The sequence below is a fragment of the Protopterus annectens genome, chromosome 2.part0 (assembly GCF_019279795.1).
Source record: "Protopterus annectens isolate FY-2018-M chromosome 2.part0, PAN1.0, whole genome shotgun sequence".
NCBI lineage: Eukaryota > Metazoa > Chordata > Ceratodontiformes > Protopteridae > Protopterus > Protopterus annectens.
The window spans coordinates 1,666,018,666-1,666,090,754 of record NC_056728.1 but is presented as its reverse complement, the minus strand read 5'-3'; positions in this window follow the sequence as shown (position 1 = coordinate 1,666,090,754).

Here is a 72,089-nt window from a genome sequence, read left to right as displayed (position 1 = left end):
AGACCAAGCTAGTCAGGCTTATGGGGCGATAGTTTCCAGGATCCGTTGAGGCACCACCTTTGTGGAGAGGGACTACCGTTGCTGTACGCCACTCTTTGGGTACATATCCTGTAGTAAGGCTGAGACTGAACAGTAGTTTTATGTTTGGGTTTAGCTCTTCTTGGAGTTCATGTAGGACGCAGCCCGGGACACCATCTGGTCCCATTGATGCTGTGTTTTTTGCTTTGGAGAGGGCGGCTCTTATCTGAGCATCTGAGATGTCAGGGGGGCAGCACTCTGCTGGGATAGATATTTGTCCTTTTGCTGGGGGGGGGGGTTGTGCTGAACCTGTCAGCTAGGATGTTGGCAATGTCTGTGGGTTCGGTGTATTTTTTGTCATTTTGAACTAATTTTGCGCATATCTGGGAATTCCCACCCAGGTTCCTAACATACTAAAGAAAGCCTTGTGATTATCCTTAGTGTCCTGTGCAATTTTTCTCTCAAAGCTGGCCTTAGACGATTTTATGAGTGCCTGTAGTTTTTTGCTAATACTGATCAGAAATGCCTTCCCTTTTTGCGATTTTGCTCTGTCATGTAGTAGCTTCCTCCTTCTATTGTATAGTTTGTTTATGGCTGGGGTCCACCAGACAGGACGTCTGCCTTTGGAGGATTGGGTCTTGGTTTTATTTGGGATTGCATGATCCTTGCATTCCTGAAGGTGTTCATAGAATGCATTTATAAAGGATTCTGCGGTCTGGGCCGTATTTTCCATAGGCCCGGGGGCTTTGAAGGATTCCACCTCGGTTTTGAGGAGTGTGAAATTTGCTTTAGAGAAGTTTTTCACTGTGGTTTTCTGGGCAGGGGTGGGGTCGGGATGTGAATATCCAGTGAGATTAGTTTATGGTCTGATCTTACCAGTGAGGGATACACTTCTGGTCTGGAGCATAGAGTCCCCATGTTGGTGATGATCAGGTCCAGTATGTTTTCCCCTCTTGTGGGAGTGGTAACAAGTTATTCCATAGCATTTGAGTTTATAAATTCTAGGAACCTTTGGGCTAGGGTGTTGGAGCTAGAGTAATGCTCCCAGTCTATGTTTGGGTAATTGAAGTCGCCCAATATAATGGTGTTTGCAGAGACCTTCATATTTTCCAGTGTTCTCAGGAAGGCCAAGTGGAGTTCCTGGGTTTGGGAGGGTGGTCTGTAGCAGGCTATAAACTGGAAGGCAGTTTTAACCACTGTTAGTTGCACATAGATAGTCTCTGATGCTTTGTGCTGTGCCACCAACCTGGAGGTGTGGGTATCTTTGACCAATATTGATACTCCCCCCTCCTTTTGTGGTTCGGTCCAAGTTTTGGGGCCGAAAAGCATGGCATGAGGTATAACCTGGTAGTGCTGGGGTGCTCTCGGGAGCCCTGAACCAGGTTTCTGTTACTGCACAGATATCGATGTTCTCCATGCTAAGGAGAGTTTCGAGTGCATGCATCTTGAGGTTTAGACTTCTGGCGTTGAGTAGCACTACTCTTAGTTTCTTATCCCTTGTGATACCTATGGAGGTGGGTTTGTCTTTTGAGCCTTGCCTAAAAAAGGCACTATGGGGGTAGCAAGAGCCTTTGCCAATATCTGAAAGCCCAGGGGTGATAGGTGCAAGCCGTCCCTAGCGAAGCATCGTGGCTTGTCGAGCATGTCATCCCAGGCTGACAGGCATTGGATCCCCTTTGAATGACACCAATACTTAAGCCAATTGTTGAAATTGATCATCTTGTCTTCCTATCGTGGCATCATTCTTGGTGAGGGTAAGATGCTACTCAAGGTCAGGGTCATACCGGCCTGGGCTACATGCTCAGAGAGCTCCTCTATGTCTCTTTTCATGTAGTCCAGGGAGGTACGTCTCAGGTCATTCACACCAGCATGGACAATGACTGAGTCATATTTGTACTTGCCTTGGAGTGACCTGAGTGCTTGTGTTATGTGGCAAATCCTAGCGCCCGACAGGCAGCTCACCGTGACTTTCTCCTTGCTCAGCCTGGTGAGTGGGACGTCAGTGTGCCTGACGATAGAGTCACCTATTACAAGTGTATCAGGTGTGTTGTTTAGCCTTAAGGGCTGTGACTGTTCGGCACACTGGCTTTGTGAGCTATGTGTTGCATGTGTTTTGTTTTGGGGTAGCGGTTGCTTGGGTGTCTGCTTTGGAGGTCTCTGCTGCTTAGGCAGATTTTTATTTAGAGCCTCCAAGTATGTTTTTGTGTGTTTATGTGTTTGGTTTGCTGTCGTGGTAGGTCTATGTGAGACTGGAATTGTAGTGAGTGTGGTTTCCTTTTCCTCCTGACTGGTTACGCCAGTACTGAGTTGAGAGAGCTTAGCCTCCAGTTTGGCTATATGGTTGCATCTCTCACATGTGTTGGAATTTGTTGGGAGGAGGAGAGGGTGGTCTGTGTACATGAGGCAGTTGTAACATTGCCTCAAGATTCCCAGATTCACCAGCTGGACCGGAGAGGAGATTGACAACTGACCTTTGGACATGCTAGAATAGTATTGGGAATTCCTTTATAATTGAAAAAAGGGCCAGTGGGGAACAAGGTACTCAAGGGGAGTTTGTGAGGATGTAGTGCTTTTAATTTTTTAGTGCTGACTTATATAATTGCTTTAGTGAGCAAGTGCCAGGTAACTTAAATGCAATGTGCTACAGGTAACTTAAATGCAAAAACGACAAACAGTAACTTTCATTCAAGTGAAACAAGGAAATAAGTACAGTAAGCAATGCAGATATCACTAGGGATCCACAGAAGCACTGAAAAGCCGCGTTTTAGGTGGAATTAGCGTTTCAGGGAAATAACAAGCAAACAAACAACAAGCATACAAACAAAGCTAGATTCAGCAGGCCTGGATCTAGTCTATGCTACAGCAAACAAGGTGTACCAATTTCAGTAAGAAACAGTTCAAATATGCAGGCACTATAAGCCTTTAACCAGAAATTCCCAGTTCAGAAGGGCAGAGTCCAGCCTCTCCTCCCACAAGAGTGCAGACCACGAACCTTCTTAATGTAAAATAACTGGCCTGAAGCCCAAGTGCTTAAACCAGAACTAATACACTTTTAGAATAACAGACACTGAGCCCTCAGTCAGCAGTTCCCAACTTAGAAGGATGTAAGCTACCTGTCCTGCCACCACAGTGCAGGCCACAAACCTTCCTAATATAAAACAACTGGTCTGAAGCCCAAGTGCTTAATCCAAAAGACTTAGAATGATAGCTACACTTTAATCAAGTTACTACCAAGCAATAATAAATACAATTGAATACTTTAAAGAATGTCTGGATTAGTGCTCAAGTTATACAAACAAAGCTAGATTCAGCAGGCCTGGATCTAGTCTATGCTACAGCAAACAAGGTGTACCAATTTCAGTAAGAAGCAGTTCAAATATGCAGTTATTAGTTTATTATGAGATACTATTTTGTCAGCTGTGAACATTAAGCTTTGGACACAACATATGTCTACCTTGAAAGAAAAAAAAAATGAAATCCTTTTCTTACTCATGATTTTTGTTCAGGCTACTTTGGATTAAAAGGTTATAAAATGCTCTAAAATGCATCCTAGAGCATCTATGGCTTCTGGGAGTGCCAGGTTAATTGAGTTATTTACTAAGTGGTCATTACTACACTGTTTTGGTCAGAAAAGTTGTGTTGAAAGGATGCAAGGAAAGCTAAAGTTGAACTGCAACAGTGAATTTCTACACAATCATAATTTTTGTTTACGTCATCACTGGATGAAAAGGTTGTGTAAAAAAAACTTTCTATATGCGCTGAAATTAATTTTAAAGTCATGGCTTCTTAAAAAGCTGAAGACCAAGGCACAATGTGAGAAAAGGCAGAAAAAAGTGGGGTGCCCAAAATGGGGAAAACAGAAGGGAGCACTTGAAGGTGTGTGGAGGGGGGTAAGAAATAGTAGTCAGTGCCTAGGGTGCCATTTTGCCTGAGTCCAGCCCTGTACATAGAGGAGTTGTAATGTGTCATTGTTGCAACTAAATGTTAGTAACTGTGAATGTCCTTCTGTGAGATGAGCCAACATAGTGTGGTGCACAAGCCTATCGGAATGTAAGAGCATTGTAGCTACAGGTCATTATGTCTGTACTACTCCTAAAACTTTGCAGCATGAATAAAGAGGTTGCTTAGGAGGGGTGTCAATGACAGGGTGATACTTAGACTGGAATTGCCAAGGGGGCTCCCAACTTGATATTTGCTGGGGCTTCCCAAAATGCTAACACTGGCCCTGCTTATGGGAACAAGGGAGAGAGACAGAGTGAAAGATATATAATTTAATTTAACAAGAGGGTTGGATCCATGATTCTAGTGAAAGCAACTGAGCCAGATCCGAGGTTAGATATGAGACTCATCAGTTGAGGAACGAATGAAAATGACATCAAATCCTATAATTTTTTTCCTATATCATATGTATGTTAAACAGTGTTAGACATAGCTACCTGCCATGAGCAAACATTGCGTCACACATACCCATGGCGAACCCAGAAGCTCCAAATGATTACTGACCATTAAACATTGCATCTGTCCTGTTCCAGACCCCTTCCCTATAAGAGGGAGAACTATGGCTGGGTACTATCATTTGTTTCCATCTAGACCAGACCTCCACTAACTAGCCTCTGTCCTGCTCAAGTCACTAGTATTACAGGTAGAAATCCAGACACTGTGTGTGTGTGTGTGTGTGTGTGTGTGTGTGTGTGTGTGTGTGTGTGTGTCTGCGTGTGCGCATGCGTGTGTGTGTGCGTGCATGCGTGCGTGCGTGTGTGTGTTTTGGGGGGCAGTGGCATACATACAGATTTAAAAAAAGAGGGGGGGTGCCGCTGTTTTGAAGAAACACTTGTGAATTTGTATGAAGAAACTTCAGCACTCCAAGAAGCTTTGACTCTGAAAAGGGGGATGAACAGAGCACATGTTGCAAAAATGTGTAATAGGGTATGCACACTCTGGGGTGGAGGATGGTTGCAGGACACATGAAGTTGAAAGACTGATAAAGATTCTGGCAGCTCAAATTCAATGCAAAGAGTAGAACTATTAATATCTAATTACAAGACACCAGTTTAGCTTGTGCAAGCAGGAGTCCAAGTAGTGGCTGCAATTAAAGTTTTATTTTTTTATTTTGTTTTATTTTACATTTGTTAACCAGGAAAGTCCAACTGGATACAAGTCCATTTTCAGCGGAGTTCTGGGGAGAAAAGCTCCACATGTACATATATACAGAAGACTTTACAATTATAGATTTTTTATGCAAGAACATATAGATACATATTCCAGATTTGCCGGAATACATACAGAAAAACTTTACAATTATTAATTTTTATCCTAGAACACATACATTTTTAGTAGTACATAGCTGTGCAAGTAGCCATACTGTTTGGTAGTACAATCCATTAGAAATGAGACACGTAATCAATCAAAAATTTGCATAAAATTCTAAGATATTAGGTCTAAGCAAAAAGGAGATGTACTAGTGGTGGCTGTAACAGAAGGTAAAATCTTAAAAGCCAAATGATCAACACAAATAAGATTAAATGTAAAAGCCCAAAGAGCACAAAAGACAGTTTATTCAGCAATAATCAACTTCTACACTTTTAAGATGTGCTGTAAAAGTAGCAATGCAGTGGAGGAGGCAAACAACACTACTTCTCACATCCCAGCAACTTAAACAGTCTGGCTGCGAGGGTGCACAACAACCCTGGGGATGAGAGAATATTAGGGGTTGATACAATACTAAGTGTTTCCTTATCTCAAGGTTATGCAAACTTAAGAGTATTAAAGTAGATGGGACCCTATATTGCTAAGAAACCTTCCATTCTAAAGAAGTAAAAATAACTTTTGATCCTTCTGGAAAGTAAAACTATATGCACGTAATACGATACAGCTCACAGCTGTATACTTTTATGTGTATCCTCATGAGTATGAGGATCCTTAACTTTAGTAGATAATTATTATATTTAGAAAAGTAACTGACTTTTTACCTGGCTAATTGGGTTTATGTATTCTAGTATTTTTCTAAAGCTGTTATTATAGGAGTAAGTGTGGCCAAAACCTTTCTGTTTTTCAGTACCAGTTTTTTTTTTCTGTTCCCCTCTATGTAACCAGCTCTCCATCCTGCCTGTCCTGTATAAGGAAGTGGGAACTTGCCCCATCTGAAGACCAAGAATCCTATTTTACCGAAAACTAGGGGGCTAAGAATAGAGCTAAACCTCTCCCTGAGCTTCATGTCCTCAAGGAAACAAGAATGTATGTTTACCAGAACACTGTGTGTACTTAATAGACTTGACTAAACATATATCTGGAAGTAAACTGCAGAATAGCATACACTCCCTAGCCAGGACAGCCAGCAGCCAAAAGCCATCTCTTCTCCTACCTACCATACCCTTCCCTCTCATTACCTCCCTATATTTTTCTCCCATTTTTCCCACCTATTACTTCTTGCCCTGCTAGACCCTAGGAGTAGCCACAATTGCAATATATCCTATTGACCAGTAGGTGGCACCCTCTTCCCATGACTAATCTCCTTGAACACATATCTTACTATTTTAATATAACTCTCTGGCATTCCAGCTTTTCCTACACATCTCTCCTGCTGTCCCACTATATTCCTTCTACTTTACTCTGTGTATTTCTCTACCAACCCTCCCAACCATCTCTCCCAAACTTACCTTAGCAGTCAGCACTCTACTGATTGTTCTCCTAGGGTTTAATCTTTCACTGGCTCTACCCGCTCCATTCGCCCTGCGGGCTCACTCCACTCCCCTAACCTGCCCCCATATTCCACCCGCCCTCAGTACCTCTACATTTATCCTCCCTAGACCACACCCTCATCAACACACTCCCTCACAAAACCCACCTTCTTAAAGTGATATAACCCATTACCATTTGTGTTATACACAAACCACAACTGGAACATTCCCTCTTTACTAAGCTATAACTACTACCTCATTATGCTACCTTTATCAAGCTCACCATTCCCAAACATGCTTCTCTTAATACTACTCTTACCTTTCCTTCTATACCTTACTTACTTACATTCTATGAATACCTTAACTGCCTAGGATTTTATAAGTCCATAAGGCAAACCTCTATACCAACATTTGAAGTCCCTCTTAGCAATACATATACACCCAGCACAGCTACCTACCTACCAGCTAAGTATCATAGACTGACCCACATTAAATTCTATAGTCCAAGAACTAGGAAATTCCAGGATCTTACATGTAGGCTCTTAAAACTTTCTATAAGAGTACAATTTCACCCCTTAATAGATGGTGATATCCACCCAAACCCTGGACCAACCTCTACCACAACTTCATTGCCCCACACCCCAATTCCTGCTAATACAAAATTGCTAGACAGACCCTCTAACTCACTCTTGATAGCTCATCTCAACATACGAAGCATAAAGAATAAAGTTGCCCACCTACATGCACTCATGGATGTACATTCATTTGACATCCTATGTCTTACTGAAACATGGCTCAAGAACTCAACACAAGATAATGAGATTATTCCACCTGGCTACAATATCCTGAGGCTAGACCGTAAAGCTAAGAAGGGTGGAGGAGTAGCTATTCTATACAAAACTGGATTACAGGTGACCCCTATAGATTCTCAACCTCCACTTATAAATAAGGCTGAAATCCTTATTTCCAAATTACAACTTAATAAATATAAATCTATCTACATAATCTGTGTTTATCTTCCCCCAGGTAATAACTCCAGCACCCTAGAGGATATCCTCAGTTGGCTATCTAATACCTACCCACAGGAAACCATAGTGCTTGGTGACTTCAATATCAGTTGGAAGAGCTGTTCCTCAGAACAGCCACCTACTCATATTAACCTATATGGTTTTACCGAAACCATTACATCCCCTACTAGGACCAATAAACTTAATGGCAAGGAAAGCACCTTAGATTGGATTCTCATAAACAGTCACCACCAAACTTACAAAGTAGGAACCCTCCCCGAAGATGTAAGTGACCATTCACTGACCTTTATAATCAGATATAAAAGTGACATTCCAAACACAACAACCTACAGGACAATAAGGACCATAAAGAATTTTAACCCCAATAGCTTTCAAAAAGAACTCTTGGCATTTGATTGGTCACCCCTAAAAAACCTACCTCTAGATGAAGCAGCACAATACTTTAATTCAAAATTCTTAGATATTTTAGACTACCACACCCCAAGTACAATTAGAGCCAAGACTAAACCAGCCCCATGGCTCTCAAAAACTACCAAACAAAAAATCCTCCTTAGAAACAAATTATGGGCAAAATGGCGTTCAACTAAAAACCCTGTTGATTAATTAAAGTTTAGACAGCTTAGAAATGAAACAAAAAAGCCATATTGTTAGACAAAAACAATTTTTACTTTGAGCTCCAATAAACACACCAAAATATACCACAAAGATTCTGGTCAGGCATTAATAAACTCTTACACACTGGTCATTCAGTCACACCCATCCCTTTAGGCTCTGATCACAATAACCCTACTCAAATAGTCAATACCTTTAACAGTTTTTTTCCACAGAGACTATTCAATCTCTTGCTAATCACCTATCCCTGATACATCATCATCATCAACCACCTCCATCACCAATGCACCCCCTTCATTTCACTTTCAAACTGTTCCTACATCCCTTGTCTGTACACTCTTACATACACTTAAACCTACCACCCTCTTTGCAGACCTATTACCTGCAGAATACCTGCAAAAAACTGCAAAAGCCATAGCCTTCCCAGTTCCCATCCTGATTAACAGAACTATTACAGAAGGAACTATCCCATCAATCTGGAAAATCTCTCACATTATCCCCTTGCATAAGGGAGGCAACTCAAATGAATTATCAAATTATAGACCTATAGCCATATTATCACTACTGGCTAAGATCATGGAGAAATGCATTCATAAACGGCTGTTAAACCACCTAATAGAAAACAATTTACTAGCCAACTGCCAACATGGTTTTAGACTTTCATAGGACCACCTCTGCTCTTTTATCATTCACAGATTGTATTAATAAGAATCATAACAAAGACATGTTATCCTCAGCCCTCTTTATTGATCTTTCAAAAGCCTTTGACATGGTTAACCACCACTTATTCATTAATATACTCATAAATCTGTCTCTTAGACACACTGGCTATTCAATGGTTCCAATCATACTTAGACAACAGGCAGCAGGCTGTCCTATGGGAGAACAACCTATCCTTCCACCTCCCAATTGCCCTTTGGGTCTCTCAAGGCTCCATATTAGGCCCTCTCCTATTCTCTATTTTTATAAATGACCTATACTCTGTTATACCTCAAGCTACTTGTATCCAATATGCAGACATTTCCACGCTAATATGCTCTGCCACCTCACCATCTGTCTTACAATATAGTCAAAAAATGGCTTCTACATCGATGCCTCATTCTGAATCCCAAAAAAAACAAAACTGCTACTATTCACTCCCACACGTTGGGCCTCCCCACTTAATTTTACTGTCACATCAAGCAATGGCATTATTATATCTCCTGATTGTACTACTAAACTTCTTGGGGTTCATATTGACAACAACCTTACTTTTGATTCCCATATTAATAGTACTATAAAAACAATCAACAAAAAACTAGGTCCCTATATAGGATTAAATCCTTTTTGTCACCACTAGCCAGGACCACCATTGCCCGTACCCACTTAATCTCTACCCTCCTCTATGCCTCACCTATATTTACAAAACTATGTAAAAACAACATCAACAAGCTTGCAATATCCTATAATAATATTGCCAGATTTGCAACTGGATCTGCCTTCAGAGCCCACCATTGTGATCATTTTAAACAGCTAGGATGGCTAGAACTGCCAAATATAAATACTATTTAATCAATTAAAAGTTGCCCACAAGATCCTGTATCAACTTACTAACACACCAATACTTACTAACCTAATCACACCTATAACAACCTCAAGACCCTGTGCACAGTAAATAAACAACTTGTCCTAATAGGTAAAGCTAACAACTTGGCTGGTGACTCCTTGTTTGCCAACACAGTTGGAAAAATCTGGAACTCCCTCCCAAAAGACCTATCCACCACTACCTCTACAGCATTATTTAAAAGCAAACTGAAGCCATACCATAAATCACAGTGGTTATGCCCTTGTTCTAACCCAGACTAACTACCCCTAATTTCTCAAAGCATTTATTGCCATTACTGTACAAACTAGTTACTTTTCTGTTAACTACTAAAAGAGTGTATAACCTAGTTACTTTTTTTTTTTCGGTCAACTAAAATGAAAGTATTCTCTTACACTAAATTGTTAGCAAAATATTTGCATGGCTAACCATAGCTGAAATGAACCATGATTCTGTTTACACAAATGTAACAAAATGTAATGTAGAGGATGATTATCTGTACATATAACTGCATTTGTAAATGTCTCATATTATATATGATAGTGTGTTTTTTTGTTTGTTGGAGCTTTTCTCCCCAGGCCACCACTGAAAATGGACATATATCCAGTTGGACTAGCCCGGTCAACAAATGCAAAATAAATAAAACAAAATAAATAAAATAAATAAATGAGTATATTGTTGAATCATGTTGCCTGCACTGTCTCATAGGTTCATAGGTAGGTACTAGACTATCGGCCCAAGGGCCTACGTAAGCGTAGCCAACAAGGTTCCCTGGCTTACGCCACCCAAGAAAGTTATGTTCCTGTGCCACTGTCGAGCAGAGACACAGAAGTGATCCCCGGGGTATATTTCCTGTTTCCCATCCACTCATCAAGATTTATCTTGAAGAGTACTAATGAAGAACTTTGCTTGACATAGATGGGTAGCCTGTTCCAGAGGAAGTCTATGGGATAGGAATCTATCCCTCCAGCATGTCCTGTTTATTGTGGTGACAAGGTTAAGTCCCTAGAGCGTGTAGCTCGGAGGGATTGGGATTTCTTTAGGTGTAGCATGTCCAACAGCTCTGGGTTTGACACAGCTTTATATGTTAGGCAGAGATCACCTCGGAGTAGGCGATATGCTACGGAGTAAAGCTGGAGTTTTTTGAGATGGTCAGTGTAGGGAATTTGTTTGTTTGTTTGTCAGTAATGTTTTCTGTACAATACTGTGCTCTGCAAAATGTACTGCATGTCATTCTCTTTAATAAGATTACACACACTGTTTTGTAAAAGCATATATCATGTTTCTAGTCATATCTGAACAATAACACACTTTAAAGCTTGTTATACTTTTCATTTCCGTCTTTTTAATTTGGATCATTTTCCTTTTTTGTCATTTGTGTTCTGTAGTTTAAGTTCACCTAGTTGGGCTTTGATTATGCTTCTGAATCTGTAGTAATCTGAATCCGCCATGCTGAGCTGTAGGAGGAAGGTAACCGGCAGTAGCTGTACCTGGATATAAAATGTCACCATGTTGCATCTAAGTAGAAGGTGGGGTGAATGTACACAGTGCCTGTGCTGTTTCTGTGTGCCTAGGTGAGTAGAATGTTGACTATAGCTGTATCAAACCAAGGTATGTGTACTTAGCTGTTATCTGTTAACCAGGGCAGGAAACTGATCAAGATGAAACATTTTCACACTCAGTCCTACAGCACTCTCTGGTGAAGTGGCTCTTCAGTCACAGAGTGTGGAAATGAAGGTGGAGGTTATCATACCCTTGACTTCAAAAAGCAACTCATTAACAGCTCACAGCCCCACTCTTTTGCACTAACTGATAAACCAAACTTCAAGCAGAAGGCATTTTGAGTGTTGACTGTATACATAATAGCAAAGAGGGAAGGGACTTTTTTCTTTAGCAATGTGTGTCCTCTGAAAGCAAAAATAATCATGGAATTTGGGATTTATTTATTTGTCTTTGTTTACCAGGAAAGACTGATTGGGTAATACCCATTTTCAGAGGAGGCCTGTGGAGAAAAGCTCCATTTGCTTACATTGTTTAAGCCAAAATGAACAGCATAACTGTACTATCCTGAATAATAAAACTTATTCTCTAAGCCTGAAGAGAGTATCATTTTGGAAAACTGTCAGAAATCTTTCTCTCTACAAAGACATCAAATATAGCTACATCAAATATCAAGGAGATTTTTCTGTCTCTTGTGTTTTAAAAGCTTCTTACCTAGCATCAAGAAAAGTGTTTAGTATCACAAAAAGAAAAGCACTGCCTTCAAGAAAATCCAGTTTAACCAGGGAGCAACGGATGGCATAACAAAGGCTTCAGACAGCATTAACGTTTTGTTCTCTCCACAGCAGCTGTGGGAGAGCTCCACCCCTTCTGCCTGCTATAATTTGAATTCTAGATCCAGGGCGTTTCACAGTAAAACCAAAACTGCATGACTACACCATAATGAGGCTATGTATGCTGTAAGCTATGTAATTGCAGTACAGGACATATAGTTTTTTTAGAACTGCAAGTTTCTAATGGCTGTATGCAGATAAGGTTAAGCAAGTCAAGTTAAACCTTGTCTTAAAAATACAACCATATGACTGACCTTGATGGCTGCATACAAATCATGTCTGCCTTTTTTCATGATGTCTCATTTAAGGGCAGTCCGAGGTTGTGATTGAGAGCCTCAAGATTTTGTTAACAGTTTTATGTTGCCCAGGCAACATTGGGAATAACAGTATGCTAGCTAACATTTTCTACAGAAACAGTTTCCAGTCCCACTAAGTCTACCAAAATGAAATTGCAACAGCTTCTGCAACTCTGTTTAACTGACCGACATGTCTTTTGCTCAGTAAGCATACAGCTACTTTCCAGTGGCAGTATCTTGTCAGTCACAGGTAACTCAAATGCCTAACATAAGAAACACGTCAAGAAAATAATTTAACCACAAAGAAGTAAATAAATAAAGCATTGTGTAGAAACATCAATGTTATACATCCAAGCAAGATAAGCAAGTAGCCGGTCGGGTACCTCAACTGCAGATTTGATTTAGCGTTGTATATGTGCATGCACAAGTGCATGTGTATGACTCTAGTAAAAGAGTTATCCATATAAGCTAAAAATCTTCTGTTGCCTCTTCACTAAGTCATAATTTCTTTGTATATCTTTCTCTCACTAAAAGTGTTTTTTGAGCTTTTCTCCTTAGGTCTCAGCTGAAAAGGGGTCTTGCATGGCCCAGTCAGGCCTTTCTGGTAACCAGATGCAAATAAATAAACTCACTGAGCAGTTGATACTAATTCACTAACAAATGACTTAGAGAGAGAGACTGACAGTGGGGGGAAAACATTATGCTGGAATGCCTTTTTAACAAAGATTATGATCAGGTCTCTCATCATAACCAGTAGCACCAGGTGTAAGTTCATGGACAGAATGTAGGTGAGCCATGGTTCTAAAGTAGCACACTCATAACCAAGTTGCACGTTTGAGATATGAAGGTCAAGAAATTCACTTGTAGAGTACAGCAAAGTGAATCTCAAGAGGTGAATCCTGACATACATTTAAAGAGCAAATACGCTGTTATGATCAGAGAGACATTATCATAATTTTCTTTACATAATGGGCGAAACGTACATTCCCTAACAGGATATTAATGTACAGATATTACTTAGTTAAAGTCTACTGCTTCAGGGCAGAATATTAAGCTGCTGTGAAGCATGTACTAAAAAAAGCAAATGGCCTTAATTTTTTACAGCCCTTAAATGCATTTTTGCTGTTTAGCAAGTGTAAAATTCAAAAAGTAACAATAACAAAAAAAACTCCAGCAAATAATAATAAATAACCCTATTTGTTAACAGGTAGGCCCACTGGGCACACAGTTTCTTTTCAGAGGTGACCCAGGAGCAATGTCTGATAAAGTGTCTTCATAGGATCATAGGATCACAGGAGGTTACTAGACTAATGGCCCTGTGGCCCTTACAAGCCTAGCCAAGAATTTTTCCCCAAAAAGAAACGCCAGTCAGCACTTGTCACCCCTGTCAATGAGGAACACAGGTGGAACCTCTGAGACAAATTTGTAATTTCCAATCTACTCACAAAGGTTGCACTTGAAGAGGTTCATCAAGGTACTTTGTTTGACGTGTATGGGAAGTCTATTGCAGAGATAGGGCAGCCTCTAGGAGACAAACCTTTCTCTCCAGCAAGTTTTGATGATGTCACATATTAGATTCAGGCCTTTCGCGCGGGTAATGTGTGAGGAGTTAGACTTACGGATGTTGAGCATTTCTAGTAGGGCAGGGTCCAAGACTGTCTTATAGGCGAGACACAGATCACCTCTAAGCAATTTGTACGATACTGAGTAGAGTGATAGTGATTTGAGCCTGTCCGCATAGGACAAGTATTGGAGGTAATGGATTCTCTTTGTGAGATGTTTCTGTGGCCTTTCCAGTTGGTGCAGATGTCTGGAGAGGTACATCCCAAATGGGGCATTATACTCAATTATTGGTTTAATGAGGGAGGAGTAGAGAGAGGTAATAACTCCTTTTTTCTGGATGCAATCCTTTTACTTATGAGATGAACCAAGTAAAAGGCTTTTCTGACTGCTGATGCTACATGATGGTTGAATGTGAGATTGTTATCAACATGAGTACCAAGGTCTCTCACCACTGGTTGTGTGTTTAGGGGGTTGCTGTTGATGTAGTAGTCAGTAGGGGCCATGTTTCTGCCGAATGGTATGATGATACATTTTTCTGCATTTAGCTGGAGACCATGACTTTGGCACCAGTCATTAATTGCTGTGAGACCCTCTTGCAGAATGCTAACATCATTTGGGTAGTTAATGACAGCACCCAACTTACAGTCATCTGCAAACTTGGTCAACCACAGGCCTTTTGTCCCCTGGGGAACTCCACGAGTGACAGCTCTGCAATCAGAGGTGGAGGTGCCTATTTTGACCTTGAGGGTCCTGTCGGTGAGCCAGTTGGCCACCCACCTGATGAGATAGGGATTTATGCCAAGTTGTGTTAGCTTTTCGATGATGCCTGAGTGGAGGATTGTGCCAAAGGCCTTGGTCAAATCAAGGTAAGCTGTATGTAATGACTTTCCCTCATCCAGTGCCTTGGTGATAGTCTCAAAGAAGTCAACCAGGTTCAATAGGCACGACCTGCCCTTGAAGAAACCAAACTGGGTGTGGGGGGGGGGTCAAGTGCTTGGAGATTGTCTATGTCCTTGTTTATGAGATCCATAATAATATGCTCCATGGCTTTACAGATCAGATTTGTCAAGCTAATGGAGTAATAGTTTCCAGGGTCAGTAGTGACACTACCTTTGTGCCAGGGGATAACAATGGCAGTTCTCCACTCTTCTGGAATGAAACCTGTACTTAGGCTTTGGTTGAATAGGGTGCTCAATGGTGAAGCCAGTCCTTGCTGGAGATGGTGCAGAATGCAGCCTGGGATACTATCAGGTCCCATGGTAACTGTATTCTTTATCTTGGCTAGGGTCTTTAACACATGATCTATGAACCTGTGAGGCACAGAACAAGTATCAGGGATGTCAAAAGGGCCTTTGGCTGGGGACAGGGAGTTAAAGTTTGTGCTGAACCTATCTGCCAGCAGGTTGGCTAAGTCAACAGGATCAATGTAAGTGATACCGTTAAGTACTAATTTGGAACAAACCTGGGCTTTGCCATTGAGGTTTCTGACATAACTGAAGAAGGCTTTGTAGTTTCCCTTTGTTTCAGATACTAGTTTCTATTCATAACTGGCTTTGGAGGTTTTCATTATTGATCTAATTTGCTTATTGAGGCCAAGGAGGAAGTTTTTCCAGTTTGGAATTTGTTCCTTTTTACCCTTGGACAGCAGTTTCTTCCTTTTGTTGTAAAGCCTGTTGATAGAGAATGCCCACCAAACAGGTTTGGGTTTCCTTGAGGAGCAGGTTTTAGTTCTGTTGGATATGGCTGAGTCCATGCAGTTGTACAGGTGCTTGTATACTGCACTGGTGTACTGTACAGCATAGTTATCTGCATCCTCTGAGGGGGGTGGTGGTGTGAAGCTACAAATACCCTCCCTTAGGAGGCTGTAGTCAGCTTTTGAGAAGTTTTTTAGCTTCATCAAGGATACACAGTAGGCAAACGTGGACTAAGGGAATCAAACCCTAGACTGCAGGAACAACAACTGGTAACCTTAACCTCTGTGCCATCTGGACAAGTAAAACTGCAGAAGCAGTAGCAGTTACCAAAACTTGCCTTTTTAATTTCCCATCACTAAGCACAACTTAAAAAGACACAATTATGAGGTGGAAAAAAATAAAGAAAAAGTAATACGATTACGTGTGTGTGTGTGTGTGTGTGTGTGTGTGTGTGTGTGTGTGTGTGTGTGTGTGTGTGTGTGTGTGTGTGTGTGTGGAGGCTTTCCATCCATATACATTGTCTAAATAATTAGAAGTATAAAATGTTAACATTTAGCATTATTTACTGACTAATCTTCAGTGATTTACTTGAGAACCAAACATTGCAAAAAATATGAGGCAAAATCAGGGACATTCTACAAAATCAGGAACACTTGAGAGGGAAAGGTATTGCAATGCCTTGTAGTATATGAATGTTTTTTCATTCATTTGATGACAAGATACCAGAGGTGTATTCAATCAATAAAGTGACTGTAACTACTGGGCACATTTTTGTCTGTCTGTGTGTTTATGCAGTCTGTGTCTGCAAGTACATGTTTGTGTGGGCATTAAATATTTACATAACTTACATTTTGGATGTAAAATACTTCCTCCAACAATTATACATGCTACAACAGCTTTCAAATATTAGGAAGAAGAACTATCAGCACATATGTATGGTTTATCCTTAACTACCTACTAAAGACCTGGTCCTGTCCTTGTCAAACTACTACCTGACATCTTACTGCTCTCCTGTTAATTCTATCTCCTGACTCTCTGCATACATCATATTTTTCTATTTGTCACTCTAATACATCTATTACCATAGACCTATAACCTGATTCTTGTAAATACTGTGTACATAGACTTATTGCTGAAACCTGTACATATTTCTACATGTGAACGTTTTATTGCTGGTCTATAGTAACACTATGCAACTTGTACACAACTCTGTAAAATTGTGATTCTTATTTTCTATGTATAACAACTTCATATTTTACCTTTGTAAATATATCTCTGTTTTTATATTGTAAAATGTATCTGGAGCTTTTCTCCTTGGGTCTCCACTGAAAACGGGCCCCTGGCTCAGTTGGACCACCCAGTTAACAAATGACAATAAATAAAAATAAATATTTTACATACATGTATAAAATAATGTATATATTAATAAAAATATGAAGCAATTTAACAGACTGTCCATTATATAAGTAAAATAAAACCCTACTAGCTTAAATAGCAGACCTTCCAGAAATGGAGAGGCCTACCACTTGTGGCATCTGGACTCAACCACCCCTGGGAAATCCATTATTTCCCTAATAATGCCCACCCTGTCAGGCATTCTAGCTTGTGGGGTACATGGAGCTTTACCTCCTCCATGTACATCGAACTACAGAGACATTGAAAGAAAGAGAGAGGGGGGAAAGAGTGTAGGAGCTAGAAAAAGTAGGGGCACAGTGTTTTTCAGCTTTGAAAACAGTAACTCACTTAGAAGAACCATGCAGACAGTGGCCAGATGTAAAGTTTATTTCTGAGCCTATAAAAACTTTAAAAGCTGCAACAAACTTCACAATGCCACATGCAGAAAATAAATATGGCCGCTGGAAGAGTATTACAGCTTTTAAAACTCTTCCATCTTCCAAACACTGTTCTGTCTTGGCTGCTGTTTATGCCTTTATGTGAGAATAGAGAGTAACATCTCTGAAAGGTAATTAATAAAACTTTGTTAAGCACCTGTCTTACATCAAAAGTTACTTAGCAAGACTGTCTTTTTTGCTGATTTCATAATTGTGACAATCCATGTACTACAATGACATGTCGGTAATCAGGTAACACCCACTATTCACAAATTCTTATTTTCTGTAGTAAACTTTTAGCACAAGGTATGCTACATGGTCTGCTCAGAGACAGCATATAAATGAGAACTCTGGGATTCTAATCCAAGTTTATTTGCCGGCTGTACTATATTAATTCTCATGTAATATTTACCCCGGGATTCATGAAGCTTGCACCAGGCACAGGCGTAGCGTAGGTGGTATAACGCCAAATATGGCTGCCGAGTGATTCAGGTACGATCCAATTCCACGTGCACTACCAGCATACGCCATATATGTGCAGCCCTCGGCACAGGTATGCTAATCACCCCATGCGCAGTACTGCACCATGCAAATGAAGGTACATAGCGATTCATGAAGTGGTGCAGGCATAGCATAAGCCCACAGAAATGTAAACCAAAAAAAAAACGGTTTACATTTTTCCAAACAGAACATCGGAGCTATGAAAGTGGACCAGACTCATGTATTACAAAGTTAACATATGCCAATGGCTAAATATACAGCCAATGGCATAAGAAACCATGCACAACACCTAAAAAAACAACATTTAATGTCATGTCCACAGTAATGCAAAGTACAACCAAAGGGCATGTGTGCGCAAATGGGAACACAAGGAAAATATACACAAATGTCATAAAATCGCAATGTAATACAAATCATGATTTCACCATAATACTCAGTGGTATGCATGGTACACCACAACCAAGCTGCAAGGGTTGCTAAGGGTCTGTGACAGTGTTCGGCGTGGTAACTATGAATTAGTAGTCAATACATTGCAAATGAGGCAAGTAATAGTGAATCGCAAACGTCCCGCCAGACTAAGGATGTACCATACGGTGCAGCGCTACAACACGGAGGAGTGGTTTGGAGGTATACATGACATCAGCAGTGGGGTGTGCCACCATAGATGTAAGCACATTGGAGCAATGCAAATCCGGCCTGCCCGTTGCTAAGCAAAGCCACAGGATAGGGGTGGGGATGTAGGTATAGCATCATTTAGCTGAGAGCACATATGGTGCCCGAAAGCGCATGTGTACGCGGATGAAAACATGCCCGAAACCCGGTAAGTGGACACATGCGCTGCGCACCATAGCTCAAACAGGAAGGTTAGGGGAAGAAAATAAGGAAATGCCGCAGTCGGGTAATTGGAGTACAACTGAGCAATTAACACCTATTAACTCACAGTGGGCAATCGACGGCAGCTAACAAGTCTGCTCACAGCAACCTGCAGAACAGGATAGGGGAGGTGTCGGACTGCGAAGAAAAGAGAACTGTCATAGCAGAGCAAAGTAAACCTGCAGTAGATCGGTCATAGAACACATGTCGTAAGATAAGCCAGGTTTTGGAAAGTACAAATGAAAGCAGGCTGCTGGATGCATGCCAGAAAATGGGAGGGGAAACGTCAAGAAATGTTAAGGGAAGAGCAAGAGGTAATCCACGGTAGCCAAATGTAATTCAACACCAAAGGCACCACAATAGCAGTACCTGTGGTAAAACACATAAGATACCCTGTGGCTCCGATGGTACATACACACCCTATGACATCATCAGTGTTCACAGCACAATGGTATAAAGTGTGAAGGAACCTCACACACACCTGTGTATTTCCAAACACTGCACCATCGGTGTAAACAGACGGGGAACTTTTACAATGTACATGTTGGGAGCTGCCATAGCTGTGATTCATCACCATGTGTTAGAGACTGAAGATGTTGTGGAGGATGATGCTGACAACCACCGCAGGCTCCGGAGGAGGAGAAGAGTGTTCAGACCAAGGGTAACCTACCAGGGGCTACATGATCTGGAGATAGTAGAGCGTTACAGGGTGGACAAGGATATCTTACAGCAAATAGTTGAGCTGTGCCGGCCACGCCTGAGATCCAGAAACAACAGAGGGGAACCCATCCCAGTGGACACGAAGATATGTGTAAGCTTGCGAATACTAGCCACAGGTACCTTTCAAAGGCCAACTGGAGATATAATGGGGATCTCACAGGCATCAGCATCCAGGGTACTACACCAGTTCCTGGATGCTATGTTACCACATGCCAATGAGCATATATACTTCCCCCAAACTCAGGAGGGGTTGGTCAGCAATATACATCTCTTCCACCAGGTGGCACACTACCTGGAGGTACTGGGTGTGATAGACTGCACGCACATACATATCAAGTCACCACCCGGTGAGCAATGTAGGTGCTACATAAACCGCAAGGGATACCACTCCATCAACTGCCAGGTCGTGTGCAATGCCCAGGGCATTATTATAGATGTGTGTGCCGGCAGCCCTGGAAGCTACCATGACTCCCACATCTGGCATGCCTCACAGCTGTATCAGGTATTTGTCAGGGGGGACATCCCACATGGCCACCTTGTGGGGGATGCTGGCTATGCATTGGAGCCATGGATGATGACTCCCATCAGAAATGTACACACACCCATGCAAGAACGCCATAATGAGGCACATGCACAAACCAGAATCATCATAGAGCGTGTGTTTGGGATGCTGAAATCATGGTTCCGTTGCTTGGACATATCTGGTGAAGCCTTGCAGTACTCTCCAGGCATGTGTGCCCACATCTTCATAGTATGTGCCATGCTACATAATATGATCCTGCGGAAACAGCTGCAGCAGGGACATAATGGTGAAGGCCCTCACAGCCCACCACAATTGCCAAGACCATCACAGGCACAGAGGGATTCAGACCATGAACACCCTGTGCCAGCCCCAGTAGGTAGACAGAGGCGTGCCTAATATGCCCACGCCTTGGCAAAGAGGGAACGTATAGCACATACACTGACAGTGTAGGCACCTACGGACTGACACACCTCTCCACCTGCACACACAGTAAACTCGATGGCACACACACACAACCACCTGTAAATTGTAATGTATAGGTGGCCTACTGTGAGAATCCTACATAGGCAGCCCTCAACCATTGCACACACACAACAGCTATTGGAACAAGGAATGTCAACACCTGAACAGTACATGCACCTAACAGCATATGTTGATACTGTATATATAGGTTCCTAGGTACATCAGTAGGTACATGCCCAATTGTCAGAGGCCATTCATCAACTGAGGCAAGCAGTGTCTGCTGTCGCCACCACATCGATTAACCAACTGTCCCTCAGTGGAGCAGAGCCAGTTGTGGGATCCATGTGTGTAATCACTGTTCCCCACACACTCTGCATGGCTTACCTGGTGTGTTAATGAGGGGCTCCATATAATGTAATCAGGGATGTAGTGGCAAAGCATGGGGAGTACCCATGACAGGTATCTGTCACCCCAGCATGCTCCACCTATGGTTGTGTGAAGGTGTAGCACATTATAGTGTGTGGCTCACTGTGACATACATTACCAATGCTGGAGCACATCCATTAAACATCACTTGGACATACCATTAATAGGTCCCATCAATATGTAAACTAACTGAGTTACACATTTGATTGCAATATGGAGTAACAGCCATAGTACAGTCCACATACAAAACACCATAACACATGTACAAATCCCAGATGCCCAAGTGGTAAATGCACTGACTGTCATTCATGTTCCCGGTCCCACGTCCTGCAAGGGACGTTACGTAATCCCGAAGGCACGAATAATGGATGTTGGATGCAGGTCATCAGATCAGGTTTAGCACATGTCAGCGGGATTATACGTTGGCAAGTGCTGGTAAGCGTCGTTTAAACATGAATATACGGGTATACGCGAAACAGGGCTAAGCTTTTCTGAATATTGCGCAGATCATGGTCAACGATGTCCAGAACAGGTGATACTAGCATTATTCCCTGTACTAATAGTGCCTGCTCTGAAGGGTAAAACGACCACTGCCAGGAGTAGAACACGCAATCATGTACACAATCACCTAACACTAAGCTACCCGAGATGTACCAATGGCAGGTGTGTATTGTGACAGGTTAAAACACAAACGTGCGGAGTCCAGGAAACAGTATACACCAAAATGTACACAACGAAAGGTGTGTTCTCCCTCTCACTCTCTCTCTCTCTCTATATATATATATATATATATATATATATATATATATATATATATAAAATAGAGATAAAAAGGGTGATAGAGAGATATAAGTTGATATATACATATTCACCTATATCTGCAAATATATAGATAGGTCAACGACATGTACACCATGGAGGTACAAATAAATAAGATACTGCCAACTATCGAATGTGTCACATACCGACACACGTAATTACGAGGCTGAAAGACCGAAAGACCACAGTACCGAAACACTAGAACCGAGAGTAATATTATCACGATGCTAAGGGACATTTAGTTATCACTGCCGGTGCTGTGGTCCAGGTAGGTACTGTGTTCAACTGTATTTATGATTGCTGTAGTCTGTGTATGTGTGTGTTGAGGGTGCCGTGTGCGTTTCTGTGGGACGGTAATGTGTGTGTGTGTGTTTGCATCGTTTGTCTGTCAGTGCTAACTCGGAGGTAGATCATTATGGTAGGTGTGTTCATAGCTGGCCGTAGGCATACGGTTACCACCGGTCCCACTTTAAGAGGGATAGCCCCTCCCTGGGCAGTTGTGTCCTGAAAACAAATATTAAAAAGAGCAAATGTCCGAGATTGTAGGACATAATTATGTCCCGTATATTATGCAATAGTTGCATTAAATAGTTATGCCTGTATCTAAAATATGTAAATGTTACATGAAACATGATAAATCGCTAAAGTGCTTCAAGAATAAGTATGTATTCAGAATAAAAGTATGTTCTATCCTGTGTACTGACCATGGGTATGTGTCGGCCTGTAAACACCGATGTGTGTCCTGCAAATGTCCCACTATGGCCATTTGAAAAGGTGGCAACCTATGCCAAAGAGGTTCAGTCACCAACACAACTGCAATGAGTGCAAATATCTGTGACAGAAATACACGAGACAGCTGTCATTTAGTAACATTCCCTTAAATATCGATGCATTTCCAGAGGTATTGAAGTATCAACCTCACCTGCATGCTATATAGAAACCAATTAACAACGGCTCAATGTATAAGCCCGTAACAACCATAGTTTCTCAGTCTACTAAATGATAGGTCTTCAATTAGGGAAGGAGCCCACACACATATATGGAATATGTATAAATGAATTCCCCACAAACCTGTATATGCTATGTACACCCACCTACATCTTCCCCACACCCAAAACAATTGCAATACAGACTGTAATAACATCACAAACATCCACTCATTCAATTACATCTGCAGAACCGTTAACATACCTTGTGAGAGACACATTTATAATGGCTCCATGTGAAATCGTAGCTGCTGTATAATGGAACAGACGGTGATGCTACAGGTTTTGTTTGCAGTAGTCCCTTATCAGATGGTTGAGATGACAGGTACACTCACATGTAGAACCACATACTCTAGCCGTCACACACAATCCACGGGGGACATGAATTCAAAATATCCGTGTCTCTCCAAATAGCAGTTGCAATTCCTCACAACAAAACACATACAGGCTATCTCCCCGAAGGTAGGGCAAACGGGCAACGCCCAAGTGGAGAATTAAATTACACCCCACTGTTGCTGTGTAATTGCTGAATGGAGTAGTGGCACAGCTGATGTGCATGTAATAATTTACTCAGGAACACCAATTGGCAGCAGGATACCACATGTTACAGGTATCGACGTATATAAGGATGCCTTGCCATACATTCAAACCGTAAGCTCATACCATAGAACCATTTAAACAGGAAAGGTGTAAGAGAGATATTTACGAAGACTCAGAAACAAGGTATGTAGAACACTCAGTATGTCAGTGTATGTAAAGCCTGTTTTGTAGTAATTAAAGTGTACGCAATGCATAAAGTGGGAAAAGGTATTATGTAGTGATGTCTTGTTGAGCATAGTAACACTTGTAGAAATTGTGTGTCCTGCTGTGGGCCACAAGGTAAACATCTCATACACCACAAGGGATACTACATGAGGGCTTTAAACACAAGAATTCCACACCACCCGCCTTCAGTGGTAGTGTCTGTCCAACAAGTACGTGCCATAGCAGGGGATAGTATATGTTGATTTACTGTCACAGTAGGCATGTGTAAGGGCATATAATGAGATTAACATGGCTAAGGTGGTCCTGCTGTGCAAGTATGCTTTGCATTATGGGATAATGTTTAAAATATGTGTAATGTACAGTATTGTAGGTAGATATGTCAGATATTTTACACAGCATAACTGCTATATCATGCAAACAAAGGGTATCGTCTATTGGCATGTACAATACACAATAACAGGATACATATGGCTTGTAGTCACAGGACACTGTAACAGCATGATAGCTAACTGAAATGGAAGAGCTACTCAATTATCCATGCACAAAGGACATGTAATAGCTTCACAGGTTCATAGTGAGGTACTATGCTGTCTGGCCAAGTCCATGTGTAAGCCCAATGACAGTGTTTTCACTGGCGGCACCTCCCTAGGGTAGTGTCCTATCTGTGAACAGCAGAGCCATGTGTTACCTGCACCTGTGTACAGTACAGCCACTGCAGTGATCCCTGGTGTACGTGTGTCTCCCATCCACCCATCGAGGTATCTCATGAAAAGTGCTAGTGAGTGTCCCTGCTTGATGTACATAGGAATCATGTTCCAAAGCATGGTGAGTGTCTGGTTCAGGAATGTATGCCTCAAGCACGTTCCACTCATTGTTGCATTTGTGCACATATCCATGAGCATGTTGCTCTCAGTGGCCTTTGCTTATGTTGCTTATGTGGAGTATATCCATAAATATTGTTGTGGACATGGGCCCTGTATGTTCAGCAGAGGTCACCCCTGAGTATGCAGTATGCAAATGTGTACAGTCATGGTGTCCGTAATTGTGCCGCATATGTCATCCTTCGGAGGTCAATAATCCTCATGGTGTGTTAATGTTGTGGTATGTAAAGCCATTGCTGTTCCGTAAGGTACACCCCAAAAGGGGTGTTGTACCCTTGAATGTGTGTCATACGTCAGGAGTATAGAGGTACAATGGGTGCCTTTGTTCCAGCTACAAACCCATTACAGATAAGGGTGGCCACGTAGAAGGATATCCACGCCACATTGGCAATATGGCTATCAAAGGAGTGGGTGATATATACGTGTGTACTAAGATCCCGTATAATGTCACATGTATGTAGGGGACTACCACCTATGTGACAGTCAGTGGGTGATTGGTGTAATCCAAAGGAGATGTCTATGCACCTTGTGTTATGCAGCTTGAGGCCATGTTACTGACATCAGGTATCCGTCACAGTGACACCCATATGGAAGGTGTCTGTATCAGCTGGTGGATCAATCATGGCCCCTTGTTTGCAGTCATCTGGAAACCTATTCAGGGAAAGTCCCTCCGTGTTAGCCTGTACCTCAGGGAAGCATATACCGAACATGAGGGGCCCTATGACCGAGGACTGTGGTACGCCAAGTGTAACTGAATTACAGTAGGTACCACAGTATGGTATCCTCATTGTGTGGGTCCTGTCTATGAGCCACTTTGCATAACATCCCAAGATGTAGGGGTCGATGTGCAGGTGGATGTGTATGTTGTCAATACCAGAATGGAGAACGGTGCTGAAAGCCAATGAGAGGACAACATACCAAGAAATTAATAAAATACTAGTAAAACAAAAAAGAGGAACCGTAGAGTAAACCAAACAGTTGAAGTATCCACAGTCCAATGCTGTCAGTTTAAAATCACTGCCAAAGCAAAAAGTCCCAACTTGTATGAAAAATTTATTGAAGCGCTTTTCGAATGCCTTCCTAGGCAAACTTCTTCAGAAAATAATGAATTAACTCTACATCTGCTTTAAATAACATGACGTCACTTATTACATAAAGCAATTGCAAGTAATTAAGTTAATTACATTAAAAAAATTTGCAATAAAGGTAAAGAAGCCCTTTTAACTTATTACCCATATTAATTCAGTTAAAAACATGTATATTTCCTCTAACAAACTACAATACAGGTTGAAAATCAACCCCAAAAAATTGTAAATAAATCCACTTTAAATAAGAAAGTAAAAAAATGTAAAAAAATATATAATAAAAATTGAGGTAGAATTTAAAATGAGCAATGGCTACAACTATGTTGAGATACTGCCAACCTGTAAAAAATAATAATATGTAAACAGAGTCATCGCAAAAAACTCGTGTCAAATCAAAAAATCAAATGACATTCTCAATACTTGTAAAGTATAGTTACAAAATCTAATGTCCCAGAAAAACTTAAATACGTACATATTGAACATTTTAACCAACGAAGTTTCAAATGTTAACTTAATAGGTGAACATAAACCAATCATATGTATAGCAAATCTTTTTTAGCATGTATTAAAATAATGCCAAGCTATCTCCTCAAACTCAAAATACGGAGAATGCATGAGATGGAACAAGATTCATTCAACCCAGGACTGTGATATGCTTCCAACTTAATCTGCCAGTGTAATTCCCTCTCTAATAATCTTAGGTGTGTAGGTCCCCCTCTAACATCATGTGTAACCTGTTCAATGCCTATAAATTTAAAACTGTGCGTAGGGAATTCCTGAATGTGTTTTGCTAGGGCATTGGCCTCCTTGCCTTTTCTAATCGCATAAGTATGTTCATAAATGCGCTCTCTGAGCTTACGCTCGGTTTTCCCTACATAAAATCCCAAACAGTTCTGGCATTGAGCCAGGTACACTAACATAGTGGAATTACAATTCAGTCTAGATTTCAACTTAAATTCTTGGTTTTGAACATGAAATCGATTAGACTCAAGAATAAACCGGCAATAATTACAATTTTGGCACTTAAACATGCCAGGTGATCTGACAAAGGACGATTTCTGTTCAAAAAACGATTTAAGATTCTTAGCTTTCCTATACGTGATTTTGGGAACAGAGCCTAACTTTGAGAAAACTAAGGGGTCAGCACGAAAGAGGTGCCAGTTTTTGTTAATAATGTGACGCAACATTGAACTGTCAACTGAGAAGGTGGTGATAAATCTAGGCAATCCTACAGAGGCTGGTTCAGGGTTCCTCTCCACATGCTGAACAGCTGTACCCAAACAAATAGGAACAACAGATGGCCTAAATGGTAACAGGGGTTCATAGATATTAACTGACCTCTTATGTGTTACCTCGCTGATGAGGTCATCAAGTAGGTTTAATGGATAGGAGCGACTTAGGAACATCGATTTCATCAAAGAACATTCAAGAACGAAATCATCATCCTTACTGACCATTCTTGTAGCTCTCACCAGTTGCCCTTTTACTACTGCCCTCTTTTGTGAAAAGGGATGACAACTGGAGAAGTGCAAGAAGGTATTGGAGTAGGTCGACTTCCTATATATGCAAGCAAGAAAGCAATCTGATTCCAGGTCTTTCGTCAATGCAATGTCTAAATAGGAAATCCTTGTGGTGCAGAATTGAAACGTGAAGCACAAAAAATTGGTTGTATTATTGAGAAAACTCACATATTCTTCTGCTTCCACCTCTTCTCCTTTAAATAAAATGAAAATGTCGTCCAAGAAACAAGTATAAAATCCTATCTGTTCAATGTAGGACTGATGGTTTAATACAAATTGATGTTCCCAGTCTGCCATTACCAAGTTGGCAACACTTGCCCCACATGGTGACCCCATAGCTACGCCAATATTCTGCATGTAGAAATTATCCCCAAACATAAAAAAGTTGTTGGTTAAGACCAAATCCAGTAGTTCACCTACAAGAGCTATGTCATAATTACTAGCTTCATGTGCTCTCATTCTAGCAGAAACCCAATCAATTGCCACATCATGTGGAATACTTGTATATAGATCCCTGACGTCGATGGTCAACAAGTTGTAGTGACTTTGATATTCGATGTTATTCAATTTAGTAAGAAAGGACCAGGAGTCTTTGCAAATCTGAGACTCTAATTTAACAAATTTCTGTAAGATGTTATCAATGACCTTAGCACACGCATATGCTGGAGAGCCACGACTGTCGATGAGAGGACGCATAGGAGGGTTAATCAAGTCCTTGTGTAACTTTGGTATTCCAAAATGATAAGGGAACCTAGGGAATGACGTATATAGGTAGTCATAAAGATCCTGGTTAATCCTACTTTCCAGAAACATTTCTTCAATGTTGTCCTTGATGACTTTATAGGAGTGATTCACTTCATTTCTAGAACTTAGAGTGTAGGCTGGTGGTTTTAACATAGATGTCATACGTTCAAAGTAATCATCCTGGTTAAATATCACCACCCCTCCTCCCTTATCTGGTTTACACACTCGAACATTCTGCGCCCGAAACGTAGAGAGGAGGTCCATCTCCTTGATACGTTCAATTGTTTGGCCCTTACTTGGCACCTTCCTAGTACTCCTAATATCCACTTCACATATTTGCTCAAAAGTGGAAAGAAGAGGGTGGAGTGGAGGGTTGTAAGTACTAGGTACATGAAGCTGATTACCACCCCCTGTGTATACCTCACCCCCCATCATTAATTGAAAATTGAGTTTCCTAGTGAAAGTTTTAACATCTAGTATAGTCTTGACTGTATCAAGGCGTTGCTTCGGGACATAAGTTTGGCCTTTAGCCAACAAGTCAGCCATTGCGGTGGAAACTGCCATGTGCGAGAAATTATAAACCTTAAAGTCACCAGATGAATTCACTATCACCTCTGGTCCTTCAGAAAGTACTGAACTACCGTTATCTAAGATGAAAGGCACATCGACCGAATGATCTAATGGACTAGTTGATGTCATGTCAGAGCTGTCACTATTATAAGAGGAGTCCCTAATTACCTGTTGTTTCTCCTTTGAATCGGTCGATTCGACCAATGGTTCCTCTGTTTCGGTTTGGCCCCTAAAAAATTACTGTTGTTGTTATCATTGTTAGAAACTTCTTGTGTTACGCCATTAAACCTCGCGTTTGCATTGTTTCTATTCAGTAGGCGTTCACTTCTACGTAATTCAACTGGCTGGTACTCACTACTTTCAAATTCCCCCTCCTCTACTATTTGATCAGGATTGTGTAACATCAAATCAGGCTGGGTCTTAGGTGTTGAATTCACTTTGGAGTTGGGAGGTCTAGAACTACCTTTCCAAACTTGACCTGAAGGTGGGCTTGGGTAAGCTACCCCATCCCTATAAGCCTTAGTGTCCCTATCCAATTTCTTAACCTTAATGGATTTAAGTTTATTCAAATGTGCATCTATAACATTGAAAAGCTTAGCGTAATCATATGAAAATTTTTCAAACAGGAGGTCACTTTTAATAATGTTATCTAATGACGATGCCTCCATATTTAAATCATCAATTTGAACAAGATAATGTTTAATAATTAAGTTCAAAAGGTCCGCCCCATGCTGGTCGAAGAGGCACAAAAGTTCCTTATGAAATGTAGAGTTGGCAATTAACCCAGTTGGGAACTGATAGTGTCTCAAACCTTTAGGCACGATCTTCCGTGCCAAACATTCATTGAAGTAAGCTACTTCAAGTTGCAATTTCTTGATTTTCAATAGAATAGAATCAAGCTGTTTTAAGTTATATACAATGTCAGGGTCTCTATTGCTTTGTTGGAGTGGATCACAAAAAACATTAGAACCAAATGAAGGGTTAAATGAAACCCAATTGTTAAAGTCAGGGAACTTCTGAAAAATATTACTCACGGAAACTGGTGGATTGTCAACTCCGACGAGTACCCCTGTAGGTTGAGTCCCAATACAATTTTGACTCTGCATGTTCAAATTATTTCCAATAGAATCAGTAAAGTTAATCGAGAGCGATGAAGGTTGCTGCCCTCTTGGTTGTGTTATACTTAGTAAGGAATGTCGAGCAAAATTGTGGTTCGCTACTTCACTCTGATGCTGATGCACTTCAGCCGTCAAACCTGCCGCCGGAATTCTCCTCTGCGAGTCAGTAGGTGAAGTCGCTACTTCACTCTGATGCTGGTGCACTTCAGCCGTCAAACCTGCCGCCGGAATTCTCCTCTGCAAATTAGTAGGTGGAAGTGGTAGACCCTTTGATGAACCAGTGACATTTTCCGTTGCCAAAATATTCCTTTGTTTAACAGTAAAGACAAACGGTGGACGCCCTGTAGTACAAACACTGTTCTCAAGCGCTCCTTCATTACTTACTGGAGCATCAGCTGTATGGAAATTTGACACATTCAAAGGGACACCACGATTGGAAATGATGTCAACAGTAGCTTGTTGGTGACGGAAACCACCTGTAGTGTTAATCCCCAAAGCAGCTGGTAGCGTAACTGTTAGTGGAGGTGCTGCTGTTGAAACGTCGTTTAACACAAACTCTGTCGAATCTCTGTTAACTGCCGAGTTAGACATTAGAGTAGGAAGAGAAGATTTAATTAAATTTTGTGCGTTAACTTGCTGTTTCTCGAGTAAATCAATTCTGTTTAACATAACGTCGATTTTTGAAAATAGTAGTTCCAGCGATTTATCGCTGATATTGTGGGTAGAACCATTAATAGGAACTGGACTGATATTGCTTGGCGGATCCGGTTTCAGTATCTCCGGAGTTGCATTCGGAAAATCACTCACCGGTTCACCCATACCTTCAGACGCCATACCAAGAAATTAATAAAATACTAGTAAAACAAAAAAGAGGAACCGTAGAGTAAACCAAACAGTTGAAGTATCCACAGTCCAATGCTGTCAGTTTAAAATCACTGCCAAAGCAAAAAGTCCCAACTTGTATGAAAAATTTATTGAAGCGCTTTTCGAATGCCTTCCTAGGCAAACTTCTTCAGAAAATAATGAATTAACTCTACATCTGCTTTAAATAACATGACGTCACTTATTACATAAAGCAATTGCAAGTAATTAAGTTAATTACATTAAAAAAATTTGCAATAAAGGTAAAGAAGCCCTTTTAACTTATTACCCATATTAATTCAGTTAAAAACATGTATATTTCCTCTAACAAACTACAATACAGGTTGAAAATCAACCCCAAAAAAATTGTAAATAAATCCACTTTAAATAAGAAAGTAAAAAAATGTAAAAAAATATATAATAAAAATTGAGGTAGAATTTAAAATGAGCAATGGCTACAACTATGTTGAGATACTGCCAACCTGTAAAAAATAATAATATGTAAACAGAGTCATCGCAAAAAACTTGTGTCAAATCAAAAAATCAAATGACATTCTCAATACTTGTAAAGTATAGTTACAAAATCTAATGTCCCAGAAAAACTTAAATCATATATTGAACATTTTAACCAAAGAAGTTTCAAATGTTAACTTAATAGGTGAACATAAACCAATCATATGTATAGCAAATCTTTTTTAGCATGTATTAAAATAATGCCAAGCTATCTCCTCAAACTCAAAATACGGAGAATGCATGAGATGGAACAAGATTCATTCAACCCAGGACTGTGATATGCTTCCAACTTAATCTGCCAGTGTAATTCCCTCTCTAATAATCTTAGGTGTGTAGGTCCCCCTCTAACATCATGTGTAACCTGTTCAATGCCTATAAATTAATCAATGAGAGGACAATGTAGGCTGTGTGGACCCCCTTACCATCAACAACTACCCTGGTAACTGTATCAAAGGAGTCCACCAGGTGTAGGAGCCATGGTCTGGCCCTAACAAATCCAACCCGGGTGGCATCAAAGGTCTGGAGGCCAACAATGTCTCTGTGAATAACTTCCATGATGATGTGCCCCATAGCCTTGCAGAACAGTCCAGTCAGGTGTATAGGGCAATAGTCCCTGTGGTTCATTGTGGTGCCACCTGTGTGGAGTGTGATAACTGTTGCTGTGCACCATTCAGGGGCCACAATGTCTGATACAAGGCTATTACTGAATCTGGTGGCCAAGTGGGGAGCCACATTGTTCTGAGGTTTGTGTAAATCACAGCCTGGGATGTTGGATGTTCACATGGAGTCTGTGTTCCAGGCCTTAGAGAGTGCAGGTTGGAACTGCGTAGTTGTGACCACAGGGACTCTGCATTGTACCTGTATGGATTTTGGCCCTGTAGGGAGTGAGAGGGTGTAAAGTTAGCATTGAACCTATCTGCCAGGATGTTGCCAATAGCAGTCGGTCTGTAATGTTCCTGCATAACCGTCATATGTCAGAGCAGATGTGGGTATTGCCATTGAGTACTGACATACCTCCATAATGCTTTGTGGTAGTCCTTGGAATGTGTCGCAGTAATGTTTACATAGCTAGCTTTGGAGGATGTGATAAGGGATCCTGGATTCCTACTGAGGCTGACCAGTGAGCTACCCCACCCATGGGATTGTACTCCACTTTGCAACAGCCACCACCTTCTGTTGTACATTATGTGCATGGAACTGGACCCCCAGACTGGCGTCCGTTATCTGGTGGGTACCATCATGGCTCTGTTTGGGATAGCATGATCCATGCAGTCGTGTAAATGCTAATGAAGTGCACTGGTGTATGTGTCAGCATTTGTAAGTGCATTGTCCATCTGCACGGGTGTCATGACGTTTACTACCGCTGTCATAAGACATCTGAAGTAAGCATTGCAGAAATCTTGTACTGTGTATTCCGTGAAGGGTGTGGTGCCGGGATGTGGATAACAAGGGTGATTAGCATATGTTCAGAAACTACCAATGAGGGGATAACCCCAGGTGTGGAACACCAGTCACATGTTGGTAATGTCCATGTCTAGGATATTGTTGGTCTTGGTGGTGGTGTGTATGGGTTGATCCAGCCAAGTGGAGGTTATGAATCCGAGAAAGCGTTGGCCTAATGTGTCGGTACATGAGTAGGTATCCCAGTTAAGTGCGGGGTAGTGTCAGTCTCACATCAGTAGTACCTGTCTGAACCCTACTGTCCAGTACACCAAGAAATGAGGGCCGGTAACCATGGGGTATGTTGTTGAATCCGTAGCAAGTTACAATGTGTATAGCAGTTCTGGCCACAGTTAGTTGCACGTGGATCACCTCTGATGCATTGTGCTAAGGAACCAGCCTGGAGGTGTGTACATCCTTGTGAAATATGGACACACCTCCGCCGTGGGTATTCCGGTTCTGGTTACATGACTGAAAGGTGTGGTCTGCGTGTAACCTGTCAGTGCAGGTGTGCTCTCCGGAGCCTAGAGGCAGGTCCCAGTCACTGCAGAGATATCGAAATGGTCCATTATAAGGAGTGCCTCACCTGAGTGCGTTACAGATGAAGATGTCAAGCATTGAGTAACAGTACCCCAGGTTTTGCTTGCCTGTTCCTGTTCTGGTGGTGAATGTTATTGGAAACTGTCCAAGACAGGCAGTATAGGAGCAGCAAGAGCCTTACATGTTATTTGTACTCCTAGGGCTGACAGGTGCAGGTCATCTGTGCCAAAGCATTGTGTTTTGTTGACCATGTCATTCAAACAGACAGATACTGGATGACTGTGGAATGGCAGCAGAAGCATAGGCAACTGTTGAAGTAAAACATTCAGTCGTTGTACAGTGGTAGCAGTCTGGATGAATGCAGAATGCTTCTCAGGGCTTGGGCGATACCTTCTGGGCTACAAGACCGGAGAGCTATTGCATGTCCCTGTACATGTAGTCCAGGAAGTTACATCTCAGGGCAGTCACACTAGCATGGGGAATGACAGTCAAATCGTACCTGGTGAGGTGTGGCATGGGTGCATAGGTTATGTTGCGGATCTTGTTACCCGGCAGCCAGATGTAAGCGACTATCACCTTGTGTAGCCTGCTGAGTGAGACATCAGTGTGACCGCCTACAGAGTCACCTATGTCCAGTGTGTTGGATATGTTATGACACCCTATTGGCTGTGGTGATGTGCACACATGAGTCTGTGGGCTATAAGTAATTGGTGTTGCGTTTGGTGATGGGGGCTGCCTCTGTTGCCTACACAGAGAGTATGGAGAGGTTCTGCAAAAGTTGTAGTCATACTATGTGTGGCCTGTGATGGTGGAGATCTAGTGAGACTATGTGATGAGTGGGGTGTGTTGCAAATGTTAAACATCCCCACATGAATGTCAGGTTCAGTCTGGGTTGGTGAGAGCATTACCCCCAGCATGGCTACATATGTGCATCTCCCACAGGCTGTAGTGTCGTATGTTGGGAGGTGAGCATTGACTGTATACATGAGACAATTGCTCTATTGCCTCATGTTTGCCATATTCATCATATAGACTGGCAATAACACTGGTAAGTGACACTTGGACATGCCTGTATATTCAACCATGTCTCACAAGATATGTGAATTACGTGTGTACAACAGCTGTTGTACTGTAAGCAAGCTGGAAATGTAAGGACAGACAGTGTACCTGTAAGAAATAAGTTGGAATGTGTGCTATAGTAAATAGTAGCTCATGAAGTGCTTACATGTTCTGAACAAGTGCTGAGCATGAATATGCAATACAGATAGGGTGTTGCATAATATAAACCCACTGCAACCCACAAGCAGAGACGCCAGTCATAATTGGAGGCACTGCACTATTACCCTGCTGAGTATGGTCTGCAAGTCTATGAACCTTTATCAACGTAGATGTTAGCAGTACAGATGCAGATGACAGTATGGATGATTTTACACTGCATAACATACCTGTGACAGGTCATAGGACATCACCCATACTGTGTTCCAGCTACAATGAGTATACTAGATGTACCTTCGTATGTCACAGGAGTGGTCTACCAGTGGCCTGTTGATGGAAGCAACGCTACAAAAGGTGTCTCAGTGACATGTGCATACCACACCAGTGGCAGCTACAGTAAAACAGGGTTAATGTTTTGTACTCCCCCCTCATTGTAGCCCATACAACACAGACAAATGGGAGGCATCTGCGTATGTAAGGATGTGAATGGCCATGACCTAGGAGCAATAGCTGTCTTAGTGTTGTGGACAACATACAGAATGGGCTTTGTGGGTGAGGTGCGTGACATATGTGCACAATCTGACAGCTGATAATAGCATTGTCACTGCTAGGTGAATAACCCTGTACCCATTAACTACCACTTAGGCAGTGGTCAACATTATTGACACTGTGTGTAAGGGATGGTGCTGTGCAGTTCACCTCCCTGAGCTGGTGACATCTCCAGGCCTATTAGGTAATCATACAAGGCACCCATGCCATGACAGGGTGCCATCCATGAGCATGGAGATCATTGGACAGGCATACTCAGCACTCGGGTGACCAATATTGGATCACATATCACCTTTCAGGGGTATTGGCCATGCGTGGATGGGCGATACCAGCCTTCACAATCCTCACCTCCACTATGCAGCATGCTGGCTACCTTGCATAAAGACATGTGCTACACTGTGATGTTGGACATGCTACACGTACATATCCTGATCTGAAAGACATACGTCATGGACAGCCACCGTCCTACTACAATGATCGCCACATGCTGGACAGATCCCTGTGCCATACATGTTACATACTCCTGCCATACCATGCAACCCTGTCCATCAAAGCTGCACATGTCATCTCTGTCAAACATGGTGCGATGACCGCATGGTAGATGTATCATTAACTGTCTGGATCAGTAATGTGGCACTGATGCACCTGGCGGTGGCAAAATGGCTGTTGGATACAGCTAGAAAACCTTGCCCGTACATGCTATGGTTGATAACCATCCCTGCAAATAACGTCCGGCTAGCCATTGTCCCATGTGTATCACATGTGCAACACAGGTGATATGTGGCAGGATGTTGAACTGCTGTACAGTGCCATGTAGATGTATATGGCAAAACACATGCATGTAAAGGTTTCCGTTTGCATGTGTGCATTGTCACTGCTCATGTCCATTAAGGCAGTGTATGTGTTGATATGTGACATATACACAGCATCAAGGTCAACAGCATTACTGTGGACACATCCAGGCATGTGCTGATAGGTAAGAACACCAGTACAGGCAAACAGACATGCCCACATCAAGACAGCATTCACATCGAGTATGAGCAATGTAATGAGGTGACACATATATGGTGATGATATCCAATGCACAATGGGTGTTACATGTGTGTGACACAAACATGTCAGTCATGTCAGTGTCATGACGATTTGCAAAGATAACTTTTCATATGTACTAGATTTAATACAAATGTATGTGCAGCTGTATCTCTGTACATCTCTGTGATACTGTGACCTGTTTCCATCATTATCTCTTCCAGATAATGCCTCGTTCACGCATGCCAGAGTATAGCCACCTGAAGGATGAAGTCCTCATCCCGTACCTCCATGATAACTATGAGGTGTTCTTCAGCCATGTGCCACAGCATGCCCAACAGAGTGACGACCTGTGGCAGGAACTACGCAGGAGGGTTAATGATGTGGGTGGCCATAACCACACCTACCAGCAGGTGCACAGACACTGCATGGACCTGATACAACATGCAAAACAGCGTGCCAATGCAATCGCCAGGGAACAAGGTGGAACAAGTGGTGGGCCACCAACCCAGCCCCCACTCACACACACCGAGGAGCTACTGGCCAGCCTGGGGACACCATCAGAACAGCATTCACAAACACTAGCTGCCATCGTGGAGGTGGGTGTCTCCCAACCACTGAGCCTGGAGTTGCCTGGTAAGTCACTACTGCACATATTTCTATTATATCCCATTTAGTTGCATGTGTCACTGTACAATATGTAATGTAACATCATATGCAAGGTATGTTTACACACATGCTGCATACTATAGTTTGCTACCCTGTGTATGCACACATGTGCACACTATATGCTATTGTACAGGCGAATGTGTTAACATGCACAGTGCACCCTGTAGCTGTCATACAGTCATGGATAATGTTCAAACTGCTGTGTCACCCCTATACAGGTACCTCTGGCATGCCGCACAGACATCAGTCCATTGCAGGTGAGACAGTTATCAGTATCAGGCATGTTAATGCATATATCTATTCACCATGTGGCCAGTTAACACATGTACACATAATGTATGGTCCTGTCACGATATACCGGTCGCATCTGTCATCAAGCATACTGGCTACCCATGTGCAATATATACAGACTAAATGAAACACCGACATGAAACCACAATATCTGTCATTGCTAGATGTGTGGACAGCTGTGCATACAAGGGTGGAGGTGTTGTTCAATGTAGGCATATGTACTATACATTGCAACAACACATGTGTGGTATGCAAACAGTACCACACAGTGAGCTGGGATGTGGGCATCCCATAGGATTCACCATTGTGTAATATGCCCCTGCAATGGGTGCACACATTGTAATGTGCCATCTGACAAGTCCCAGACATGTAGTGTTCCAGCTGCAATATTGTCTCACTATCCCATAATACATACCCCACATACCAAACATACAACCCTTTGTCTGCATAACCCTGTGGACAGTGATGTATCTGACATCTATGGGTGTATGTCATATGGGACAACACAGACATGTGAGATAGACGGCCATCACAAACATTTGGCCAACACATGTTCACACATGGCCATGGAGGATGGCCAGAGACATGTAGCCACACAGTAGATGTGATGTGTATACACCCTGTTGCACATTGTCCACACATGGTCCAACTATAGCCTTTGTTGAATGGTTATATAGTTGATGTGGAACACTGGACAACCTAAAAGCCTGTGCACATCTTATGGAGGTGTCACTTAATTCGACCATATAAGATGTGTTGAACATCATGACTGTGTCATAGCATGACAGTAGTCACCTGTACAGCTTCCACAGACATAGACACTACATCAAGCCACAGATACCGTATATTTGTCTTGCTGCTGTTGGACATCTCTGTCAGCCGTGCACCTCGTGTGTGTGGTACATAAATGCCATGTGGGACATGGTGTATTGACAAGTCTGCCATGTGTGGACATGGCTGCCAGGCAGCTAAGACATGTTAGTAGTTGTGCAGGGGTGTCATTTTCAGGTCTTCCAGTGACCTGTCACATGACACAGCATGGTTTAGGGTATATACATCTCAGCGACGTGGGTCACAATCCACAGTAGTTATGTCATGTGTTTGCACGCAGTCATGGCTATGCACTGTGTGTGTATTATGCACTGTATAGCAATATAGGCGCCTCATGATGCCATGCAATGGCACATTATACCATGACCCCCCCATTAATATTCCAAAACGTGCACGCTGATTGGCCAGCGTGCACATTGTAAATCGACTTATACTAATGGAAAAAGGTCCGTCCGCCGGACTTTTCCATTAGTATAAGTCTCTTTAAAACACTGTCTCGCTATGTTAAAAGAGTTTAACATAGCGACATTAGTTTAAAAAGCAACGGAGATCTCCGTTGCTTTTTTTTAAGCTGTCTCGCTATGTTAAACTCCTTTAACATAGCGACACAGTGTGTAAAACGCAATGGAGATCTTGCTTTCTCCGTTGCTTTTCTTGTAAACCTGTCTCACTATGTTAAATGGGTTTAACATAGCGAGACAGGTTTAAAATAAGCAAAGGAGATCTCCGGTGCTTATTAAAGTTGTCTCACTATGTTAAACCCATTTAACATAGCGAGACAGGTTTAAAAAGCACGGAGAAAGCAAGATCTCCGTTGCTTTTTACTGTTTCGCTATGTTAAATGGGTTTAACATAGCGAGGCAGCTATAAAATAAGCAACAGACATCTCCGTTGCTTATTTTAAAGCTGTCTTGCTATGTTAAACCCATTTAACATAGCGAAACAGTAAAAAGCAATGGAGATCTTGCTTTCTCCGTTGCTTTTGGCCACAGCTCTGATGTACTGCGTAGGCATGCGCAGTACATCAGAACTGCCTCGGATACCAGACAGCTGCAGAAGGGCAGCAAAGAGGCATTATACAATGCCATTATTTAAGAAAAGTAAATATTTCTTTTCTTAAATAATGTCATAGTATAATAGCAATAACCCACTTCTGGGTGTTGGTAATGCGGGATTTACCCACGGTTGTCTTTGTTTGGTCCCTCGGGCTTCGCCCTCGGGACCAAACCATGTCAACCGTGGGTAAATCCCACATTACCCACACCCAGGCGTGGGTTATTGCTATAGTATCTGTACTTCACACTGTATAGCAATGTAGACGCCTCATACTACCCTTCAATGCTCATGCACATCTGCTAAAAGTGCTTTCTATATGTAGGGCATACAAACAACACTGCAATGTGATACCCATTGCACTGCTGTACATGTGTCAGGACACCATTGTGTCAGACATGTATGCATGTCAATGCACACGTCAGCAGATTACATGTCATACTACATGTCAATGTCAAGGTCACATCAGCCATGTGTACTGTTAACCTGTGCTGGTCCACATGGTGTATCACAGGGATGCATGCTTACTACCATGATTGTGTGAACTGCATGGCTTCTGATATGACACCTGCTTGCTGTTGTGTGCAAGCCAGGGAGGTATGCTAACTGCCACTATTAATGTCTGAGCTGCATGCCGTCTGTTGTATCACATGCATGCTGCATGCCGTCTGTCAAATCACATGCATGGTGAGTCAGTGAGTCTGTGTGTCTGTGTGTGTCTGTGTGTGTGTGTCTATTGTAATGTAGAGACTTTCTTTGCATTCACAGGTGATGTAGGTGTGTTACCCTCCTGTGGTCCATCTGATGTTAGTGTCCCCACAGATACTAGCAGTGATGACCACATGCATGTGGTACAGGCAGGGTTGACAGGGGCTGAATCTGTGCCAATGGTTGACATCCCAGCTATGTCCCCCTCTTCCCCGCACACAGTACTCATGCCAACACATACCCCATCACCAGTGGCCATAGAGGAAGGACAGTCAGCGTGTGTTAGCTTGGAACAGGAATGTGTGGTGGCTACAGAAGGTGTGAATCCACACCATGGTGTCAGTGTAATGACTGCAGATGTGCCACACAGGCATGTGGCCAGTGCTGCTCGTAGGAGGACCTCTGGCAGACATGCACCTGCAGGACAGAGTGCAGCAGCTGGTGTCACCAGACGCATGTTCCAGACTGTAATGGCGGCACAGGCATGTGCTGAACGGCAGAACACAGAAGAGTAGAGGCATCAGAGGGCTGCTATCCATTCTTTAAACAACAACATCCAGGCATTGGCAAATGCTCAACAGCAGATTGCTGATGTTCTGGACAGGCGATTGGGTGACATGGTTGGAATCCTTGATCATGGCATGGCAATCTGCGAGCATGAGCTGTCTGTGCTGGAACATCTGGTAGGAGTTAGGTGTAGGCCACGTGGATGTAGGCCAGCTACACCACCTGATGCAGGTCAACGTGAATGAGCCACCTCACATGCCCGCTCCCACAGTGCTGGTAGCAGTAGCAGTGCAGCTGGTGCTGCGCTTTCCACACCAGGACACAGCAGGCCATGTGGACATGGCCCTGGATGTTCCCAGTGGGGACACGGTTCCAGTGGACATGTTTCATTGGACAGTAGCCAATCTGTACCTCTGCCCGGTAGTGCCCATACAACCCCTGGCAGGCACAGGTCACGTGGCCATGGCCGGACACAGTGAGCTGTACATCCTGGTCTGTACAATCTGGAGCAGTCAATAATACCCCTGTGTAGGCTGGACACATGGCAGAACTGTGTGCACACATACACGCACACAGCAGAAACATCTGTAGGGCACCGCAACACCCACATGCATAACGACCACACATGTCCAATCAGATCACCAGCCCTAACCCACACACATGATGTCATCCACTGGTGCAGCCTATGCCCCTGGCAAACATTATCACCCTGTGCATATCATGATGCCTTTGCCGCATCATTGTCATCCACACCATCGGTGCAGGGACATGCTCATATGGTCTGATGCACAGGGTGAAGAGAATAGTGTGAAGTGTATATTACATTTGTTGTGTACTGTTGACACGCACCAGACATACCATGTAGTACAGGTTTAGAATGCATTGTTATATGTTCACAGTATGTGTCTTGGTAACAACAGTAACAGCATGTTGGTAATGATGCCCTGCTTCCCTCCTTAAGGTCTAATTGCATGTGCCATTACATTACAGTGTTTGCAGCTAGAGTGCATTGTTGTATGTTCACAGTCTGTGTCTTGGTAACAACAGTAACAGCATGTTGGTAATAATGCCCTGCTTCCCTCCTTAAGGTCTACTTGCATGTGCCAATAAGTAGCAGTGTTTGCAGTTTCCCATGTGTAAATGTGGAGTATTCACAGGCATGTATGGCAATACCAGCATGCTATACGTACCCTCAACTTCACTGTTAGAAAGGCTACCATTCCACAGATGTCCACACATCTTCTGATCCAGAAGCATGTGAGCTGTTTAATAGGCTACAGTGGCTAGAGACGTGACATACATACCGGGTCACATCACAGGTATGGTGACATGGTGCGGGGGGTATACACAGTGGTCTGGCTGATGTCAACGTTAGAGGCCAGTTGATAGCATGAGGCCTCACTGTGTAGCAGTAATACACTGTCACATTACAGGATGAGAACACACACAGACATACATAGAAACACACAGTAACATAACCACACTCACGGGGTCAACAACACTATAACGCACACTTGATAGTGTTGAGGTGAGGACCCCTGCCTATGTGGTAATCACCTTCACAGTACTGTACACCCACATGATGCGACACAGAGAATGAACATGTACAGGTAGCCAGTAAGGCTGAGACCGATGGCATCAACTGGGTAGTAGACTGCATCACCATGAGGGGTTAGGGATCATGTCTGTTCTGTATGGTAGCATACACCCTCACTCCATGCACCAGAAAGCCATATATACATACACACACACACACACACACACACACACACACACACACACACACACACACACACTGTGGAGTCCACAAATGTCATTCACATACAGATAGCTGACATGTGTGTGATACACACACCACCCCTGCAGTATGTACAGATCTCTCCAACAGTGTACAGGGGTGTGTAACAACTGGGATGTATTCCCCACCATACGTGGCATATATGGGCACACAAGCAAACACACATGGCAGTACTGTGAATCATACACCTGCTATATGATGATACGTCTGACAGACATGCAGCTGTATTGGCCGCATTATGTGTACCAACACTACCTTCTGCAACTGTGCTGCTATATGCACACGGGAGGAAGTAAGTGTTACAGGTGTCAAGTGACGTACAGTCAGTAACACTCTGACCGCTGTGTAGGTTGTATGTCTTCACCTTCAAGTAACAGTAACATAGCACACTGTTTGCACATGTAATGGTAGGACAGCTTGTGACACACCTGTGAGCTGTCTTCAGCAAACATCCATCTGCAAAGCTGGACCACCACTTTATGTACACACATCCATCCATACCTGATGTACAGCCTACCGTACTGTCAGTATTTCACCATATACAAGTATCAATGATGGGGCTGCATTGCAACTGTATGTTGTAGTTAGACACAGATGAACGGCATACATCAGCTATTGCACATGCATGGTAGCCGCATGCACACCACTACATGTACATGTGTGTTGGTCCTACATTCCTGTCATGTAGCCATGTTTGTATGCATTGCAATTGGTGGACATGTGTGATGACATACATGACACATGAACTGTTGTATGATATGTTGGTTGTCATGAGTAACTAGTACAGAGGGAATGTTACCTCAGTCAATATTGCTACCTTATGTACTGTTAGCATTCAACAGCCATGGACCTACCTTCCACGTGCATGCATGTGATTGCTGTAGCCACTTGTCTGCACAGAGGACAACAAAAGCTATGCTATGTACATATGCGTTGTGTGTGTGTGTGTGTGTGTGGACCATGTACATACCACTGCGATTACATGTATGTCATAACCAAACATGAGTGTTTTCTGGTGTACAGCGACAGTCATCTGTTTACAGCTGTGTAAGACCCAGGGCCCCTGTTATGTGTAGAGCCGACCTGGTTATGAACTGTGGTATCATTGCATTGCATACCACATGATGGAACCCTGTCAGTACATGTGTAGTCTGCACAGTTGCTGTAGACCTATGTACAGTCCACTGGTCATGAGTAACATGGTGGTGTAGTAATGTATGGATGTGTGTTGCTGGTCCAAGGACATGGTGATGTCCGAGGGCTCCATAGTAGACTGCGGCATTTACCACTGTGATCTGCACCTGAGACATCTGTGATGGCTCTTGAGTGTGTACTGGTCAGTACATGTGAGTGGCCTTCATGTACGTCAGGACAGTAACACCTGGAGTGGTCCATCATGGTCTTATGGCCCACATGTCTTTATCTAAGGTATACTGTGGTAGTGCTATTGTGGACAACTGTGCCATATGCCAGATGTTCCTCACTGCAGAGATGTCCGTATTCCCCATTGTTGGATCTGGATTGTCAGCTGTGATCACGAACGCTACACAGCTAGCACTGACGACCGGTGTCAGATGTGTGTAGTGCAGCGTTCGTGCTAACAATGTTCACAATTGACGCACTGTGCCCTTCCGTGTTTAGAATCCGTGCACATGCAAGACAGCCCTTTGCTACTACTAAGTGTGTGAGCATGCCCAGTATGCTGTTGTGTAGAAGGACACACAGTACATTCCAAACTGTGCCCTTCCGTGTTTAGAATCCATGTGCATACAAGACAGCCCTTCGCTACTACTAAGTGTGTGAGCATGCCCAGTACGCCGTTGTGTAGATGGACACAGAGTACATTCCAAACTGTGCCCTTCCGTGTTTAGAATCCATGTGCATACAAGACAGCCCTTCGCTACTACTAAGTGTGTGAGCATGCCCAGTACGCCGTTGTGTAGATGGACACAGAGTACATTCAAAACTGTGCCCTTCCGTGTTTAGAATCCGTGTGCATACAAGACAGCCTTTCGCTACTACTGTGTGAGCATGCCCAGTACGCCATTGTGTAGATGGACAAACAGTACATTCCAAACTGTGCCCTTCCGTGTTTAGAATCCGTGTGCATACAAGACAGCCCTTTGCAACTACTGTGTGAGCATGCCCAGTACACCATTGTGTAGATGGACACACAGTACATTCCAAACGGACGTGTGCTACTAAGTGTGTGAGCATGCCCAGTGACACCTTGTGTTGGTTATGTACCTCTGTGTATGGGCATGACTATTGACATCCTGTATAGCGATAGTGGTCATCCGGGCAACAGATGTCCATACCCCACATCAGGATGGATTCCTACATTGAACACACTGGGACTGTCTTGAAGGGTGTACTGTCTGTGGCGCGTCTTGTATCCATGTAGTGTTGTAATAGTGCTCCGTAGATAGGCAGTTGTCCCGCTCACACCACTGCCATGTGTTTGTCTACGTCTACCTTGGGACAGTAATATGCTTTTAGACTGCTCATTCTCCATACATTCCCCATCGGCGTCTTTGCCTTTGCTGATGATGTCATCCACCTAGAAGTATGCCTCTGGGAGTGCTGTGTTCCAGTAATCTCGGTAGCGCATTCTGTAACTGCGTAATGCTGTAGTGTGATAAGGTAGTTAGGTGTATGTTCGACTCCCAACCCTGCCAAATGTGTGTGTGTGTGTGTGTGTGTGTGTGTGTGTGTGTGTGTGTGTGTGTGTGTGTGTGTGTGTCTTTCCAGCTGCCTGGGGACAGAGTAATGCTTTTAGATGGCTCATTCTCCATACATTCCCTATCGGCGTCTTTGCCTTTGCTGATGATGTCATCCACCTAGAAGTATGCCTCTGGCAGTGCTGTGTTCCAGTAATCTCGGTAGCACATTCTGTAACTGCGTAATGCTGTAGTATGATAAGGTAGTTAGGTGTTTGTCCGACTCCCGGCCCTGCCAAGTATGTGTGCGTGTGTATCTGTGTGTGTGTGTGTGTGTGTGTGTGTGTGTGTGTGTGTGTGTGTGTGTGTGTGTGTGTGTGTGTGTGTGTGTTTCCAGCTGCCTGGGGACAGAGTAATGCTTTTAGATGGCTCACTCTCCATACATTCCCTATCGGCGTCTTTGCCTTTGCTGATGATGTCATCCACCTAGAACAATGCCTCTAGGAGTGCTGTGTTCCAGTAATCTCAGTAGCATGTTCTGTAACTGCGTAATGCTGTAGTGTGATAAGGTAGTTAGGTGTATGCTCAATTCCCGGCCCTGCCAAGTATGTGTGTGTGTGTGTGTGTGTGTGTGTGTGTGTGTGTGTGTGTGTTTCCAGCTGCCTGGGTCAGAGTAATGCTTTTAGACGGCTCACTCTCCATACATTCCCTGTCGGTGTCTTTGCCTTTGCTGATGATGTCATCCATCTAGAAGTATGCCTCTGGGAGTGCGGTGATGCTGAAACTTGGTAGCGCATTCTGTTACTGCTTAATGCTGTAGTTTGGTAGACTAGACAGGTAGGTGCTCAATTCCAAGGCATAGCAGGTGTGTGCGTTTGGCAGTTGGGGTGACATAAGACTTTATAGACCCAGGGTGATTTACCAGGGGCTACATGAGCTGGGGATGGTGGAGCACTATGGGGTGGACAAAAACCTCCTACAGTGGCTTGTTGACCTGTGCCTGCCACACCTGACACCTCAAACAGGACGAGGGAACCTATCACAGTGGGTACCACTGTATGTGTTGGCTTGGGTATACTAGCCACAGGTACCTCACACAGCACAACTGGGGAGGGGATATCATGGGGATCTCACAGGCATCTGCATCCAGAGTATTGCGCCAGTTCACAGATGCCATGTCAACACATGCTAGTGAGCACATACATGTCCTCAACACACGTGATTAGTAGGCCAGCATTATGCATCTCTTCAACCACATGGATGACTACCCTGGGGTACTGGGTGCTATAGCCTGCACACACATACGCATCAAAGCACCACCCGATGAGTGAAGTAGGGCCTACAGTCACTGCAGGGGCATACCCTCCAACAGCTAGGCCATATGCGATGGCCAAGGCATTAGATTGAATGTGTGTGCTGTCTGCCCTGGAAGCTATGATGATTCTGATATATGGCTTCTGACACAGCTGTACCACACCTTTGCCAATATGGACATCCCCTACAGTGTCCTAGTGGGGGATTCTGGGTAACCACTGGTGTCGTGGCTGATGACACCCAGCAGCAATGCACACACACCTGAACACTCACACCATAATGAGGCGGATGCACAGGCAAGACATGTAATTGAGCATGTATTTGGGATGCTCAGTTCATGGTTCTGGTATCCGGACACATGCGGTAGAGCCCTACAGTATTCACTACTTACATGCACACAATTTGTTATGGTATTTGCTATGCTACACATTCTGATCCTGCAGTAACAGTTGCTGCAGGAACAGCATGGGGCAGGGCCACATGGCCCAACACCACTGCCAAGGCCTGTACAGGCACAGTGTGACTTGGCGAAGGAACTACCTGAGCAGGGCCCAGTCAGCGAAAGACGTGCACAGTATGACCTGCCCTTGGCAAAGAGGCAACACAGGGCATATGCACTGACACAGTAGGTACCCATGGGTGTCCCCTCTCTGACCCGCACACAGTACAATGGATGCCAAACATGACACTACCTGTGCTCGGCCATGTATAGGAGGTGCACTGTGTGCATCCGACATAGGCAGCCGTCCAGCACCATCCTCAGTTCCAGAACACCCCCAGGGTACGTCTATCTACCTAAAAATTGGCAGTTGTATTAGAATGTGTATTTACCCATTGCTATGGTATGTATGTGAGCATACAAGAGACTTTGGTGGCCGACTGTTAGGGCAGCAGACAGTACACGTCCATAGTGGCACCATGACATCTGCAGCACATACATCACAATGGTAGCCAGTAGTACACAGGGTGTCCTAACCCACTGCACATTATGGGATGAACATCATGTGTGTCCGTACAGCCCACACACGTTCCATGCAGCTGGACAGGTGTGGACCAATACAGACAAAGTATATACAATGGCCTATGGATATGCCCAATGAATGACCCCCAACCCCCAAAGACACACACAGACTACAGCAGGCCAGGCAGTTTGATGTAGGTTGTGAAAGCTAGGACGTCCAACACCACTGTGCTGGTATTTAATGCTGGGATCTGATGTACACTGGTATCCCTCCAACTGGCAATTTAGGTAGGTCCACACACTGACATGGAGTACCTGGCATACCAGTACAGTAGCGGCAGATGTGTAGAACTGTCAGCTGTGCCCCCTGTCCAACCTACACATGTGAGAGTCATGTGCACCACCCACGGTGCTGTGTAGGACTGTGGATGCGGTTGGATGTCCCCCCACACTATGCAGACATGTAGCAAATGTCAATGCCACATGACCATTAGCTACCCTGCAGACATAGCATGACACCTGTCTGTTTAGAACAGAGGGGTCGGCAACACAGTACTGACTATCTGGACATGTGACACATGCGATACAGTTGTCCATACTTGACATGCTCACACACATGACGGTAATGTCAGTCAACAACATGCGTAACAGTCATACTGGGCATGCTCACACACTGACACACAGGACGGCCAGGCATGTATACACCAGTGGTCCGGACATATCTGCCAGTATATTGCTATACTGTTGGATGACTGCGCTGCATGGTGTGTGTGTGTGGTCTATTGTCTGTACATATGCCATGGTCTATTGTTAATTCACATGAGCTATCTGCGCAGGGTACTGCTGCCAACATGTGAATAGGGTGGTTCTTTGTTTGCGGACAGACCGACGCCTTTGGATACGGACTGGGTAAGGCACATTCCAGCAGGTGGGAGCAGTTGTGCGTGGGTTTGCACAGTGTTAAGCACTGCTGATCTCTGGTTACAGCACCTTTTACCCATTTAGACTCCACATTTCTTTGACAGTGCACTACTGGCATACTGGTAGACAAACACACTTACAGCTGCTCGCTCACCAAAATTTCTGCTTACATTTGTCACTCATGCTGGGTGTGTGCGATCCCTTGTGATGCGTATTACATCAGACTACATGACTACAGTATCGGGTATGTCTAACCATTTGGCAATGGCAGGCATTCGACTGTGCGGACTCGGCGGCCTGTCCAGTGATGTAATCATATTATATGCATGTTCCTCATACGATCTGCTCCCATCTGCCTGATACATGGGAACCGATACTCTGCAATGTTGACATGTGAATATGATTTTGTTAATGCAGCTGTCCAGCGAGTCATGCTACCACATACCTACTGTATGTTTTCCACCTTTCAGATTGCATGACGGGAGACTGTAGGAATAACACCTTTCCCACTTTGCATGGGACAGTCCCTCATTAGGCATATGTCATGTGACGATACTCTAGCCATTGCAACTGTCCTGATTAGGGGACATTCTCATATTCTAAGTGTCTGTAGTGGTTGCTTGTTACAGGTCTTGTATACCTGACACGTCGATATGTTATATGTAGTAACATAAGCAACTTTACAGCTGCTAAACTACGCTTTGATTTGTGCTGATATGTATATTGCTGTACTATGCATGGCTGTAGGTATGTTCTGCCCTGGTATGTCTGACATTTCTACAGAGCAGGTCCCACTTTGGCCATTCAGAATGGTGGCAGCCCTATAGATCCTATATGTAGAGCTATCACATGTGTCAAGGCAACACATACCCACAGCCAGTTGTAAACTGACTACTTCCACGGTTTGCATACATTAAGGTTATTCTTGTAGCATTATAATTGCTAATACTGTTTCCTATTACATGTAGCTGTTTCTGATACAACAAATTAATTTCTGACACCACTACACACAATATATGGTCTCCTTTCCCGGACTCACAGGTCATGTGCCATAACATTCATTTTGCAGGACACAACTGCCCAGACGGGTGTGTCACTCAAAGGCGTACGTGTGATGAACCTCATCTATTATGCTATCATCTACCTGAGGTGGTCATCATATTATGCACTTTCCATCACTAGCAGACCTCACATACCAATGGGGGAGAATGAACACTGTATCAGGAACACTGCATAACACCCTGTGGGACACATTTAGATGATTGGTTCTATTAACCAGACACACTGACAGTCACAGAGCATATGTATTCATTCACGTTTGTCATGGTACATGCCGTTTATGACTCATACATGTCATCTGCTGTATTCCGCCACCTGTCCACCTAATATCACTAGCTCTGGAAGTGTTTATTTGGACTTTGTTACATTCTGATTCATAACTATAGACGTCCATGCTAATCTGGTACATGGCACTGATTTGGTCTCTATGTATTCCCCCAATAGTTTACAGAATATCCGGTAGATGTGCTGTTCAGGTTTGGGACGTATAGGCGTCTGCTATGCCCACATAGGAATATTAATGACTTCCACTGGGCGGGCCTACTACATCTCTGCCAACCAGCACCTGCACACTTAAGCCCATTATTGCATACCCATGGTCCACCTACCTGGCACCCCTCTACAGCACTCATGACATATACTTACTGTGAGCGCAGCTGGGGTATGAGCACACCCTTACACATTGCCCACTCTCCCCGTCTTGGGACACATGTACGTTTTGTCAACCCATGTATTATCACACTTGCACAACCTACTGTTCCATGTACACCTACATCCTGCTCGCATCGATGACAACAGGTTGACACATACACTGACTTTTTGGGGTCCCGCAAGGGACACCGTTATCCATGTTTAAAGTGTAGACCTTGCAGATCTTTCCCACTGCTACTTTCCTGCTGGTGTTTTGGACAGCAGCAGTGTAGTAATCTTTATTGCCTGTCTCTATGTCTGACCGGCCTAGCTGGGCAGTGTGGGGGGTACAATGTTTATTTATTGGACCTCCCAGTCACATATGCCCAGGCTGTATATATGTTACCCCTAATTGCTGTAAAGTAACCTAGTTATGTACATGTGTATATCTACAATGACATATTTGTTTTGTGTGTATATGTATATATCAATACCTGTTGTTTGTGTATATATATATATATATATATAGGTTCATAGGTTCATAGGTTTATACTAGGCTATCTGCCCTAAGGCATTTATAAGCCTAGCCCAAATTTTTGTGGCTTACGCCACCCCTTAGTGTATATATATATATATATATATATATATATATATATATATATATATATATATATATATATATATTTATTTCTGTATAAATGTATATGTGTATATATATATATATATATATATATATATATATATATATATATATATATATATATATATATATACATACACGTTTTTATCTATATATACATCTGTGTGTCCGTTAACCTATACATTTCCCAGACATAGACACTTACACATGTGTATTAGGTTTTATCTCTGCTTCAACAGCATACTGTTGCCTTAGTCATTATGACACCGACACTTCACTCCGGTGAACTTGTGATCAGTATACTGCATGTTATACAGCGGACAGATGTCGCACGTTTCTCATGTATGGGGTGCCGCTGATAAGTGTGATGTGATACAGTGTCATTCGACCTATTACTCATATGCGCAGCCTGTTATTCCTGCTATTGTTTTTGTTTCTGTGCACATTCATATTATTAATGTTAATAGAATGAGTGTTTGTGTTACTGAGATTGTACGTCAACATATTGATGTCTGCATGTAGTTGTGTCTTTCTGCTTTTCCCAGTTTGGGGTTGTCACAGCAGAACTCCGTTCCGCTCATGGGTGGCGTTTAGGTTTTACATGCCGGGCTGCCAGCCCTGATGCACAATGTCCGACAACGGTACGCCCATTCACGCATGTCTACACGCAGACGACGCTCTATCTGGGAATCGCACCTATGTACTAGCTGACTTCCACGGGCCGCTCCATTGCAACCGGCGCAACATACCCTAGCACTCCTGTGTCCATAATCGCATATCCATAGTTTCTCCAGCACACCCGTGTTGAGTTTCCACGCATAACAGCCATTATATGCCTGTTATCACAGCCATGACACACCTTTACACATTGCCCTCTCTAGAGCGTTGGGGCCCTACACACATTTTGTACTGCCTCATGTATTCACAGGCTCACCATCCATTCATATTTGCACATACGTGCCTTTCCTGGTGTTATGGATTCTGAACGATTTGCGGGTTACAAGTGTAGGTGGTCGCAACATGTACTACATTCCGTCTGTGTATAATGCTGACGTAGCACTTCAACGATGTTATGGCCACTGGTATAACCCTGCCTCTGGTGTGAATAGCGGTGCTCTACTCACACTTGTGCAGCATTATCTGACATACGCTGCGAGCACTTTATAATTCCTTACTTGCTCTACATTCCCTTCACAACCCTTATGTTTGCTTTCGTCTTTCGGCGTTCTATACATATATATATATATATATATATATATATATATATATATATATATATAATTGCATATTTCTGTTATGTCTGTGGATATTTATCTATACACACATCTATCTATCTATCTATATATATATATCTATATATATAAAAGTTACAGCTGTACAAGACAACATACATTTGCTATGCTACAAGCTGCGTACACCCGCGCATCTACTTATTCTGAGTTACATATGTTTACTGCAACTTCTTTGGGATTACATGTGCCTTATTCCTTATGAAAGTGCCACTTTGATTGATGGAATCCGGTTAAGGGCCCCATGCGAGACACACGGTCACCTTTACATGTATAAATGTTGGCTTTACAGCACAGAGGCATTCATTACACAATTAATATGTGCTATAGTCGTACTTGAACCGGGAATGCCTTTACGTTAGGCGGATGCTCTAACCACTACACTATTGTTGTTCTGCCTCATTTATATGTATACCCATGGTTCATAGCTACTCTGACATACACCTCACCGCTTCCCTTATACAGCAGGCATCCATTCTCCTGCTGGGAAAACCGCAGTACTACACTTCCGACATTCCCTGTTTCCTACTGCTCTGGACCCGTGCTGCATGTCTACTCACTTCAAGGATATTCAGAACTCCTACGCTTATAGTCCTTGCACATACACGTGTTTGATTGTCAGGGTGTTCATGTGCTGGTCCGTGTTTAGGCTTGTCCGACTGGTGACTAGAACTGCCCTGGCACTGTTCAAATATCAGACGTAGCACATGGACAGAGTTAGTCTAGATTTTAACATTCTACCTGTGTTTACAGACGCAGGTGTTTGGGCACCTCTGACCGCATTATTAGGTTGGCACTACATAATATAGGGCGGGGAGTGGTTTCACTACATAATACAGGGTGGGGGGGTTCCATTTGTTTCCCTTCACATTTGACTATTTCATTCATTTATAGATACAATGAATATTATTCTGGACATCAGTTATAAATTCACTACAGGTATGCAATAGTCCTGTCAACAGATGTGATGGTTGTTGTACATATGTGTACGGACCTCTGTGATACTCGGGGAATAGTTTCTACAGTGACAGGGACAAGGCTATGACAAATCCGGGACAATCACAGACACTTCTACCATATTAGTACTATTAACTTGGAACGTGTTGACAGATTCGTATTACTACTAATTTTCTGCAGTTAAATGCGTCTATTACTCTTCATTGTTGTAAGTAGTCATTCTCATTCAACACCTTTCCTCCAAAGGTCACTGGCTTTGTGAATGATTAAGAGGCTGGCCAGTTATTGTGCGAATGCTCTGACCATTGGTAGGGTTGACACATTGTCATATGTACAGGTTGGGATATATTCTGGGGACACCAGATTGTTTAGGCCAACACATACCCACGGTCAGAGCAGGTTTAGAACATTCATTAGTTTCCTAGCTGTGAGCATATACCTTTAGCACTTTAGTTGTTAGTCTGTTTCTTGTACGAATTATGTATTTTCTATCCTGACGTGACCGCTTTAGGCAACTGTTACATGCAGTATGGCACATAGTTATTTCGTACAATCACAGGACATTTGGCATTGTATCATTGTTGGTCAGGACACACCTACCCACACAGTAACTGTCCCTCACACAGTGGATCAGGGGGTATCCTGTTAATGTCAGTGCCTTCATCACCCTTTTTCCATGTGCCACTATGTGAATGTGTGCAATATATTCTCTCGATTATTCGTGTCGGGACACGTGCGTCACGGGCAGGTGTTTGATCCTGGGTAGTAGGTTCTGCATGACCATCTGGGGCTGGAAAGTCTCGTGCACCATTACTGCACATTCCAACTTGTGTCCAGATGTCTACAGGACTGGACATCGTGTCTTGATACCCATTCTAATGTTTACACAAGTTACTTATCCCATGAGGGATATCCAAAATTTAACAAGACCGATACCGACCATTCTTCTGGTGTTACAAAAATGTGCTGGGGCTTTTACATGCAAGGGATACATAGTTTGCAGTCCTGAAACTGCTTAGGGTGACACTACCTACTACGTATGAGTAGCGGTCACTATGTGTAGATGTGGCTACGCCAAAGTAGTAGGCCAAGTATGGCTGGATTTGGTGGATGTTCAGGTATGGGGGCGGGTTGTGTGCTGTGGAGGGGATGCTGGGTAGTCCATTATGCATCCAGGTGTGTTGCATTTGATTTGGCCAGTTCCATCAGGACCAATCTGTGGGTATGTGCTGGTGACATTTCTGTACATTTGTATCACACATTTTAATATTCATATGTTTGTGGTATTGTGTTCTACAGTATGGCCTGTCTGGTTGTATTGCAGATGTGTATACATGTTCTTTGTGTTTCTTTCTGCTTCACCTGCTGCTTCCTCATACACCTCCAGTTCACCTATTCTGCATACGACACAGTCTCGCCTGTGAGGATTATACCATTACCCATCCCCCCACACACATATTCCTGATACTCCATCCATCACTGCTTTGGTTGATGGCCCATGACACGGTCAAGGTAACACATTGCATACACTACAAATGTCAGGTACCTGTATGGTTGTGTGGACTACCCTGGCATGTTTCACCTTCCACATGCTATACATCACGCACATAGGTACATGCCCATACTTAACTTTCATGACATGGTTGGTACACCCAGGTAATACCCGTTCAACTGTGACACATCCTGACAAGTATGGCTTGGACCGCAGATGTGCGGATTTTGGCCGACTGTTCTGATCATTGGTAGGATGCCACCTTTTCCTATGTCCAGGATGGGATATATTCAAGACACATATCCAATTGTATTGGACAACACGTACCCACAGTCAACGCTATGGATAATACTGTTCCCTTAAGCCTACATGTTGCCTTATTGTTGTAGCAGTTTATATGCTCCTTCTGTTTCGTTTACATGCTTATTCTATTTCCTGTCACATATGGTATGTTAAATATGGACATACCTATTGTATGTGATTATTACATGCGTTGTGGGATATAATTCTGTCATATCGTCGCTAGATATTTACATTTACCGTGGTTTTTATTATGGAGACATCTGCCCAGCTGTGTACTCTCCCTCACAATATGGGTCAGCTGGTGACCCTGACCATTTAGCTGGATGTACCTATTGGCGGCGCGCTAACATGATGCGTTTCACTTCCACTTGGTATAACTATCTACACTGTGTTGGACTACGGGCACACGGTTTTCAATGCCATTTGTTCGAGGGATAGGGACCCATTATTCCCTACTGTGCATTTGTATTTGCTTCTTCATTTTGTGTTCACAGGAACTGTCTTGCATGCTTTGCATACGTTTCAGTATCCACGGACACTGACAGATGTGATTACTATTGCTTGTAAATTGTTATATGCAAGCATTTTAGGTTGCACGTCGACAGCTGACATTTCCACGCCTCCGTGCGGCACTTCGACACGCCCTATGCACTCGCGCTCCTTTCCTATGCACGTGGCTGTGGCGGCAGCGCTCCTCCATTAATATGCATTTGGTGCTACTGTACCATCTTCACGCCACACGCTCGGCACAAGCCTAATGCCGGCCTTGCACCGAGCTTTATGAATCCCAGGGTTAGTCTTTTTTAATCAAGCAAATTTTACAAGACACAAGCACACATTTCTGATTATGTTGGCAGAAGGAGATCAGCACATATGTATGGTTTATCCTTAAGTTGCTATTAACCCCTTGTAGCTGCCCCTCATCTCCACTTTCAGTCCATATACCCTATATTAATTTAAAACTTTCTGTTGTCCCAAGTTATACCATCTCATCTCCTCACCATAATTGCTGTGAAGCAGCATATTAATGCATTCATTTTAAATCAAAACCTAACTTCTCAGGGCTCTGTTTACAGAAACAGACAGGAATGATGATGTCAGCTTGTTTTCTCATAATTTTAGAATCTCTCTCTCACTCTCCCTCTCTCATCTTTCATCAAGCTGCATTTCGTGTGGGTGATGTCCCCTCAATAGTAATACCTTCTTTTAATAACAGTCCATATGCCAAATACAGCAAAAACATCCCACACCCACCACAGACAGACAGCTGAGGTATTGGATCTGTTTGGGTCCTTTACATGACACCCTGGAGTGTTCTGTCAGCAATGGGTTTATAAAAAGTCAAATAGGTGCCAACTAATCACCCTGGATATACATATCCCACCTCCATCCCCAGCACAAAAGACCACAGTAAAAAACTTCTCAAAAGCAGACTTCACTCTTCTTAAGACTGAGATGGTATCCTTTAAGCCCACTGGGCCAGTGGATACCACATCCCACAATGCTGAATCCTTCACAAATGCTTTCTATGGACATCTCCAAGAATGCATGGATCATGCAATCCCAAATAAATCCAAGTCCCTCTCCACCAAAGGCAAGCGTCCTGTCTGGTGGACCTCAGCCATTAACAAATTGTATAACAAAAGAAGGAAGCTACTGCATGACAGAGCAAAATCCCATAAAGGGAAGACATTTCTGATCAACACTAGCAGAAAACTATGTTCTCTCATAAAAACATCCAAGGCCAACTTTGAGAGAAAAATCGCTAAGGACACTAAAGATAACCACAAAGCCTTCTTCAGCTATGTTAGAAACCTGGAAACCCTCAGATATGCTCAGAGTTAGTTCACAACAACAAAAAATACACTGAACCCACAGATATTGCCAACATTCTGGCTGACAGGTTCAGTGCAAATTTCTCCTCCCTCACCCCAAAAGAAGAAATACTTATCCCAGCTGAATGTAATCTCCTGTCATCTCAGATGTCCAGGTGAGAGCCACCCTCAGCAAAGCTAAAACACAGCATCAATGGGACCTGACGGTATCCTGGGTTGCGTACGTGAACTCCAAGAGGAGCTAAACCCGCACATAAAAATGCTATTTAACCTTAGCCTTACTACAGGATATGTACCTGAACACTGGCGTACAACAACAGTGGTCCCACTCCACAAATGGGGTACCTCTACAGACCCTGGGAACTACCGCCCCATAAGCTTAACCAGCCTGGTCTGCAAAGCTATGGAAAGAATCATTATGGAACTCATAAACAGAGACATTGGGGACCTACAGACACTTGACCCCACCCAGTTCGGCTTTGTAAAGGGCAGATCCTGTCTTTTGAACCTGGTTGGCTTTTTTGAAACAGTCACTAGAGCCATTGATGAGGGCAAAGCAGTCCATACAGCCTACCTGGACTTGGCTAAGGCCTTCGACACAATACCCCACTCAGGCATCATAGATAAGCTCAACAGCTTAAATGTAAACCCTTATGTCACTAGATGGGTTGCAAACTGGCTAAAGGACAGAACCCATAAAGTTAAAATCACTGGAGCAATGTCAGACTCAAAGCCAGTCACAAGTGGTGTCCCACAGGGATCTGTCCTGGGACCCCTCTTATTCGGCCTTTATTTCTCAGATGTTAAAGCAAACATGGGAGGGTTGTGGCTGACAAAGTTCGCAGATGACTGCAAACTAGGCGCCATAGTCGATACACCAGTGGACACATACATCCTACAAAAAGGCCTCACAGAAACGGACAACTGGTGCTGGAGTCATGGCCTTAAACTAAATGCCAAAAAATGTATAGTTATCCCCTTTGGGAAAAACAAAGTACCCACAAATTATCACATAGACAGCAACCCACTGAGTACGGAAAAAGTAATCAGAGACCTACGGACCCAAGTCGACAGTGACCTCTCATTTGACACCCACGTTGCCAAAGTGGTTAGAAAAACATTCGACCTTGCACACCTTATCATGAAGGGATTCACATCCAGATCCAAGGATGTCATTGTACCCCTATACTCCTCCCTCATCAGACCCATGATTGAGTACAATGCCCCATTTGGTATGTACCTCACATGGCATTTGCAACAGCTGGAGAGACCACAAAAGTACCTCACCAAGAGGATCAAGGGTCTCCAACATATGTCTTATTCTGCCAGACTAAAGAAACTCCAGCTCTATTCAGTAGCATATCACCTGCTCAGAGGTGATCTCTGCCTGATGTACAAGGCCATGTCCAATCAGGAACTGATGGACATGCTCCACCTCAAAAAAATCCAAATCCATCAGAACCATGAGAGCTAAAGACTTAAACCTCGGCAAAAGTATGATTGGGACATGCTGGTGGGATAGATTCATAACCCAGAGGCTTCCCATGCTCTGGAACAAGATCCCAGTTCATGTTAGGCAGAGCCCCTCACTGACTCTCTTCAAGAGAAATCTTGATGAGTGGATGGGAGATCGTAAGTTTACCCCAGGGGTCACATCTGTGTCACTACTAGACAGGGGCACAGTAAACTAATTCTATTATATAAGGGGACCTTCACTGTGTCACTACTAGACAGAGGTGCAGTATTCTAAATCTATTCTGTGCATTTTGTACCATTTTATGGGGTGGCGAAAGCCACATCACTATGGCTAGGCTTACAAATGCCCCAGGGCAGAGAGCCTAGTACTAAACTATGAAACTATGAAACTATAAGAAAGGCTCTTCATAGCTGTTTAATGGCTGCAAAATGTACTATCTTCCTAGGCTAAAAAACATTCCTCTATATAAATCCACCAAGGCTTCATATAAGGAATAGGACAGTAGCTATAATAGCAGTGAGAAGCAGCATAGGCCTGTAGACTCCCTGAATGTAAAGTTAGAAAAAAATGGATCAGCAGAGCAAAAAGCAGATATGAAATCCAAGCTGTTTACTCTTATTATGACTGAGCCTCTTACCAAAATTATACAGGTTTTGCAATGACCTGAGTCTTTTCTCACTAGGACCAATCAATGCCCTGACAACTTACCCATCTCTAGTGCCCACCCTGGTCTCCTTCCCTCCAGTACTGCAAACATCAGTCCCTCTAGAAACTGATTACAATAGGCTGAAAACAGCTGAGCAGAAACTGGAGGCTAAGCTAACAGATTCAGTCCCACCACAAGAGATCTTCATCTCTGGCCAACAGACATTGGTTGAACTGGCATTAGTGCAGTAACTATGCAGTAACTATAACTGTTTAATGCCTGAAAAGGTGTGCTATCCTCTTGGGCTACAAACATTCCTCTGCATAAATCAAACAAAACAATAACTTGTATACAACTATATTTCAACAATGGGCATTGTATGCAACAAAGGTTATTATATACACTGCAACCTATGCAGTAGTCACTCCAAATAGAAAATGAAATTTGGGAAAGGGGTGGTATTAATGTATAATCTCATTAGGTATTGCATGTTAAGAGTAGCTAGCTAGGAGGATTAGTTTTAGTGATTAGGTGTGTTGTAAAGTGTTTACCCATTGTTATCAAAACAATGATACTAGATATTTTGGGTGGCATGTTCCTGAGAGAAGATATATTTCGGATTTCTTGTGGAATTTATTCCAGTGAATCATACCAAGTTAGGAGAAAGCTTTTCCAGCTACTACTGAGATATATGGGAATGCTCAGTCAATTCTATCCATCTGTCCATCCATCCACAACCTTTTTTTCCCATTTTTGCGCATGGGGTCAGGGTGTCACTTTAACAGTGGCAACCATCTAGAGCCAAGGTTTACACTACCAGATGGCTAGCCCTGCCGTGATAATTCTTCCACACCAAACACTCATATGCACACTCACACCTATGGCTAATTTAGAGTATCCAATTCACCTACTGCATGTCTTTGGAATGTGGTCGAAAACTGGAGCACCCGTAGGGAACCCATGTGAACACAGGAAGGACATGCAGACTCCACACAGAAGGCACTCCAGACAAGAATCGAATCAGGGAAACTTTTTCTGTAAGGTGACAACACTATCCACTTTGCTCTCAGTCATTTATCTACATTTCTCAGTGAGTAGTTTAAATTACTAAACTGAAAGAATTTGCTACTGGGTAGGCAGTAGGTGTCATTCAGTATTTATTTATTTTTATTTATTTAACATTTGATTACCGGGATAGTCCAACTGGGCATTAGTGCCCATTTTCAGTGGAGGCCGGGGAAAAAAGCTCTAGTGCAATATGCAATTAACACTGACTACAAAAATGCATCTGCTGCGTACAGAGAACTATACAGTTTTAGACTGAATACAAAACTATAGTGAGATGCAGAGTGTGCACCATGTTCCAGGATTATACAAGATACTGTGATATAAGGATAGACATTGTGTACACAGGGGTCTACTTCATAACACTGAAATTTCATAACATTGAATTTCATCAGACTGAGACCATAACATCGAAAATTCAAAACACTGAAAACCCAAAACATTGCAAACTCAGAACACTGAAAGTGTGCTTCATAACATTGAAAACTACATTGCACAAGTAAATAATATCACCTACACTTACAACAACGCCTAACTAACAAACACACTTTCTACTATTAAATCCAAAACGAACCAAACTAGTAAATGAAATCAGCAACACCAAGTCACGATAAACTCCACATTTAATAGCAACACGAAATACAAGAACACTGAGCGCTTTCACCCATCTATCTGGTGGGTTTCTTCAGAGTAAAGATTGCATACAGCAGCTGCCTTAAATACAAATTTAGAACAATAATTAAGCCTTTAATTTGTTCTTAATTGAATGTACTTAAAAGGGTAAAACTCATTTTAATCATGCCAAACTAGTCAGAGGTTTGAAACTCGAATTACAAAAAACAACAAATAAACAACAAATATTAACAGATTCCTAACTAAATAAAAAACACACTGTGAGGTAAGACAAGATAAACAGTCTTAATAATAATATAAGCAATATAAACAATGTAATTATGTTCTATACCTTAATTTATATATGTTAAAATCAATATATATCCATAAATAAATAAATAATTATGATCAAAATATATATGTATCTACAATCTAAGCTAAAACCCCCTTCCACAAAAACATTAATAATACATGATAAAAAATAGATACATATATATAATACATAATTGAATCAATAATAATTTATTCATAATTATATACATGTTTAAAAAATATTGTAAATATTAAATAAGCTAAAACCATGTTAGGTTGTTCTAACCTTAAAAAATGAGATACATAAAAGATCAAATGTTATATGATTTCATCCTCAAAAAACTACTAATAGATATATGGTTATTTATACCAAGCCTAATATTAGCATTAAGCCGTATTTGCCATAAACTTTCTTAAATTTCAAGTAAATTGTTTACATCACCTTCTTTAATACATGATTCTGGGACCCTATCTATTACGAAAAATATAAACCTTGTAAATTCTGTACATTCCAGACTGTGAGTGTATAGTGAATTAGTTGTTTTCCTGTTCTTAATATCTCGATTATGTTCCATGATTCTCTCCCTAAGCTTTCTCTTGGTCTTACCAATGTAGAATGCACTACAAGACAAACATGTGGCTAAATAAACAACGTGTCTAGTGTTGCAATTAACATTTCCTGGGCATTTTAATGTTTTATTACACCCCTTTACAGCAACATATGGTCCGTCGGTTCCCTATCAGAAGCCTGAAACACTATAAGCTTGAAAATCAAAATCCTGAAACCAAAAGCCTGAAAATTCAAAATCCCGAAAACCCAAAATCCTGAAACTCAAAATCCTGAAAACACAAATAATGCTAATATGTCACTATAAAGACACTAATATGTACCAACTGACCCTGACCCTAACCCTAAGGTCCGTCAATATCGCACACTCACCTGACCCGCGCCCTAACCCTAACTCACTTAAACCGCCCATAACCCCAATATTTGTCACTATTGCATACATGCCTAACCTGCGCCCTAACCCTAACTCACTTAAACCGCCCCTAACCCTAACATAAAACCAACCGCACACTCACCTGAACCCAACGCATGACCTAACACCACAGGGCTAACAATAGCAAAGCCACAATGATGTCAGTATGTCCATTTTGTGTTTTCAGGATTTTGAGTTTCAGGATTTTGGGTTTTTGGGATTTTGAATTTTCAGGCTTTTGGTTTCAGGATTTTGATTTTCAAGCTTATAGTGTTTCAGGCTTCTGGTAGGGAACCGGTCCGTCGTTTATAAATTTGCAAGATTTGCAAAAAACACATTTTCTCATGTTGGATTTCTTATACTTTTCTTCATACTCATAATAGTCCTTTAAGTTTCTTCCTCTACTATAAACTATCATTGGTGTATCACCTATTCTCTCCCTAACTTCATGTTGATTTCTGAAAACTCTGTCCCAAACTTTATTGACAACATCTACTACCATTTTAGTATTGTTGTTATATGGTAAAGTAAGTGAGCATGATTTATTTTGTTCTATAACTTTTTTGCCCCCCATACTGGCTTGCCCAAATTTCAAAATTGGTTTAAAATCATCTTGTCTCCTAATTAAAATCTCTTTCTTGTTGTTTTGTAGAAGTTGATTAGGATAACCTCTATCTGTCAACATCTTAATAAGATTATCTAACTCTTTTAAAAATACAGAGTCTTCACTAACAATGCGTGATAATCTCACCATTTGACCTTTGACTAAATTACATTTTTGAAAATACGGATGGCAACTATTATAATGTAAGTATGAGTTGGAAAAAGTCTTTTTCCCGTGTATTCCTGATTCTACCTTACCTTCTCTTTTATAAATCTTTAAATCCAAGTATTCGCATGTATCTAACTGAATCTTACCACTCACCATTTGACCTTTGACTAAATTACATTTTTGAAAATACGGATGGCAACTATTATAATGTAAGTATGAGTTGGAAAAAGTCTTTTTCCCGTGTATTCCTGATTCTACCTTACCTTCTCTTTTATAAATCTTTAAATCCAAGTATTCGCATGTATCTAACTGAATCTTATGTGTAAATTTCAAAAAACTGGTCGTGTTTTCCAAATAATCAATAAATTCCATCAATTCATCTTTACTACCCTTCCAAACAAGTAATATATCATCTAAAAATCTTAAATATACACCAACTTTTGACCAATAAATACTCTTTAAACAAATTCTTGTTCCCACTTTGCCAATACAAGGTTAGCGTATACTGGGGCGCATCTGGCGCCCATAGCAACCCCAGACCGTTGTTTAAAAAATTCGCCATCCAACTGAAAAAAGTTGTTATTAAGCACCATGTCCATTAAATCCACCAGTAGTTTTCTTTTGACTACATGGTAATCTCCAAAATGTTCACGACTGGCTTCAAACAACTCTAATCCCTTTTCATGAGGAATCACTGAAAAAAGGTTTACAATATCTATAGTAACTAAAAATGATCCTATAGCTATCTCATTCACATTTACATTCAAAATTTCTAAACAGTGCCAAGAATCTTTTAATACATACTTAATATTTTAAGCACATCTTTACACTGTGTATCAATATAGTGTGCAATTGCTTCTAGTTTAGAAAATGTAGTGGCAACAATAGGCCTAAAAGGTGGATTTGAGGTACTTTTATGTATCTTGGGTATTCCAAATATTTTAGGTGTCACAGGATGTTCAACAATCAAAAAATCATACTCTTCCTTACTAATTAAACCATTAGTCAGGAATTCATATAGTTGCCAATCTATTTTTGCATAAGCCTTAATTATGTCATATTTCGGTACCCTAGTGTAAGTTTCCTCATCATTAAGCATGTGCATCATTATATTCTTGTAATCCTCTTTGTACATAACCACTACCCCTCCCCCCTTATCTGGTTTCATAATCCTAAACGTATCAGTAGTGGAAAGTTCTTTTAGACAAAATCTTTCTGTAACTGTTAGATTGTCCTTCTCATTATGATTCATTCTTAACACTCTCCTTATTTCCATCTCACATAACATCTCAAAAAGATGTATATTGGGGTTATAGGGCGGGATAAATGTACTAGATCTTTTTAAGGTGAAATTAACAGCCTCATTTCTCCATAATATAGATTGGTTGTTTGCATAATACATCTTTAAATTTAAAAGTCTTACATACATTCTTAAATTCAATAATACCCTACCTATGTCTAGCTGAAATGACGGAACAAATTTAAAACCTTTTTTAAAAAGTGAAAAATGGTTGTTGTCAAAACTTTTCTCAGTATAATTGAATACTGAAAAACCTCCCTCAGAACATATACAACATTGCAGTGTGGAAAGTTCCATATTTCCAGTATTGTCATAAGTATTGAATGCACTATTGCTTTCCACATAACTTAAAAAATGTGTGTATTGTCATATTCAACTTGACTATTAGAAGAACCAGCTATACAGTCTTCAAAAAATTCTCCACTTTCAGGTTTCAGTATATCTACATCCTGATCTGTGGAATTAAAATTGTTTGTAGCTAAATATCTGACTTCCGTAAAATCTATTGATTCTGCCTGTATCTGTTCCTGTTGTTGCCTTGGTAATAATAGTGTCCCTGATACCGCCCTTTCAGGCATTCTGACCTCCTCACAGCTTGTTCTTCTAAAAAAAATCTGTTTATCACTCTCAAAATTATTACTATTACCATTGTCATTGGCCATATTCCTGTCTCTTTCAACCTCACTGAAGTTATTGTTACCACCATTGTTATTGTAACTACCCCTAAAATGTCTCTTAAAGTCCTTGAAATGATTATAGGCTCTATTGTTTGAATAATCGTTAGTGTCCCTATGAAGTTTCTCATTTTTTCCTTCTAAGCCTTTACTAACATATCTGTTAATATCAAGCAGAATATTGTCAAATCTATGCTTGTTGTGTTCAAAAAGTAAGTCGTTATGAATACTATTATCTAAATTAATTAAAACTTCATTCAATTTTGACAGTTTAATATTGTTATTCTTAATAATAAGTTTCATAAGTTGTTTACCATCAAAAGTGTCAGTTAATTCTGCAAAAAGTTCTTCTCCCTCAAGACCAAACGGTACTTTAAAAACTCTTAGTCCCTTGGGTATTTGGTTCAGCTCCAACGACCTCTCGAGAAAAACGTTGTCCATTTGCAATGCTTTAAATTTATGTAAATACTTGTCAAAGTCTTCTAATTGTTTGTTGAGAGTTCCCATATCTCTTACTTGCTGGTTAGATCCAAAATTAGGTGCAGAGAGAAGAACTCTAAGGTCTGGTACAACCGGTCCCCTTCTCAATTTGAAATTGTCCCCTTCTCTAGCGTTCACAGCTGGATTCAGTGGCGGAAGTGAATGTCCTCGGTGTATTGCATCCGTACCTGTAGTCCAACCTCCAATAAATTCCCTGGAACAATTGCTAGCCGATGGTTGGTTACGTGAAGTACCCGGTGTAGAATGTAATGTCAAAATCATATCATCCGCTTCTAACACTGAAACATTAGTACCGTCAATGTTGATAATATCATCCTTAGCAGCAGTAGTAGCTGTGTTTTGTTTCTTAAAAACCTCCAATAACTTTTGCATAATGACTAGTTGCTGTTGCAGCAGCTGCTCCATAATCAATTGTACGAAAAAATAATAAAATTAAAATTAAAAACGGGTGCACAAATGCACTACTAGCTAAAACAATAACCGCTAAAATTCTTAATAAAAGTCGTGCTATCAAAAGATAGAGCTTTAGCAACCGGTGTGCTAAAATGACGAAAATACACTTAAATCCAAAACGAACCAAACTAGTAAATGAAATCAGCAACACCAAGTCACGATAAACTCCACATTTAATAGCAACACGAAATACAAGAACACTGAGCGCTTTCACCCATTTTCTAAACTAGAAGCAATTGCACACTATATTGATACACAGTGTAAAGATGTGCTTAAAAATATTAAGTATGTATTAAAAGATTCTTGGCACTGTTTAGAAATTTTGAATGTAAATATGAATGAGATATCTATAGGATCATTTTTAGTTACTATAGATATTGTAAACCTTTTTTCAGTGATTCCTCATGAAAAGGGATTAGAGTTGTTTGAAGCCAGTCTAGAACATTTTGGAGATTACCATGTAATCAAAAGAAAACTACTGGTGGATTTAATGGACATGGTGCTTAATAACAACTTTTTTCAGTTGGATGGCGAATTTTTTAAACAACGGTCTGGGGTTGCTATGGGTGCCAGATGCGCCCCAGTATACACTAACCTTGTATTGGCAAAGTGGGAACAAGAATTTGTTTTAAAGAGTATTTATTGGTCAAAAGTTGGTGTATATTTAAGATTTTTAGATGATATATTACTTGTTTGGAAGGGTAGTAAAGATGAATTGATGGAATTTATTGATTATTTGGAAAACACGACCAGTTTTTTGAAATTTACACATAAGATTCAGTTAGATACATGCGAATACTTGGATTTAAAATTTATAAAAAGAAGGTAAGGTAGAATCAGGAATACACAGGAAAAAGACTTTTTCCAACTCATACTTACATTATAATAGTTGCCATCCGTATTTTCAAAAATGTAATTTAGTCAAAGGTCAAATGGTGAGATTATCACGCATTGTTAGTGAAGACTCTGTATTTTTAAAAGAGTTAGATAATCTTATTAAGATGTTGACAGATAGAGGTTATCCTAATCAACTTCTACAAAACAACAAGGAAGAGATTTTAATTAGGAGACAAGATGATTTTAAATCAATTTTGAAATTTGGGCAAGCCAGTATGGGGGGCAAAAAAGTTATAGAATAAAATAAATCATGCTCACTTACTTTACCATATAACAACAATACTAAAATGGTAGTAGATGTTGTCAATAAAGTTTGGGACAGAGTTTTCAGAAATCAACATGAAGTTAGGGAGAGAATAGGTGATACACCAATGATAGTTTATAATAAAGGAAGAAACTTAAAGGACTATTATGAGTATGAAGAAAAGTATAAGAAATCCAACATGAGAAAATGTGTTTTTTGCAAATCTTGCAAATTTATAAACGACGGACCATATGTTGCTGTAAAGGGGTGTAATAAAACATTACAATGCCCAGGAAATGTTAATTGCAACACTAGACTCGTTGTTTATTTAGCCACATGTTTGTCTTGTAGTGCATTCTACATTGGTAAGACCAAGAGAAAGCTTAGGGAGAGAATCATGGAACATAATCGAGATATTAAGAACAGGAAAACAACTAATTCATTATACACTCACAGTCTGGAATGTACAGAATTTACAAGGTTTATATTTTTCGTAATAGATAGGGTCCCAGAATCATGTATTAAAGAAGGTGATGTAAACAATTTACTTGAAATGAAAGAAAGTTTATGGCAAATACGGCTTAATGCTAATATTAGGCCTGGTATAAATGACCATATATCTATTAGTAGTTTTTTGAGGATGAAATCATATAACATTTGATCTTTTATGTATCTCATTTTTTAAGGTTAGAACAACCTAACATGGTTTTAGCTTATTTAATATTTACAATATTTTTTAAACATGTATATAATTATGAATAAATTATTATTGATTCAATTATGTATTATATATATGTATCTATTTTTTATCATGTATTATTAATGTTTTTGTGGAAGGGGTTTTTAGCTTAGATTGTAGATACATATATATTTTGATCATAATTATTTATTTATTTATGGATATATATTGATTTTAACATATATAAATTAAGGTATAGAACATAATTACATTGTTTATATTGCTTATATTATTATTAAGGCTGTTTTTCTTGTCTTACCTCACAGTGTGTTTTTTATTTAGTTAGGAATCTGTAAATATTTGTTGTTTATTTGTTGTTTTTTGTAATTCGAGTTTCAAACCTCTGACTAGTTTGGCATGATTAAAATGAGTTTTACCCTTTTAAGTACATTCAATTAAGAACAAATTAAAGGCTTAATTATTGTTCTAAATTTGTATTTAAGGCAGCTGCTGTATGTAATCTTTACTCTGAAGAAACCCACCAGATAGATGGGTGAAAGCGCTCAGTGTTCTTGTATTTCGTGTTGCTATTAAATGTGGAGTTTATCGTACACTTTCTACTATGTTTCTGCAGGGGAGCAAGCCCCCCTGGAACTCCATGTGGGCGGCTCTGCCCCCCACACCCCAGTAAATTAAATATACCAACTCCAACATTGCACTACAGTGGAAAAAAGTTAATTACCTAGCCTCACATATGAGATTAGGAAATTAACTTTTTTCCACTGCAGTGCGATCTTGGAGTTGGTATATTTAATTTACGGGGGGGGGGGGGGCAAAAACGTAGTAGTAAATGTGTTTGTTAGGTGTTGTTATAAGTGGAAATATGTTATTTACAAATGCATTGTAGTTGTCAATGTTATGAAGCAGTTTCAATGTTCTGAATTTTCAATGTTTTGGGTTTTCAGTGTTTTGGGATTTAGATGTTTTGGTCTCAAAGTTATGAAATTCAGCGTTATGAAATTTCAGTGTTATGAAGTAGATCCATACACAGCAAATGAGGTATAAAATTCTTACACACGTAGATTAGGGGCATTTTGAAATTATATAGTTAGAAGCAGAAACAATTTATAAACTAGAATGCAATCATAAGAGTCCTGGAGGTGTAATAGTTGACATTGTTGAGCAGATCACATACATTCTCAAACAGTAGTTTGCATGTAAGTGTGTTTAACAGGAAGGCAACTTTACTATGTACTAGCAGCCATTTTGATTTACAGATTATCAGACAGTGGTGCTCATGTTGTGGGTTGAACCTATGTATTTTGTTCTCTGTCTTAGGTTCTGTATGGAATTGAGGGAGGTACGAGGAAGGGAGTATTCCGACCGGATAAAAGAGCTCCAGTAGCTACTACTTGCCTCAGTTTTTTGTAAGGAGTTAGAGAATCTTATAAGATAACTTGAGCTGACTTATTATCTACATTTTAATGTGTGAAGAGGAAAGTGTTTTATCAAGAAGAACAGCAAGTTATTTTTGTTGTCAAACCAGAAGGAGTAACTACCCTTCAGAGTCAAACATATCCAAGGGTGTAGAACAGGCAAGTCTCCAGAAGTTTGGAGGTTTTTTTTTTTGGATGTCTTGGGCTTTAATTCTTAATTTATTTTCCACTGTTAGCATATCTTTTACGGAATACTGTATCTCCTCCAGAAGTGAACCATTTGTATAAGGTATTTTAACGGTATTTTTATTTTACAGATAACAAGGAGGCGTATCATATTATACAACATCCAAAGAATTATACAGCATAAAAAATTAACTTGAAGCCATTTTGCAGACCATTGCTGATAACTTCATGGCATTTACTAGATTTAGTGATTATTATATTATCTCTATACAGGATACAGTTCAAATGTGGAATGTTCCATGAGTGATTGTGAGGACATAATACAAATTCTTCTAGTTGTGGTGTAAAGAAAGAGGGTAGTTCACTACCCTTAATTCTGAATACCCTGTTTTCTAGGTAATTTGAAAACCATGCACACACCTCACAAGATCATCAACAGCTTTTGTTTAACACTTCCTTACCAAATCACATTTTAATCAATGGCGCAGGTACACTTACATTAACAGAAGACAAACCATAGTGATATTTTTATCATTCAGCCCAACATTGCATGTTGTTGTTGTGTCTTTCGGCTTACCCCGGTTAGGGTTTGCCACAGCGGAACTCCGGTCCACTAATGTTTGGTAGTGGATTTTTACGTGCCGAGTTACCAGCCCTGACGCACAACCTTCAACGAAGGCACGCCCATTCACGCTTGCCTCCACACAGAAGATGCTCTAGCTGAGAATCGAGCATGACAACGTCTTGCTGTGAGGCGACAACGCTACCGCAGCACCACTACCGCAGAATCCAGCCCAGCATTACATAAATTGCTCAATTCCTACTTCTCTTAAAATCTCACTTCTCCTCCTTCTCAACATTATTTTGCAAGTATTGTTACCACAAATTCCATTAACTTCTATGTAATTTGCTCACTCCCTTTTGTAATGATCCCACTTTTGGTTCTTCTGTCTCCTTTACAATATTCAGTACTTCAACTATAGTTGGTTTAGATTTTGATTCCCATTTTCTAGTAATTGCTTTTTTGACAGAATCAACATATTTTCAATTTTGTCTAGCAACACATTGTGTTCAATGCACTCAAATGCTCTTTTAAGATAATTTAAAGACACCTATAAGTTTACTTTTTCAGCAATAATATATCATTGGCAAGAGAAAACATGGCAGTAGTGGTGCTGTATATGGGCTTACATCTGTACTCTTTATAACAGGGAATGTCATACTGACTGAGGAGTTCTAAAATGTGCTTGTATATAGTCTTTCCAAGATTTTCCCAAGTGGTTTTAAGAGAGAAATGGGAAGAAAGTCTTCTGGCTTGTTGGGGTTGCCTATTTTGGGGACAATGATAAAAAAATGCCAGCTTAAAGAGATGTGTGTATCTCCATGTACAGTAGGTAGGGGTGAATTATGTTGAACCTACTATTAGTGCAGGATAGTAGTTTGACTAGGTGTCCCTTGACATGTTTTTTTAGTTACTGCCCTAAAATAGAACTTTTAGTATTCTAAATACAGATGCAGGCAGGTACTTGGGTTGGGGGGAGCAATGTTGGTGAATTTGCTGTAGTGAGGTGTACAAGAGTTGATTATATTATGCCTGATGCCTTTGTTTCTATAGAAAATTTCCGTGAGGTCCTTCTTACACTGAATATCTTGTGCTTAGCAATAGTTATAGTGGCCCAGGGTTGTTTGAGGGTTCCCTAGTGTTGCTGCCTGCTGGTTTCTACAGTATTCCGATTTAGCTTTTCTACAGAATTATACATAGACTGTTTCGTGGTATTTGATGGTTCATTCTTTATATTATACCACACCTGATTTCTTTCCTTCATGGTTTGGAAAATTTATGGTGTTAAACAAGGTACTTTATTAGATTTTAGCTTCTGGTAGTGAGGGGGTATAGCTTGTTCTGAATGGCACATAGGTGATCAAAAAATATGATGAGTGGAGTTTGAGGCATGTGGGTTGGGGGCAATCAACTTTTCTCAGTTTAAGGCCTTTTCTGACCTTTCAGGGATATTTCTGGTGACTATTTTGTTACGTGGACTCCATTCAAGTTTTAGTATCCATATGGACAGGATACGATTATGATCACTAAGGGAGTTTGGTAGTTCTTGTAGGTCACAGCACAAGTGAGGTATGTTAGTGAGAACAATGTTCAGCACTGCAGGTCTGTCTGTAGGGGTATATAGTTGTGTGCTTCAAATGACTAGTTCAGTGAAATTTCATACATAGACAACAGAATGTAATTTGGACATAAGTGGACCCTGATATCAAGATTAATGTCATCATGTATAATACACATAGGTTCATAGGTTTATACTAGGCTATCTGCCCTAAGGCATTTATAAGCCTAGCCCAAAGTTTTGTGGCTTACGCCACCCCTTATATGAAAAAATACTGTGCCCATTAGTTTGTTGTGCCTCTGCCCAGCAGTGACACAGAGATGATTCCCGGGGTAAACCTATGATCTCCCATCCACAGGTCAAGATTTCTCTTGAACAGAGCCAGCGAGGTGCTCTGTCTCACATGGACCGGGATTTTATTCCACAGCATAGGGAGTCTCTGAGTGATAAATCTATCCCTCCAGCACGTCCTATTTATATCCATGCTAAGGTTTAAGTCGCTTGCTCTAGTGGTTTTGGTGGATTTGGATTTTTTGAGGTGGAGCATGTCCATTAATTCCGGGTTGGACATGGCCTTGTATGTCAGGCACATGTCACCTCTGAGCAGACGTTATGCGACTGAATAGAGCTGGAGTTTCTTCAATCTGGCAGCATATGACAGATTTTGGAGTCCCTTTATCCTTTTGGTGAGGAACTTTTGGGGTCTCTCCAATTGCTGCAGATGTCGGGTGAGATACATCCCGAATGGGGCATTGTACTCGATCATTGGTCTGATAAGTGAAGAGTACAGGGGAACAATGACCTCACTAGATCTGGATGTGAATCCCTTCATGATCAGGTGGGCAATGTAGAAGGTCTTTCTAACCACTTTGGCAATGTGAGTGTCAAAAGAAAGGCCACTGTCAACCTGGGAGAAAGGCCACTGTCAACCATATTATGTTTTTTATTGAGGTGATGTTTTCTACTAGATTTTCTAAATGTTTTGACATCCAAGAATATATAGTGTAGTTATGTATATTGTGCTGAAATAGTTAATCGAGTTAGGGTCCGGTTGTGGCTGGAGTTACTGGTATACTTATTTTTCATGACACAGACTGGGTTAATGTTAAAGTCTCTTCTGACTAGTGTTAAAACTCTATGCCTGCTTTTTTGTTTCTGAGCAACTGTCTTGGAAAGTTAGACAGTTGTCATCAATGTAAGGTGGTAAGTAAGAGTCATCCTTAAACCATGATTATGAGATAGCCAGAATGGTTGGGCTGTGCTGGTGTACCCATACTTAAACTGTGGCCTCCTCTCCAGCCAGCATGGGTAGTATGACAGTCAGTGACTTGGATAAGATGAATTTAGTGAAACGTGCATATGAGGAGGGGGTCAGTAAGAGGGAAGTACTTGTGAAAAATCTGGTACTGTTATCCATAATAATGGTATATCAGTAGGTGAGTGGTGCCAAGAGGGGTATGAATTTACAAAATACTCCACAAAAGTGTAAATGTAAATGGTCATATTTGCCAATAATGCATTTAATTGTATGCGAAGCAGATGGTTGGCTCGGGTCAATAATAAAAATACTAGTTCAGTGGAGGGCCAATATTGTAAAAAGAGAGACAGAAAGCAAGATATTAATTTAGATTAAAGGACAATTAGGGAATACAGCACCTGAGGTTTATGTAAAATATATGAGAATGGGTGATTTTTACTGCATAACGTGTAGCTTCAATTTAGCTGTATATGACATCTAAGTGTGACTGTACTGGAGACTGGGACTAATAGCTCTTCCAACAATCTGTGTTACCAAGGAAGCTGTGGAAATATTTTTCCTATGAGTAGTGGGATTTAGTGGTAGGTAGAAGGTAAGTGGATTAGTGCAGTGACAAGAACTTTCTAATCTAAAGGGGGTGTAGCGGTGGGATATGAGACTTATTGGATTAGTATAATGGGATGGACTTCCTGTTGTAAAGGATATGATGTGAAAGGATAGTGAAACTAAGGTACATGGAGAGGGTGATGCTGCATAAGGTGGGATGAACCTGTAAGTATAAAGA